This window comes from Triticum urartu, chromosome 1A, assembly GCF_056163025.1.
Source record: "Triticum urartu cultivar PI428250 chromosome 1A, HENAU_Tu73, whole genome shotgun sequence".
In the NCBI taxonomy this organism is placed as follows: domain Eukaryota; kingdom Viridiplantae; phylum Streptophyta; class Magnoliopsida; order Poales; family Poaceae; genus Triticum; species Triticum urartu.
This window is the reverse complement of record NC_141873.1, coordinates 261202406-261274494: the sequence shown is the minus strand read 5'-3', so window position 1 is coordinate 261274494 and position 72089 is coordinate 261202406. Positions and strand designations below refer to the sequence as shown.

At 43.3% G+C, this 72089-nt stretch overlaps 2 protein-coding genes and 2 long non-coding RNA genes across 5 annotated transcripts; 3 read left to right on the top strand and 1 right to left on the bottom strand.

Annotated features, from left to right (window-relative positions):
- Nucleotides 1–5622: 5622 nt before the first annotated feature.
- On the bottom strand, nucleotides 5623–8206 carry LOC125508386 (uncharacterized). Of its 2 annotated transcripts, XR_007283418.2 has the most exons (4): nucleotides 7980–8186; nucleotides 7704–7871; nucleotides 6517–6768; nucleotides 5623–6376 (listed from the first exon to the last, which is right to left on the bottom strand). It is a non-coding gene; the product is annotated as an uncharacterized LOC125508386 (long non-coding RNA). The 2 variants fall into 2 exon arrangements; XR_007283417.2 differs by having other exon boundaries at nucleotides 6517–7871; nucleotides 7980–8206.
- A 36863-nt stretch (nucleotides 8207–45069) lies between these two features.
- On the top strand, nucleotides 45070–46671 carry LOC147990780 (uncharacterized). The gene is made up of 3 exons (XR_015609687.1): nucleotides 45070–45811; nucleotides 46227–46304; nucleotides 46376–46671. It is a non-coding gene; the product is annotated as an uncharacterized LOC147990780 (long non-coding RNA).
- A 3563-nt stretch (nucleotides 46672–50234) lies between these two features.
- LOC147990779 (protein FAR1-RELATED SEQUENCE 5-like) lies at nucleotides 50235–53556 on the top strand. Its single transcript, XM_087538390.1, has 5 exons — nucleotides 50235–50390; nucleotides 51192–51254; nucleotides 52023–52516; nucleotides 52622–53004; nucleotides 53552–53556. The coding sequence occupies exons 1-5, from the start codon at nucleotides 50235–50237 to the stop codon at nucleotides 53554–53556; spliced, it is 1101 nt and encodes a 366-aa protein (XP_087394516.1).
- Nucleotides 53557–53565: 9 nt separating this feature from the next.
- LOC147990778 (protein FAR1-RELATED SEQUENCE 5-like) lies at nucleotides 53566–53874 on the top strand. Its single transcript, XM_087538389.1, has one exon. The coding sequence runs from the start codon at nucleotides 53566–53568 to the stop codon at nucleotides 53872–53874; it is 309 nt and encodes a 102-aa protein (XP_087394515.1).
- Nucleotides 53875–72089: the final 18215 nt, after the last annotated feature.

Here is a 72089-nt window from a genome sequence, read left to right as displayed (position 1 = left end):
TTCTTCACATCTCTGCAAAACTCGATCAAGGTTTCTTAAGCAATCATCAAAAGAGGATCCATAAACGGAGAAATCGTCCATGAAAACCTCACAAATCTTTTCACAAAAGTCAGAGAATATAGCCATCATGCATCTTTGAAAGGTAGCAGGTGCATTACATAAACCAAAAGGCATACGTCTATAAGCAAAAGTACCGAAAGGGCAAGTAAAAGTGGTCTTTGATTGATCACCAGCTGACACAGGTATTTGAGAGAAACCAGAATAACCATCTAGAAAGCAAAAATGCGTATGTTTGGATAATCTTTCTAGCATTTGATCGATGAAAGGTAAGGGGTAATGATCTTTTTTAGTAGCCTTATTTAATTTGCGGAAATCAATTACCATCCTATAACCTGTAATAATTCTTTGGGGAATCAATTCATCTTTATCATTAGGAATGGCAGTAATACCTCCCTTCTTAGGAACACAATGGACATGACTTACCCACTTACTATCACCAACGGGATAAATTATACCTGCCTCAAGGAGCTTTAGTATTTCTTTTCTTACCACTTCTTTCATCTTAGGATTCAGTCGTCATTGGTGATCAATAACTGGTTTGGCATCTTTTCCAAATTTATTTTGTGTTGACATAGAGTGGGACTAATTCCCTTAAGACCATCAAGAGTATATCCAATAGCAGCACGGTGCTTCTTCTGAGTTTTCAATAATTTTTCTTCCTCCTTCTCTGAAAGGTTAGCACTAATAATAACAGGATATATCTTATTTTCATCAAGATAAGCATATTTAAGAGTACCAGGCAATGGTTTAAGCTCAAACACGGGATCACCCTTGGGTGGAGGAGGATCCCCTAAGATTTCAACACATAGGTTGTGTTTCAGAATAGGTCCCTGTTCAAAGAACACCTCATCTATTTCCCTTCTTTCATTCAAAAACATATCATTTTCATGGTCTAGCAAATATTGTTCTAAAGGATCACTAGGAGGTACGACAATAGAAGCAAGACCAATAATTTCATCTTTACTAGGCAATTCCTCTTCACGGTGTTGTCTACAAAATTTCTAAAAGTTGAACTCATGAGACATATCACATAAACCAATAGTAACAACATCCTAGCATTAAGAGTGTTTAAGAAGGGTTTACCAAATATAATGGGACAAAAGCTATCTTGTGGGGAACCAAGAACAAGAACATCAGCAGGATATTTAGTTTTCCCACACAAGACTTCAACATCTCTAACAATCCCAATTGGTGAAATAGTATCTCTATTGGCGAGTTTAATTGTGACATCAATATCTTCTAACTCGGCAGGTGCAATATCATGCATAATTTCTTTGTATAAGTCAATAGGTATTGCAATGGCACTAGCACCCATATCACACAAGCCATGATAAGAATGATCTCCTATTTTAACAGAAATGACAGGCATGCCTACCACAGGTCTATGTTTATCTTTAGCACAAGGTTTAGCAATTCTAGCAGTTTCATCACAGAAATAAATAACATGCCCATCAATATTATCAGCCAAAAGATCCTTAACAATAGCAATATTAGGTTCAACTTTAACTTGCTCAGGAGGTGTATAAGTTCTAATATTGCTTTTACAAACCACAGTTGAAGCTTTAGCATGATCTTTTATCCTAACAGGAAAAGGTGGTTTCTCAACATAAGCAGTAGGAACAATAGGATCATTATAAGTGATAGTCTTTTCTTCAACTTTAATAGGTGCAACTACTTTTACTTCAATGGGAGGATTATATTTAAACCACTTCTCCTTAGGGAGATTAACATGAGTAGCAAAAGATTCACAGAAAGAAGCTACTATCTCAGAGTCAAGTCCATATTTACTGCTAAATTTACGGAAAACATCGATATCCATAAAAGATTTAACACAATCAAACTTAGGTGTCATACCTGACTCCTTACCTTCGTCGAGATCCCAATCTTTAGAGTTGCGTTTAATTCTTTCCAATAAATCCCATTTGAATTCAATAATCTTCATCATAAAAGAGCCAGCACAAGAAGTATCGAGCATGGTGCGGTTGTTATCAGCCGAGCATAATTTTTTTGGATAATAATTTCTCTTGAGATCTCATGATTGGGGCATGAATATAACATTGATTTAAGACTCCCCCAAGCTTGACCGATGCTTTCTCCTTCGCGAGGCCAAAAATTATATATATAATTACGATCACGATGAACAAGATGCATAGGATAAAACTTCTGATGAAATTCCAATTTCAATCGTTTGTAGTTCCATGATCCCATATCATCACATAGCCTATACCATGTCAATGCATATCCTCCAAAGATAAAGGGAAGATCTTCTTCTTGATAACATCATTGGGCATACCTGCAAGCTTAAATAATCCACAAACTTCATCCACATATATTAGGTGCTCATCAGGATGTAATGTTCCATCTCCTGCAAAAGGATTAGCTAGCAGTTTTTCTATCATACCCGAAGGAATTTCAAAGTAGACATATTCATTTTCAGTAGGTTCAGTAGGTTGAGGAGCGACTCTTTGCTCTACTGGTCGAGGTGAAGATACCCCGAACAAGCCCCTCAGAGGATTACTTTCCATAGTAACAAGTGACAGCAAATTTCAGCACACTATATAAATTTTTCCTTACCAAATTCCACCTACCAATGGCGCTTCACTCCCCAGCAACGGCGCCAGAAAAGAGTCTTGATGACCCACAAGTATAGGGGATCTATCGTAGTCCTTTCGATAAGTAAGAGTGTCAAACCCAACGAGGAGCAGAAGGAAATGATAAGCGGTTTTCAGCAAGGTATTCTCTGCAAGCACTGAAATTATAGGTAATAGATAGTTTTGTGATAAGATAGTTTGTAACAAGCAACAAGTAACAAAAGTAAATAAAGTGCAGCAAGGTGTCCCAATCCTTTTTGTAGCAAAGGACAAGCCTGGACAAATTCTTATATAGAGAAAAGCGCTCCCGAGGACACATGGGAATTATCGTCAAGCTAGTTTTCATCACATTCATATGATTCACGTTCGGTACTTCGACAATTTGGTATGTGGGTGGACCGGTGCTTGGGTACTGTCCTTACTTGTACAAGCATCCCACTTATGATTAACCTCTATTGCAAGCATCCGCAACTACAGCAAAAGTATAAAGGTAAACCTAACCATAGCATGAAACATATGGATCCAAATCAGCCCCTTATGAAGCAACGCATAGACTAGGGTTTAAGCTTTTGTCACTCTAGCAACCCATCATCTACTTATTACTTCCCAATGCCTTCCTCTAGGCCCAAATAATGGTGAATTGTCATGTAGTCGCCGTTCACATAACACCACTAGAGGAGAGACAACATACATCTCATCAAAATATCGAACGAATACCAAATTCACATGACTACTAATAGCAAGAATTCTCCCATGTCCTCAGGAACAAACGTAACTACTCACAAAGCATATTCATGTTCATAATCAGAGGGGTATTAATGTGCATATAGGATCTGAACATATGATCTTCCACCAAATAAACCAACTAGCATCAACTACAAGGAGTAATCAACACTACTAGCAACCCACAGGTACCAATCCCACACTTAGAGACAGGAATTGGATACAAGAGATGAACTAGGGTTTGAGAGGAGATGGTGCTGGTGAAGATGTTGATGGAGATTGGCCCCCTCCCGGTGAGAGGAGTGTTGGTGATGACGATGGCGATGATTTCCCCCTCCCGGAGGGAAGTTTCCCCGGCAGAACAGCTCCGCCAGAGCCCTAAATTGGTTCCGCCAAGGTTCCGCCTCGTGGTGGCGGAGTCTCGTCCCGAAAGCTTGCTTATGATTTTTTTCTCAACGAAAGACTCCATATAGCAGAAGATGAGAATCGGAGGGCCACCAGGGGGCCCACGAGGCAGGGGGCGCGCCCAGGGGGGTAGGGCGCGCCCCCCACCCTCGTGGCTGGTGAGAGGCCCCCCTCTGGTACTTCTTGCGCTCAGCATTTTTTATATATTCTGAAAATAACTTCCGTGAAGTTTCAGGACTTTTGGAGCTATGCAGAATAGGTCTATAATATTTGCTCCTTTTCCAGCCCAGAATACCAGCTGCCAGCATTCTCCCTCTTTATGTAAACCTTGTAAAATAAGAGAGAATAGGCATAAGTATTGTGACATAATGTGTAATAACAACCCATAATGCAATAAATATCGATATAAAAGCATGATGCAAAATGGACATATCAATGCACACCCGAAACCCTTATCTTTGGAGGTTGGAAGGCCGAATATAGGGGCCCCCATATACCGGTCAAACCTCGCCAAAGCAAACACACCGCCGCGGAGTTTGCCGGAATCCGTCCTAAACTCACCGGAATTCATCACCGCACATCAGAAAAGGCCGCTAGACGCCGCAATTGATCACCGCCGGTTCGAATTGGATGAGCTCGACATCGTCGTGGCCTCCCATGACCTCAGCCTGGCCGCTGGAATCCTCTCGACACGGCGGGCAAAGGGGCACAGCTCGCCTAGCAATAGAGCAAGGTGCGGACGACGGAGGCGATGAGGCGTGGCCGGCAAGGCTGGGCGCGGATGACGGAGGCGACGGGGCATGGCCGGCGAGGCTGGGCGCGATCGGTAGGGACGGGGCGCGGCCGATGGGTGACGGGGCATGGCCTATGGGCGACGGGGCGCGGCCGGCTGGAGGAAGGGCGGCAACGGCCGGACCGGAGGAAGGAGCTCTTTATTCCAGTTTTACAGTATCTGTTCGGCCCACGCTAGTTTTCGACCCGCAAACGTGATCTTCATGAAACTGCAAACGCATTTTGCGGGTCAAGTTTTTGCGGGGTCTGCTAGAGTTGCTCTAAGCAGTCCCAGTTACATTGATTGTTATCATAATTATCAGGTTTGACCATGGTTTTGACCATTGATTGTTGTAGTAACCCTTTCTTACAGCACATTACCATGATGCAAGTCATGTGATACTTGCGATCTAAAGAAGTTTAACATTTTTGGAACATGTGATTGTATTAAGTCAACCTCAACGATGCGGTAGTGCCATACTATCACGGATGTAACTTGCATTAGCGAGTTCAGGTTTTACATGTGACGGCTACTAATAACCATAGAAATATCATTAGCCAGTTTAGGTTTTAACTTCCTGCAAATAGTCTTCAGTGACCTCTTGGTAAAGGGTACGTTTTCCACTAATCCAAGAAAACTCCCCACAATGCTGAACACTGATCCGACATACAGTATATTTTTAGTGGAATACAAGCTGCAATGGTGATTAATCGCGTAGAAAATAGTGACCAGTCCCCCGGAGATTGGAACAGTGATTAGGATGGTTCAGGTGGTTCCACTGGATTACAAAGAACACCATGTTTTACGTCTAGTCTTTCCTTGCTCAAAATTGGTTAAGTTATAGTAGAGTTCAGTGATTACAAGCGGCAGTTATCTTGGACATTGGATTTGGCGGAATGCTAGAGGGGAAGTGATAGCAGAAGATTTATTGTGGTTATGTACAAAACAGGTTTTCATGCTCGATGGTCTTGAGCTTGTTACACTAAACAAGCCACAAGGAGTAACCCCCGTATAGGGTTGTACAACTATGATTCAATGAAGAAGATGGTTGACAAAATTACAGTGAAAATATCTGCCGAGGAAAGTGCATACCACGGGGCAACGGTAATTCATAAATGCTTAATAAACCCAACTATTTTTCCAACATCTACCTATGCATCACATGTGATATCTGTCACTTAGTAAGTTTTCTACTTGGGTTGAGGTTCGTGCCGAGCTCTCAGTCAGTAATCTCATGACACCACCAAAAATTATACACTGGAAGTGGAAGCGGTTGTTGACGCCAAGCCCAAATGGCATGTCATGCAAGTTGGTCCTGTAAATTGTGTCAAATGTAATTGCATCCCCGAAGTAGCGATACTGATCACAACCCCTGCTTGTAACCCACATCAATGTTTTTATTCGGCTTTCTTCATTTACTTGCACAGTGTAGTTGAAGTCAGGATCATTGGCTTTCATCTTGGACACAACTTCCATTGTCTTCATGGCATCAAAGTATGATTGTTCCTTGTTTAACTTCCTGCACGCTATCTTCAATGAGCGCTTGGTAAATGGCACATTATCAACTGACCCAAAAAAAACTTCCCACAATGCTGAAAACCTTCCCAAGACCAACATTAATGTCCTGGAGTTGTTTCACTAGATCCTTCGCATATCTGTCAATCTGCCTGTGTGACTTTCAATGCATTTTCTATCCACACAACGGGTGGTTATGTCCCACTTTATACTCTGATATGTACCAACCATTTTATTTCGAGCGAAGGAGCCTAATCATTGCTTTGCAGCCACACCTTGATGAGCGACTGTTTTCCCTCATTGGCTTGCCCTGCAAAACATAACAAATGAAAAAATGTCAGGCATCCATGTTCCCAAATGTCTTATCTGTTAGAACAACCAGAAGAAAGGCACAAACAAAGAAAACAAGTTGCCAAAAATTTCATTAAGTATCAGTTCACCAGTACATACCGCACAATATCTCTTGCATGCATCTTTTCTGATGAACATTCGGTCTGTTTTTTGCCAGCCTAACTCTAAATCCACATTCCCACGAGTAGATGTTGTAGAACTCATAAGCGCACGGACAGTTCAAGTGTGGTTTTCCTGTCAGGGTTCATTTCCCTCTCCTCTGGCGCTTTCCCAATCCTTACCCTGAAAAGAGTGTCTCCAGAAAAATGTGGGTTCATTTCCCTCTCCTCTGGCGCTTTCCCAATCCTTACCCTGAAAAGAGTGTCTCCAGAAAAATGTAAGGCAGAAAAAGATCAGCGCCAAATCAATAATATGGAAAAAATCATATGAACGGAGTGGTATCTTATAAAGCTTTTTTAATCAATCAAAAAAGCATTGCTCCCTCACTGACAGCACACACCGGATTTCCCACTAGGAAATCCTCGGAAAACTAACCATCCTATGCAAAAAACAACAACAACAAACATAGTTCTGAACATCTGTTCCCAGGCATCATTAAGATAAGTGTACTCCAACGCAAAACACTGACTAAATCCAAGAGCACACACAAATTCTTCATTAGTAAATAGCTATATAACTAATAATCTGGCAAAACACACAATAATCCATGTCTCATCAAACAAGGCAACCCAACAACAAAATCTGTGCCATTCCTATGGCAGACAACCACAACCAAAAGGTGCTATGAACATATGTCCCCAATAACCATATCCATATTTATACTTCATCTTAGACATTGAACAAAATCCAGCAGAAAACACGCCTGCCTCATTAACCCAGAGCTAGGAATCAATTCTTTTAAACTATAGAAGTATCCCCAGCGCATCAACCAAATCGAGCATAGAATCAGTCCCACGGGTCATGTGCATGATACCCACCCCATTGGCACCTAATAAAACATTAACCAGTAATCCATCCATGCTAGAAATTAGTTAACCAGAGGCACAGGTACAAACTAAATCCTTTGTTGCCAATTCAAAATCCAAAGATCATGGCTCAAACACAAATAAATCTACAACCCCTCAGAGCAGATGTGCCTAGAAAAACTATCTAGTATACACACTTCCTAAAAGAATCCCGTGGTTGCTAAACAACCCTAACTAATATACCATCCATGGTCCAAATTTTGCTAAAACAACTGTCAAATCGACCAACAAATGATATGCATCGATGTTCTTCTCACTAACCTTCGAGTCAAACCACTAGTTGCTTCGGAGCAACGTCTTATCTGGCTTCATCTCCCAACGACTGATACTTGCCGGCGGCGCCCCCATCGACATTCACGACACTCATGGAATCCTGAGACTCCAATGGTAGTACTGAAGCACTCCACTCTGTAGCTCCGTCAACCCCCCCTGAAGAATCAGATCCAGCGGCCATGAGTACAGATCTTCCAATACCAAGACGGTGACTAGAAATCGACGTACCTAGGGGAAAAGAATGGCGGACCAGAATATGCTTACCCGTTGAGCTCGACACCATCGGTAGACATGGCGCCGGAACAGACATCGTCGTCGCCCTGGACGCGTGCGAGGAAGAAGGGAATGAGAGGATGGAGAGGAAACATTGTGGCATGGCTCTGTTCTAACCAGAGGGTTGGCCGTGGGGTCAAAGCGGCATGATCGTTTTCCAGTACCTGTGGTGTTTCGAACGAGCCCATGTGCCATCCCTTCTCGTGCAAGACATTGGCACATTCGCAGCCGCGAGAATAGATCCCGTGATTGGGCTGAACATGATACGCCTACGAGGCAGATAGGCATATGATGGACCGTATTCCAGCCAATAGGCCTGGCACAGCCCTGACCCGCGCTGACAGAATGCAGATCCCCAAGCCCAAAAGGACGCCCAAGATAGCGCCCTGCCTGGTGCTCGGACGCCATAAGCCCGCACTCTTGATTTCTGCACCTATTGTTTAACCACCTGATTGGAACCTACCCTTTGAAATTATGTGTGATGCTAGTGATTATGCTGTTGATGCTATTCTAGGACAAAGAGTTAATAAGAAATTAAATGTTATCCATTATGCTAGTAAAACTCCAGACAATGCTCAAAGAAATTATGCTACTACTGAAAAAGAATTTTTAGCAGTTGTGTTTGCTTGTGATAAATTCAGATCTTATGTTGATTCCAAAGTAACTGTTCACACCGATCATGCTGCTATTAAATACCTTATGGAAAAGAAGGATGCTAAACTAAGACTTATTAGATGGGTTCTTTTGCTGCAAGAATTTTATTTGCATATTATTGATAGAAAGGGAGCTGAGAACCCCGTAGCAGACAACTTGTCTAGGTTAAAAATATTCTTGATGACCCAATACCTATTGATGATATCTTTCCTGATGAACAATTAGCTGTCATAAATGCTTCTCATAATACTCCATGGTATGCTGATTATGCCAATTATATCGTTGCTAAATTTTTACCACCTAGTTTCACATACCAGCAAAATAAAAGTTCTTCTATGATTTAAGACATTACTTCTGGGATGACCCACACCTTTATAAAGAAGGAGTGGATGGTGTTATTAGACGTTGTGTACCTGAGTATGAACAGGAACAAATCCTATGCAAGTGTCACTCCGAGAACTACGGAGGACACCATGCTGGAGATAGAACTGCACACAAGGTATTACAATCTAGTTTTTATTGGCCTACTCTCTTCAAAGATGCTCGTAAGTTTTTCTTGTCTTGTGATGAATGACAAATAATTGGTAATATTAGTAGGTGTCAGGAAATTCCTATGAATTATTCACTTGTTATTGAACTGTTTGATGTTTGGGGATTTGATTATATGGGACCCTTTCCTTCCTCTAATGGGCATACACATATTTAGTTGTTGTTGATTACGTTACTAAGTGGGTAGAAGCTATTCCAACTAGTAGTGTTAATCATAATACTTCTATTAAAAATGCCTAAAGAAGTTATTTTCCCGAGGTTTGGAGTCCCTAGATATTTAATGACGGATGGTGGTTCACACTTTATTCATGGTGCTAAGTATGATGTTAACCATAGAATTGCATCTCCTTTGCACCCTCAGTCTAGTGGTCAAGTAGAATTGACCAATAGAGAAATAAAGTTGATTTTGCAAAAGAATATTAATAGATTCAGAAAGAATTGGTCTAAGAAACTTGATGATGCATTATGGTCTTATAGAACTGCTTATGAAACCCTATGCGTATGTCTCCTTATAAAATGGTTTATGGAAAAGCATGTCATTTACCTCTTGAACTAGAATATAAAGCTTATTGGTCAATTAAAGAGCTCAACTATGATTTCAAACTTGCCGGTCAGAAGAGGTTATTTGACATTAGCTCACTTGATGAATGGAGAACCCAAGCCTATGAGAATGCCAAGTTGTTTAAAGATAAAGTTAAAATATGGCATGATAAAAAGATACAAAAGCGTGAATTTAATGTAGGTGACCTTGTCTTGCTATACAATTCTCGTTTAAGATTTTTTGCAGGAAAGCTTCTCTCTAAATGGGAAGGTCCTTACATTATCGAGGAAGTTTATCGTTCCGGTGCCATCAAAATCAACAACGCCGAAGGCACTAACACGAAGGTGGTAAACGAACAAAGAATCAAACATTATATCTCTTGTACTCCCATAAATGTTGAAACCAATATTATTGATACCATAACACCAGAGGAGCACATAAGGGATACCTACCAGAATGTCTCAGACTCCGGAAAGGAATAGGTATGTGGTACGGTAAGTAAACCGACTCCAAAACTTTTCCAAAAGCAATTTTACTCCGTTCTGGAATATTTAAAAATTTAGGAAAATAAAAAGTAGTCTGAGAAGTGCACGAGGAGGCGACAAGCCCTAGGGGCGCGCCCCCCTAGCTTGTGGCCACCTCGTGTGCCCAGACTCTGTTTTCTTGTAGTACACTCATTTTTGTTGGTAAAAATTCATTATATAATCTCCCAAAGGTTTTGACAACCGTACCATGGCAAAATCCTCTATTCTTGTTTCGAGCTGTTTTTCTGACAGATCTAGATTGCTATGACGTCCCCAAGCACTCTGAAGGACAAGATCTTCCAGAAGGACATCAACCCCTACCTCGCGGAGGTGCTGCAACACTCTCAAACCATTGAGATGTGTGAGGGGGTGTTGCACATCCGCGATGTTCAAGGGCCAAAGAGGACCGGAAGCGTGGCGACAAGGCTTGAGGTAATGGAGCAGCAAGTTTTCAAGTGCCAATGGATGGTGGAACGCGAACTCAACTATAATCACTCCATGATCACGGAATTTACCCGCAACCACAAGCTAGACGCCAAGAACATCGAGGAGGCCATCTTCAAGCTTCATGAGAAAATCGAGCATCTCCAGGCCCAAATTTGTGACCTGCAAAACCACTGTGAGTATGAATATAGATTTAAGAGGATGAGTTTGGCTGCAGATTTAAGGATTCCGGAGACTCGTTCATCTTTTTATGATGGTGAACCTATGCTTTGGAAGACGGAGGATAAGACTCTTTCATCATCAACAACTCCATCATCACCACCTCCGAAGAAATAGATCTAAATACATGGGCATGGGCACTCCCGTTGGCAACTGCCAAGCTTGGGGGAGGTGACCCATTATCTTATCACCATCAAACCTTTACCTTTATCATTTTTCTTAGTTTGATCCTTTTGGTTATATCTTTATTTAGTAGAATAAAGTTTTAGTACGATCTAGCTTTGAGTTTTGCTTTGTGTTCCCTCTATGTATTTGAGTCCGAGGGTTATATAATAAAGATTTGTTTTGATTTGAGGGCTTTGCTTTCTTGCTATGTTCTTGATAAAAAGAAATAAAAAGATTATATAATGATCTTATGGGAAGTGACAACTTCACATATAAGAAGTATGTCACATGAAATTTGTTGGGAGTTGACAAACATAGTTTTGATCATTATTGCAATTAATATGAAGTAATAAAGAAAGAGAGATATCACATATAAATATACTATCTTGGACATCCTTTGTGATTGTGAGCACTCATTAAAATATTATATGCTAAAAGGTTGATGTTGAACAAGGAAGACAACATAATGGTTTATGTTTCTTTATATCCGAATAGAAGTTATATTGTCATGGATCCTCCAACATGTTGAACTTGCTTCTCATCCCATTCTAGCCAAATCTTTTGTACCAAGTAGAGATACTACTTGTGCCTCCAAACTCTCTAAACCCAGTTTTGCCATGAGAGTCCACCATACCTACCTATGTATTGAGTAAGATCCTTTAAGTAAGTTGTCATCGGTGCAAGCAATAAAAATTGCTCTCTAAATATGTATGATCTTTTAGTGTGAGGAAAATATGCTTTATACGAACTTGTGATATGAAAGAAATAAAAGCGACGAACTGCATAATAAAGTTCTCTATCACAAGTGGCAATATAAAGTGACGTTTTTTTGCATTAAGATTTTGTGCATCCAACCATAAAAGCGCATGACAACTTCTGCTTCCCTCTGTGAAGGGTCTATCTTTTATTTACCTTCTACCTTTATGCAAGAGTCATGGTGATCATCACCTATTCCTTTTTACACTTTTTCTTTTTGGCAAGCACTATATGTTGGGGAATATCCATATATACATATATAGTAGCACTATTATGATCCTGGGATCAGAATAGTTATTCGGATCACGCCGCGTCCTATATAGGCAATTTTTGAACCAACCTCCGATTCAAAAAAAGAAAAAGAAAAACCTACCGCCCTCAGATCCCGCCTCCACAAGCCCTCCTCGGAGCCTCGATGGAATCCTCCCATGGACACCCCCGACGGGATCCTCCACCTCTCAGCTTCCACCCAGCCCCCGCATCGCCAGCGTGCTTCTTCCCTCTGCCCCTCGCGCTGCCGCCACCTTTCTTCCCCACGGCCGGCGCTCCTCTCCCTACTACCAGTGTCCCTCCTCCCCACCGCCGGAGCGCCAACTCCCCATCCGCCGGCGCTCCTCCTCCCGCCCACCCCGACCATGCGCCTTCCTCCTCCCACTCCGACGAGCGCGACCCTGCGGGCGCTGCACCTGCATCCCGCCACCCTGCTCCCCGGCCACCAGCGCGCCATCCTCCCCGCTCCACGACTGCCACCCCGTTCCCTGGCCGCAACCCATGATGCCCCGTCTCTCCTCCCATGGACCATCGTCGCGCGCCGCCGATGCAGGACACCTCCCGATGAGCAACCTTATTCCACCTCCCAAGCGCCGCCACTCGGGACCCCCGCACTTAGGCCCGCCCCTGCCACCGCGACCTTCTCCCCCCTGCCGCCTTGACCTTCTTCCACCTTCCTCGCACCACCCTTCAGTCGTGAGGCAGCGCTCCAACCAGCCAAAATGGGTCACCGCCCACCACCCGCGCCCCACCCAACACATGTAGATGCTGGATGGCGTTGAGACCTCCCTCCTCCCAAGGCCTCTCTACCATCCTACTGGTAGTAACCCTCCCTGTCTTCTCTGAACTCTCTCTCTTCAGGAGGATTTGATCTTCTCTAAACATTTGTTTTTGAGTTTGTTCTCTGAAAAACTGCACTTGGATGACCCCTTTTAAATCTGATGGATGAATTGGTTTGAGATTTGAGCATGCTTGAACTGCACTTTGACAAAAAAAATTGTGAAAAAATGTGGGTCTGTAACAAGGCCAGTGAGCTAGTAACATGAATTCTTTAGATTTTGGTCCGATTAGTAAAAAAGTTCAGAAGAATGGATGTTGCAAAAAACAAAAGTACAGAGCACGTGTTATTAGTTAATAACACAGTCGTGTTGTCTCATAAAATTGTTTGCTAGTGAAGTGGATGATATCCTGCTCAAGTACATATCATATGCTGATTCCTGTCTTCATGCCGCTGCCATGGATCGACGACGAGACGAGGTGCTTCTCTTGTTTGCCACGGTCAACCGCTTACTTAGCAAAAATTTATATGCCCAAGCTCTAAAATCTTAAGACTTAAAAGTTGAGGGGAAACTGAACCATGGAAGTTTAGATACAAAATTGCATGACGTTCAAGTATAAAAAAGGGATTTTTTTTCTTCAAAAAAGTTACCTGTCGTGCTTCCGGCCAGATGATTGTGGTGCTCTGTAGAAAACTTGGACAAAAAATGATGAAACATGTTTGCAATTGAGTCCTTATTTGAAAATGCATGCAAGATGTACAATAAGAAACAATCTATGGGCAGACTAATTTTGTTGTCCTTAATTTTAGCTAAAATGAGAAAGAAAGAAAATTCAATCACTCTGTTTCTAAAAGTTCACATGTGAATTCAGGTGAGAAGTTCAAATATAAAATAGGCATACGTTTATGTATAGAAAAAATGGTGCAATTTTTTCCCATATTGAAGCATACATTCTAAATTTTAGGGTGCTCATGAAAATATTCACAACCAACAGTTCAAAAATAAATAAATATGAGTTGTTCCATGTTAAAATAAATAACTCAAAAGGCCCAAGAAGTCCAAATAAAAAAGGAACATCTCGATGTTTATACAAAATTCATATTTTCCTTATTATTAAAAGAATGAATAAGAAGAAGGTCAAAAATAAAAAAAGCTACAAATTCAAATTTTAAAAATAGAGCCGTTCAAAATTCATATAAAAAGGATTTTCACCATTTCTTACAAAAGATATTTTTTGAAGAAGTTCAAATTAAAATAACTCAGATTTTCCCTATGTATACTACCAAGAGTAAATGTTTGATACTTATTTAAAAACCCATATTTTTCTAAGAGAATAAAACTAAGAGGTTCAAATTAAAATAATGTAGGAGTTTACTGTTTATAAAAAACTCATAAATTTTCTCGTTACTAAAGAATAAAATGAAGAAGTTCAACTTAAAAAAAGGAACAACTTTAAAATTTTAACTAGATTTCCCCATTTTTTTTAAAAGCTAGAAGTTCAAACTAAAATAACGAAGTGTTTCGATGTTCATTAAGAAATATAGGATTTTATTGTTATTAAAAAACTCCATCCCTTGTTTTTTAAAGAATCAAAAATGAAAAACAATCATATTCAATATTTTATTGAAAAATGAAATCAATTCTTTAACCAAAAATAAAAATATGAATTTCAAATTAAAATAGCACAGAAGTTCATAGTATATTAAACATTAGGATTTACGAGTTCAAAAAACTGAAAATACGTCATTTCTGGTGTTTTTAGCACTCAATTTTTTATCGTTACTAAAGAATGAAAAAGCAAAGGCTAAAAGTTTTGTTGATAGAAGTTCAAGAGCTCGGCCCGAGAAAGTTCAAAAATTCTTATGAGAGAGGTTGAACAAAAATACGTGACAGAAGTTCAAGGTGAAAAACAACGGGAAGTTCAACTACTATACAGAATGCGTTTCAGATAAGAATATAAGAATAGAAAATAAAAAGCTTAAATGGTTTGTTGCAAGAAGTTCACGTGCTCCTCCGTGCACTGTTCAGAATTTATATTATGGGACATCCGACCTCCAATTACGTGTTTTAAAATGGCAAAAAATGACGTCCGACCTTCAATTGCGTGTAATTCAACGTATACACAAAAATGCGACAGAAGTTCATAGTGAAAACAACGAGAAGTTCAAGTACTACAAGAAATACATTTCAGGTGAAAATAAAAGTATAGAAAAATAAAAAATAAAAAGGTTTGTTGAAAGAAGTTCAAGTCCTCTGTCCGGGGAAGTTCAAACATTCTTGCGAGAGAGGTTCACCTTGTATTTCCATGTTCGATTTTTTCCGTATGATAATCGAATACAATTCTTTACTCAAAATATAAAAAGGTGAAGTTCAAATTGAAATAACAAAGAAGTTCGGAGTTTATTAAAACCTAGGATTTGCCTGTTCAAAAAATTAAAAACACCATGCCATTTTTTGCACTTTTAAAAAGAACTCATAAACGGAAAAAATAGTTGCTAGAAGTTCAAGTGCTCGACGAGGAAAAGTTCAAAAAAATATTGTGAGAAAGGTTCACCGTGTATTTAGATGTCCAAAACACATAAAAATATCTTGTTTTTTGTGTTTTGAAATAATTCTCTCAATCGAGAGAGAAGTTCAAAGTGATAACAACCGGAAGTTCACTTACTACATGGTATGTATTTCATATAAGAAAAATACAATAAAGTGAAACAGAGTGAAGTTCAAACAGACATGCCCCAGAAGTTCAACTAATTCACGCAGTGCAAAAAACAGCACATCAAAAACGGAATGAAGTTCAAACAGACATGCCAGAGAAGTTCAACTACTTCACGCAGTGCATTTCCATTCGCGATGAAGGTAGACATCATGATCTCGTCATTTTCTAATTTACTTCAAAACGGCAGGAATATCATTTGTGTAAGTTTTAAGTCCTCGGTAGGAGAAAGTAATAAAAAATTGTGAGAGAGGTTTGTACAAAAAATATCATTTGTGGAACACCAACGAAATGGATGAGAAAATTACAAACGAAAATATGTCACAGAAGTTTAACGTGAAAATAGCAGGAAGTTCACCAAATACATTGAATGAATTTCAAATTAAAAACTTTTAAAATCGCTGCGAGTATGAAAAAATGATCAACACGGAGAAAGTTGCATGTTTACAGCAGCTTTCCATTGATAAATCACTTGCTCAATTCTGGTGAGTGGATGTTGAGCTACGAGAAAAAAACACATGAAAAACAGAGTGAAGTTCAAGTAGGCATGCGGAGAAGTTCAAGTTCTTCATGCGGTGCATTTTCGAATAATCTGTTTCGCAATAAAGGCAGAATGAATGATCTTGACGGTTTTGAAATTACTTGAAAATGGCTAGGAATCAGAGAAAACCATCAACATGGAAAAGTTTCGCATTTTCCATAGCTTTCAACGGTATATTATTTGCCCCATTCCGGTAAAGTTGTAGAAATTACGACGAAAATACGTTTTTAGCCTTTTTCAAAATTGACTTGAAACAGTAAGGAATTGGGAGAAACAATATATAGCAAAAAGTTTCGCATTTCCGCAAGATTTCCAACGCCATATCATTTGCTGCATTCGGACATGCGGCTAAAAAATTAGCTCGAAAATACGAACTCAATGGAACTTGTACTGTTTTCTAAATTACTTTTAAACCATTTAAAATTAGAAAAAACTTTCAACATGAAAAAGTAGCGCATTTTCATAAGCTTTCCAATGCCATATCATTTGCCTCAATTGGATTAGCCGTTTAGAAATGTCATCGAAAATACGAACTCAGTTGTTCGGTTTGTGAAATTTTACGATTTTCCAAATTACCCTTTAACCATAGGGAATTAGAGAAAACTTTCTACATGTGGAAGGAGCGGTTTTGCAACAGCTTTCCAACGCCACATTATTTTCCTCATTCCGATAAGTGATTTAGACATGCGATCGAAAATACGATTCACTTTTTTGTATGAAGAAAAAACGGTTTTCAAAGCTGCTCTTAAACCGCTTACATTTTGCCAAAAAATTAATTTGGGTCATGATACCGGTGTCCATGCCTTTCCAATGGTATATCGCAAGCCCCATTTGGGCAATGTTGGCCGAAGTTCAACCAAGCACACGGGAAAGTTCAAGTCGAACAACTCAGTAGTAAAATTGCAAAAAACGCAATTTCATCACGACCCGAGAGCAAATTCCACCAAAGAGCGAGATTCCTATTTAAAACTGGCATTTAGTTGCTAAAACCGTTTCTAGGCTACATGTGACGCCCCCGATTCAATCGTACACTAATCATACACGCAAACATGTACGATCAAGATCAGGGACTCAAAGGAAGATATCACAACACAACTCTACAAATAAAATAAGTCATACAAGCATCATATTACAAGCCAGGGGCCTCGAGGGCTCGAATACAAGAGCTCGATCATAGACGAGTCAGCGAAAGGAACAATATCTGAGTACAGACATAAGTTAAACAAGTTTGCCTTAAGAAGGCTAGCACAAACTGGGATACAGATCGAAAGAGGCGCAGGCCTCCTGCCTGGGATCCTCCTAAACTACTCCTGGTCGTCGACAGCGGGCTGCACGTAGTAGTAGGCACCTCCAGTGTAGTAGGAGTCGTCGTCGAGGGTGACGTCTGGCTCCTGGGCTCCATCGTCTGGTCGCAGCAATCGGGTATAGGAAGGGGGAAAAGGGGGAGCAAAGCAACCGTGAGTACTCATCCAAAGTACTCGCAAGCAAGGAGCTACACTACATATGTATGCATTGGTATCAAACGGAATAAGGGTATCATATGTGGACTGAACTGCAGAATGCCGGAATAAGAGGAGGATAGGTAGTCCTGTCGAAGACTACGCTTCTGGCCACCTCCATCTTGCAGCATGTAGAAGAGAGCAAAAGGTAAGTTCACCAAGTAGCATCGCATAGCATAATCCTACCCGCGATCCCCTCCTCGTCGCCCTGTTAGAGAGCGATCACCGGGTCGTATCTGGCACTTGGAAGGGTGTGTTTTATTAAGTATCTGGTTCTAGTTGTCACAAGGTTAAGGTACAACTCCAAGTCGTCCTGTTACCGAAGATCACGGCTATTCGAATAGATTAACTTCCCTGCAGGGGTGCACCACATTTCCCAACACGCTCGATCCCCTTTGTACGGACACACTTTTCTAGGTCATGCCCGGCCTCGAAAGATCAACACGTCATAGCCCTACCTAGGCATAAAAGAGAGGTCAGCACGCCGGTCTAAATCCTATGCGCGCAGGGGTCTGGGCCCATCGCCCATTGCACACCTGCACGTTGCGAGGGCGGCCGGAGAGCAGAACTAGCAACCTCCATTACAAAGGAAGTTGCGTTACGCGGTCCAACCCGGCGCGCGCCACTCAGTCGTTGACGTCACGAAGGCTTCAGCTGATACCATGACGTCGAGTGCCCATAATTGTTCCCGCGTAGTTGGTTAGTGCGTATAGGCCAGTAACCAGACTCAGATCAAATACCAAGATCTCGGTAAGCGTGTTATTTTGAAATAACCACGGACGCCGACCAGGGCCAGGCCCACCTCTCTCCTAGGTGGTCTCAACCTGCCCTGTCGCTTCGCCATAATGATCCACCCAGAGGGCCGTCGGGATAAAGGTCCTATCAGCCCCCAATCCGTGAATCACTCGCGGGTACTCCTCGAGCCGACCCGTCTTTTGTCACAACAAGTATCATATATAATGTATAAGTATATACCCGTGATCACCTCCCGAGTGATCACGGCCCGATAGTATAGCATGGCAGAGTGACAAGAATGTTGGGCCATTGATGATAAACTAGCATCCTATACTAAGCAGTTAGGATTGCAGGTAAGGTATCAACAGCTATAGCAACAATGACAGGCTATGCATCAGAATAAGATTAACAGAAAGCAGTAACATGCTACACTACTCTAATGCAAGCAGTATAGAGAAGAGTATGCGATATCTGGTGATCAGGGGGGGCTTGCATGGTTGCTCTGGCAAGAGAGAGGGGTCGTCAACACCGTAGTCGTACTGGGTAGCAGCGACGTCGGTCTCGATGTCTAGCGAGAGAAGAGGGGGAAGAATCAATAAATATTAAGCAAACAGATGCATGGCGATGCATGACATGACAAGTAGTGGTGCTAGGGGTGCCCTAACGCGGTATGAGGTGGTACCAGTGAAGGGGGAAACATCCGGGGAAATATCCCCGGTGTTTCGCGTTTTCGGACAAATGAATGGAGGGGAAAAGTTGCGTGTTCGCTATGCTAGGGGTGCATGGCGGACGAACGGGCTGCATATCCGGATTCGTCTCGTCATTCTGAGCAACTTTCATGTACAAAATTTTTCCATCCGAGCTATAGTTTATTTTATATTAATTTTAAAAGATTTAAATTAATTTTAGAATTTATTTAATTAATTTAAACCAACATTATCCAGAACAGTGCACGCTGACGTCAGCATGACGTCAGCAGTTGACCTGGTCAACCTAACATGTGGGACCCGTTCGTCATTGACTAGACTAACTAAACATGATTAATTAGTTTAATTAGTAGTTTAGTTTAATTAATCAAAATTAATTAAGTTAATTAATTCTTTAATTAATTAATTAATTATTTTTATTATTATATTTTTAATTCCCTTTTTTTATGAAAACATTCTGGGCGGCCCCACATGTCAAAGGCCTAGAGGGCCACAGCGGTTACGGGCGCGGGCGCCAGCCCATTAGAGCGCTCGCCCGGGCCAGACGCGGGGCGGGACTGGCGAGGCGCGGCTTGGCCGCAGCGATGCGAGGGCGGCCGCCGGAGGCCTATGGCAGGGGCGACGGAGGCGCAGCTGTGGGGGGCGCTGTGGGAATGGCCGTGGTGCGCGATGGAGGGCGCCAGCGAGCGGGGGGCCTAGCGCGCGGACGCGGCCAGTGGAAGCAGCAGAAGGGGGAGTGGGGAGTGCGCGGCCGTTGCGGGCGTCTTGCAGTGAGCACGGTCCGATGGCGCGGGCCGTGGCGGGCGCAGCGGGACGGCGAATGTCGCGGGCACGCACTGGGCGCAGGTGGCGAGCGGGGCGAGGGGAGCATGGCAAGCTAGGCAGGGTAGTGGCGACAGGGGGCTGGGCGCGGTCACAGTTGCGGTGATCGAGTGCGCACGCTGCGCGCGGCCAGAGCGGGAGAGGGGCGGAGCCGCGTGGGCGCCAGGCGGCGGGCAGGAGCGGCGAGCAGTGGCTGCAGTCGGGCGGAGCGCTGGAGGCGGCACCGGCGAGCGCACGAGACGGCAGCGGTGGCGCTGCAGGCGGGCGGGCGCGGGTGAGGCCAAGCACGGGCGGGCAGAGGGGCAAAGGGGAGAGGGGCGAGGCTCACTAGGGCCGTAGGGAAGTGGCAGCTGGGCGCGAGGTGGAGGTTGGAGACGATGCGGCGAAGAGGAGGTAGGCCGGTGAGGAGGAGGAGGCAGTCCGGCTGGAGAGCTCCGGGCGGCGGTGACGGCGGGGTTCGATCCGGGCGGTGGCGTCGGGGACGGGATCGGGCCCTCCCGATCCAGATCCAACGAGAGAGGGGAAGGGGAACGGGAGGGAGACGTGGGGCGAGTGGGGAGTGGGCTAGGGTTCGGGGGAGTGGGTGTGAGGATAAGGGAGTGGGGGTGGGGCGCGGCCGGTTGGGCCGGGTGGGCCGGTCGGGCGGCCTGGAGGCCAGCTGGGCCACGGCCCAGCGGGGAGGAGTTCTCTCTTATTTTATTTTGTTTTCTGTTTTGCATTTTCTTTTATTTATTTCTCTTTCCTGTTTTAATTCACTTTAAAATATTTAGACATCTTCTAAAAAATGTTTTCTCCACAATAATTACCAGTGCAATATTTGGCACCCACCGAACATTTTTGTTTCAAAGTTTGAAGACATTTGTTTGCTTGCCATATTTTGAATTGGTTTTTGAATCGGTTTCAAACTAACGGAAGATTAGCAACAGTAACGCAGGTGACATGGCATCGTTAACGTGGGATTACTGTAGCATGATCCGGGCGTTACAAATCTCCTCCACTACAAGAAATCTTGTCCCGAGATTTAGGAGGTAGAAGGAAATAGCGCAGGGTATTCATCACGCAGACGATCCTCGCGTTCCCAAGTGGCTTCATCTTCAGAATTGTGCGACCACTGGACTTTGAGGAACTTGATCGCCTTCTGACGTGTGCGGCGTTCAGCTTGGTCGAGAATGCAGACCGGATACTCTTTATAGGAGAGGTCCCGTTGCATTTCGAGCACTTCATGATCCACTGCTCGGATTGGGTCCTTGAAGCAACGGCGGACCTGTGACACGTGGAACACATCGTGAACCTGAGAAAGGTTCGACGAGAGCTCCAGTTGATATGCCACTTTTCCAGACCTTTCGAGAATAGTGAAGGGACCGATATAGCGAGGAGCTAGCTTGCCCTTGATCCCGAAGCGGTGAGCACCCTTCATTGGTGTAACTCGAAGATAAGCCTTTTCGCCAGGTTGATAGACCATGTCTTTGTGATGACGGTCATACTGACTCTTCTGACGTGATTGAGCAGTCTTGAGATTCTCGCGAATAATGCGGACTTGTTCTTCGGCCTGTTGGATAATATCCGGACCGAAGAGTGGACGTTCCCCAGTTTCTGACCAGTTCAGAGGGGTCTGACACTTTCGTCCATATAACACTTCGAAGGGGGACATCTTCAGACTAGCTTGATAGCTATTATTATAAGAGAACTCGGCATATGGAAGAGATTCCTCTCATTTCTTGCCGAAGGAAATTACACAAGCTCGAAGCATGTCCTTGAGAACTTGGTTGACACGTTCAACTTGACCTTGCGACTGAGGATGAAACGCAGTATTGAACGACAGATGAGTTCCCATAGCTTCTTGGAAACTTGCCCAAAATCTTGAAGTGAATAAGCTGCCACGGTCCGAACGGATAACCAGTGGTATACCGTGAAGTGAAACAATTTTGGACATGTAGAGGGTTGCAAGCTGACTAGCAGTGATTGTTTCTTTGACCGCCACAAAATGTGCAACTTTAGAAAGCCGGTCAATGATGACAAGAATAGCATCATTACCTTTCTGCGATTTGGGAAAACCAGTGATGAAATCCATTTCAATATGGTCCCATTTCCATTCAGGAATAGAGATAGGTTGCAGAGTTCCAGCAGGCCTTTGGTGTTCAGCTTTGATACGACGGCAAATGACACACTCAGCAACATAACGAGCAATGTCCCGCTTCATATTAGACCACCAGAATCTCTGACGAATATCCTGATACATCTTTGTACTACCGGGATGAATAGACAAAGGCATATCATGAGCTTCTTTCATAACCTTTTTAGGTTGATCTAGGTTTTTCCTCGAACATGGTACCACTAGGCGGCCTTTGAAGTACAAGGCGCCATCATTGGCGATAGTGAAGAATGAGGGCTTTCTTTCTGCGAGATGGCGTTTAATCATCTGGACTTCAGAGTCATAACCTTGAATAGTCTTTATACCATCTACGAGATCTGGTATGACAGCCAGGGTATTTAGAGAACCCTTAGTAACAACACGAAGATTCATCTTTTGGAACTCTGGGGGAGGGGGAGCTAGTGCACCAGGGGGAACAATATGAAGGTTCAGCTTTCTGAATTCTTCAACAAGCGAGGGCTGAACTTTGCGAACCTGGAGGTGGTTACAGTAAGACTTGCGACTCGAGGCATCAGCCATCACATTAGCTTTGCCTGGGGTATAGGATATACCCACATCAAAGTCTGCCACCATCTCCATCCATCTTTGCTGACGGAGGTTCAAGTCTGGCTGAGTAAACAGATACTTCAGACTTTGGTGGTCGGTGAAGATCTCGCAACGATTACCGAGAAGGTAATGTCGCCACTGCTTCAAAGCATGAATGACAGTAGCAAGCTCGAGGTCATGAACTGGGTAGTTTTCTTCATGAGGGCGCAGTTGACGAGAGGCATAAGCAATCACTCCGCGCTCTTGAGGTGGAGCAAGCACTGGGGCAGAATTCAACTTGTCTTTGAGCGCCTGGAAACTTTCCTGACACTTGTCTGTCCATTGGAACTTGACGCCCTTATGCAACAGATTAGTCAGAGGCCTAGCGATCTTGGAGAAGTTCTCGACGAATCAACGGCAATAGTTGGCAAGAAAGAGAAAACTTCGGACTTGCTTAACATTCTTCGGAGGAGTCTAGTCGAGAATAGCCTGAACTCGTTCAGGGTTGACGGCAATACCATCCTTGGAGATGACGTGCCCAAGATAGGTTACTTCAGGGAGCCAAAATTCACACTTGGAATACTTAGCATAGAGTTGATGCTCTCGAAGATTTTCCAACACAAGACAAAGATGTTCAGCATGTTCTTCTTTGTTCTTGGAAAATACAAGGATATCATCCAGATAAACCACGACGAATTTGTTGAGGTAATCCATGAATATATAGCTCATCAGACGAGAGAAGGTGGCGGGAGCATTCGTTAAGCCGAATGACATGACGGTGTACTCGTATGATCCATACCGAGTCACGAAGGCGGTCTTTGGGATATCCTCTTCACGAACACGGATCTGGTGGTAACCCAACCCCAAGTCGAGTTTGGAGAACACTAATGAACCAGCCAGTTGATCATAAAGATCATTGATCCGAGGAAGAGGGTATTTATTCTGAATGGTAGCTTGGTTTATAGGACGGTAGTCTTGGACTAATCGGTTCGTCCCATCCTTCTTCTTAACAAAGAGAGAAGGTGCTCCCCAAGGAGAGCAACTAGGGCGAATGAAACCTTTGATAAGAGATTTGTCGATTTCATCCTTAAGCTCAATGAGTTCATGCGGCGGCATCTTGTAGGGTCGTTTGGCTATAGGAGTGGTGCCTGGTTTCAAGTCGATGATGAATTCGACAGCTCTAGCAGGGGGAATCCCTGGAAGTTCTTCCGGAAAGACGTCTTGGAATTCATGAACGACGGGAATGTTTTCAATGCCCTCAAGTGGTGCAGCGTTCAATGCATTCAAGGCATAAAGCCGTGCCTTGGCGTTCTGAACTAGATGAGCATTGTAGCTTATTATTTCATCGGAAGGGTGTAGCAGATGGACGGTCTTAGTGGCGCAAACTATAGAAGTAGTATGCACTTTCAACCAATCCATTCCCAAAATGAGGTCGATGCTACAAGACTTTAGTATGATGGGAGAGACAAGGAATTCCAGTCCTTCGATTTCAACGGGGACGTCGTTGCAAATCATGGAGGTCCGACATTGGCCCGCGGGAGTGTGTACTAATAGCGAAGTGTTCATGTCCCCACTTTTAACGCCATGCATGAATGCAAAACCATCTAACATGAATGAATGTGATGCACCTGTATCAAATAAAACAGATGCTGGTACTGAATTTACGAGGAGTGTACCCATCACGATAGCAGGCTGGTGTTGAGCTTCATTGAGATCAACGTGGTTGGCATGGACACGACCATAAGACCTGGCATTGTTGTTGCGAGGCTGGTTGTTTCCACGGCCAACTGCGGGAAGGGCCAGTTGATTCTGGTTCGGATTCTGATAGCAGTTCCTGGCAAGGTGACCCGGTTGACCACACTTGTAGCAGAGACCATTATTGGGAGTGGGAACAGGAGCTCGGGGTGGTGGAGCTGGAAGTCTTGGCTGCCTAGTTGGTGGGGGAGGCAGACGCGGTACAGCATAGGACTGCTGATATGTCTCCAACGTATCTATAATTTTTGATTGCTCCATGCTATATTATCTACTGTTTTGGACTATATTGGGCATTATTTTCCACTTTTATATTATTTTTGGGACTAACCTATTAACCGGAGGCCCAGCCCAGAATTGCTGTTTTTTTGCCTATTTCAGTATTTCGGAGAAACAGAATATCAAACGGAGTCCAAACGGAATAAAACCTTCGGGAACGTGATTTTCTCACCGAACGTGATCCAGGAGACTTGGACCCTACTCCAAGGAGTAAAAGAGGCGGTCACGAGGGTGGTGGGCGCGCCCCCTGCCTCGTGGGCCCCTCGGTGCTCCACCGACGTACTCCTTCCTCCTATATATACCTACGTATCCCCAAACGACCAGAACAGGAGCCAAAAACCTAATTCCACCGCCGCAACTTTCTGTATCCACGAGATCCCATCTTGGGGCCTGTTTCGGAGCTCCGCCGAAGAGGGCCGTCATCATGGAGGGCTTCTACATCATCATAGCCTCTCCGATGAAGTGTGAGTAGTTTACCTCAGACCTTCGGGTCCATAGTTAGTAGCTAGATGGCTTCTTCTCTCTTTTTGGATCTCAATACAAAATTCTCCCCCTCTCTTGTGGAGATCTATTCGATGTAATCTTCTTCTTTTTGCGGTGTGTTTGTTGAGACCGATGAATTGTGGGTTTATCAAGTCTATCTATGAATAATATTTGAATCTTCTCTGAATTCTTTTATGTATGATTGGTTATCTTTGCAAGTCTCTTCGAATTATCCGTTTGGTTTGGCCAACTAGATTGATAGTTCTTGCCATGGGAGAAGTGCTTAGCTTTGGGTTCGATCTTGCGGTGTCCTTTCCCAGTGACAGAAGGGGCAGCAAGGCACATATTGTATCATTGCCATCGAGGATAACAAGATGGGGTTTATTTCATATTGCATGAATTTATCTCTATACATCATGTCATCTTGCTTAAAGTGCTACTCTGTTTTTAACTTAATACTCTAGATGCATGCTGGATAGCGGTCGATGAGTGGAGTAATAGTAGTAGACGCAGAATCGTTTTGGTCTACTTGTCACGGACGTGATGCCTATATACATGATCATGCCTAGATATTCTCATAACTATGCTCAATTTTGTCAATTGCTCAACAGTAATTTGTTCACCCACCGTAGAATACTTATGCTCTTGAGAGAAGCCACTAGTGAAACCTATGGCCCCCGGGTCTATTCTCATCATATTAATCTCCATCACTTTAATCTTGCTTTGCTTTTTTACTTTGCCTTTTACTTTTCACTTTGCATCTCTATACCAAAAATACCAAAAATATTATATCTATCAGATCTCACTCTTGTAAGTGAACGTAAAGGGATTGAAAACCCCTAATCGTGTTGGTTGCGAGTAGCTATTGTTTTGTGCAGGTACGAGGGACTTGAGTGTGGCCTCCTACTGGATTGATACCTTGGTTCTCAAAAACTGAGGGAAATACTTACGCTACTCTGCTGCATCATCCCTTCCTCTTCAGGGAAATCCAACGCAAGCTCAAGAGGTAGCAAGAAGAATTTCTGGCGCCGTTGCTGGGGAGTCTACGCAAAAGTCAACATACCAAGTACCCATCACAATACCTATCTCTCGCATTACATTATTTGCCATTTGCCTCTCGTTTTCCTCTCCCCCACTTCACCCTTGCCGTTTTATTCGCTCTCTCTCTCTCTCTATCCTCCTTTTCCTTCCCTCTCTTTTCCGCTTGCCTTTTTGTTTGCTCGTGTGTTGGATTGCTTGTTTGTCACGATGGCTCAAGATACTACCAAATTGTGTGACTTCACCAATACCAATAATAATGATTTCCTTAGCACTCCGATTGCTCCTCTTGCCAATACTGAATCTTGTGAAATTAATACTGCTTTGTTGAATCTTGTTATGAAAGATCAATTCGCCGACCTTCCTAGTGAAGATGCCGCTACTCATCTGAATAGCTTCGTTGATTTATGTGATATGCAAAAGAAAAAAGATGTCGATAATGATGTCTTTAAATTGAAGCTATTTCCTTTTTCACTTAGAGATCGTGCTAAAGCTTGGTTTTCGTCTTTGCCTAAAAATAGTATTGATTCTTGGAACAAGTGCAAAGATGCTTTTATCTCTAAGTATTTCCCTCCCGCTAAGATCATCTCTCTTAGAAACGATATTATGAACTTTAAGCAACTTGATCATGAACATGTTGCACAAGCTTGGGAGAGAATGAAATTAATGATACGCAATTGCCCTACTCATGGTTTGAATTTGTGGATGATTATACAAAATTTTTATGCCGGATTGAATTTTGCTTCTAGAAATCTTTTAGATTCGGCCGCAGGAGGCACTTTTATGGAAATCACTTTAGGAGATGCTACTAAACTCCTAGATAATATTATGGTTAATTATTCTCAATGGCATACTGAAAGATCTTCTAATAAAAAAGTGCATGCGATAGAAGAAATCAATGTTTTGAGTGGAAAGATGGATGAACTTATGAAATTATTTGCTACTAAGAGTGTTTCTTCTGATCCTAATGATATGCCTTTGTCTACTTTGATTGAGAATAACAATGAATCTATGGATGTGAATTTTGTTGGTAGGAATAATTTTGGTAACAACGCTTATAGAGGGAATTTTAATCCTAGGCCATATCCTAGTAATCCTTCTAATAATTATGGGAATTCCTACAACAACTCTTATGGAAATTATAATAAGATGCCCTCTGAATTTGAGAATAGTGTTAAAGAGTTTATGAATTCACAAAAGAATTTTAATGCTTTGCTTGAAGAGAAATTGCTTAAAGTTGATGATTTGGCTAGGAACGTTGATATAATTTCTCTTGAGGTTGATTCTTTAAAGCTTAGATCTATTCCTCCTAAGCATGATATCAACGAGTCTCTCAAAGCCATGAGAATTTCCATTGATGAGTGCAAGGAAAGAACCGCCAGGATGCGTGCTTCCAAAGATGCCTTTATTAAAGCGTGTTCTTCCAATTCCTATGAAAATCAAGATGAAGATCTGAAAGTTATTGATGTGTCTCCTATTAAATCTTTGTGTTGCAATATGAATCTTGATTAAACTGAATATGATCTTCCTTTACCTAGAAGGCGTTCTAAAAATTCGGAGTATTTAGATCTTTATGATGAAATTGATGAAAGTGGGATTGAAAGAAATAAGAATCTAGATGTTGCTAAACCCACTATATTGGATTTCAAGGAATTTAATTTTGAAAGTTGCTCTTTAAGTGATTTTATTTCCTTGTTGCAATCTGTGCTAAATTCTCCACATGCTTATGGTCAAAAGAAAGCCTTCACCGAACATATTGTTGATGCCTTGATGCAATCTTATGAAGAAAAACTTCAGTTGAAAGTTTCTATCCCTAGAAAACTCTATGATGAGTGGGAACCAACTATTAAAATTAAAATTAAAGATCATGAGTTTTATGCTTTGTGTGATTTGGGTGCTAGTGTCTCTACTATTCCCAACACTTTGTGTGATTTGCTAGATTTCCGTAATTTTGATGATTGCTCTCTAAACTTGCATCTTGCAGATTCTACTATTAAGAAACCTATGGGAAGGATTAATGATGTTCTTATTGTTGCAAATAGGAATTATGTTCCCGTAGATTTCATTGTTCTTGATATATATTGCAATCCTTCTTGCCCTATTATTCTTGGTAGACCTTTCCTTAGAACCGTTTGGTGTGATTATTGATATGAAGGAAGGGAATATTAGATTTCAATTTCCATTAAAAAGGGCATGGAACACTTTCCTAGAAAGAAAATAAAATTGCCATATGAAACTATCATGAGAGCCACTTATGGATTGCCTACCAAAGATGGCAATACCTAGATCTATCCTCGTTTTTATGCCTAGCTAGGGGCGTTAAACGATAGCGCTTGCTGGGAGGCAACCCAATTTTACTTTTATTTCTTGCTTTTTTCTCCTGTTTAGTAATAAATAATTTATTTAGCCTCTGTTTTGGTTGTGTTTTTTTGTTTAATTAGTGTTTGTGCCAAGTAGAACCGTTGGGAAGACTTGGGGAAAGTCTTGTTGAACTTGTTGTAAAAAACAGAAACTTTAGCACTCATGAGAACGGCTGTCATTTTTATTTGAAGAGTGCTATTTAGTTAATTATTTTTGCAGATGATTAATAGATAAATTCCTCACATCAAGCAATTTATTTTAGAATTTTTGGAGTTCCAGATCTTGCACTAGCTACAGATTACTACAGACTGTTCTGTTTTTGACAGATTCTGTTTTTCGTGTGTTGTTTGCTTATTTTGATGAATCTATGGCTAGTAAAATAGTTTATAATCCATAGAGAAGTTAGAATACAGTAGGTTTAACACCGATATAAATAAATAGTGAGTTCATTACAGTACCTTGAAGTGGTTTTTTTTTGTTTTCTTTCGCTAACGGAGCTCACGAGTTTTCTACTTTAAGTTTTGTGTTGTGAAGTTTTCAAGTTTTGGGTGAATTCTTTTGATGGATTATGGAACAAGGAGTGGCAAGAGCCTAAGCTTGGGGATGCCCATGGCACCCCCAAGATAATCCAAGGACACCAAAAAGTCAAAGCTTGGGGATGCCCCGGAAGGCATCCCCTCTTTCGTCCACTTCCATCGGTAATTTACTTGGAGCTATATTTTTATTCACCAACATGATATGTGTTTTGCTTGGAGCGTCTTGTATTATTTGTGTCTTTGTGTTTTAGTATGCCACAATCATCCTTGCTGTACACACCTTTTGAGAGAGCCATACATGAATTAAAATTTGATAGAATACTCTATGTGCTTCACTTATATCTTTTGAGCGTTATAATTTTGCTCTATGTGATTCACTTAGATCTTTTAGAGCACGGTGGTGGATTCGTTTTAAAAGAAACTATCGATCTCTCATGCTTCACTTAAATTATTTTGAGAGTCTGTTAATAGCATGGTAATTTGCTTAATAATAATATGCTTGGTATTCAAGATTTGTGAAACTTTCTTTTGAGTGTGTTGAATACTAAGAAAAGATTGAAGCATGATAATTGTTTTGAGATATGGAGGTGATAATATTAGAGTCATGCTAGTTGAGTAGTTGTGAATTTAAAGAATACTTGTGTTAAAGTTTGTGATTCCCGTAGCATGCACGTATGGTGAACCGTTATGTGATGAAGTCGGAGCATGATTTATTTATTGATTGTCTTCCTTATGAGTGGCGGTCGGGGACGAGCGATGGTCTTTTCCTACCAATCTATCCTCCTAGGAGCATGCGCATAATACTTTGCTTTGATAACTTCTAGATTTTTGCAATAAGTATATGGGTTCTTTATGACTAATGTTGAGTACATGGATTATGCGCACTCTCACCCTTCCACCTTTGCTAGCCTCTCTAATACCGCGCACCTTTCGCCGGTATCATACACCCACCATATACCTTCCTCAAAACAGCCACCATACCTACCTATTATGGCATTTCCATAGCCATTCCGAGATATATTGCCATGCAACTTTCCACCGTTCCGTTTATCATGACACATTCATCATTGTCATATTGCATATCCCGGTACACCGCCGGAGGCATTCATATAGAGTCATATTTTGTTCTAAGTATTGAGTTGTAATTGTTAAGTTGTAAGAAAAATAAAAGTGTGATGATCATCATTTTTAGAGCATTGTCCCAAGTGAGGAAAGAATGATGGAGACTATGATTCCCCCATAAGTCGGGATGAGACTCCGGACGAAAAATAAATAAAAGAGGCCAAAGAAGCCCAAATAAAAAGAGAAAGAAAAGAGGCCATAAAAAAGAGAAAAGGCCCAAATAAAAAAATGAGAGAAAAAGAGAGAAGGGACAATGTTACTATCCTTTTACCACACTTGTGCTTCAAAGTAGCACCATGATCTTCATAGTAGAGAGTCTCTCATGTTATCATTTTCATATACTAGTGGGAATCTTTCATTATAGAACTTCGCTTGTATATTCCAATGATGGGCTTCCTCAAATTGCCCTAGGTCTTCATGAGCAAGCAAGTTGGATGCACACCCACTTAGTTTCTTTTTGAGCTTTCATATACTTATAGCTCTAGTGCATCCGTTGCATGGCAATCCCTACTCACTCAAATTGATATCTATTGATGGGCATCTCCCTAGCCCGTTGATACGCCTAGTTGATGTGAGACTATATTCTCCTTTTTGTCTTCTCCAAAACCACCATTCTGTTCCACCTATAGTGATATATCCATGGCTCACGCTCATGTATTGCGTGAAGATTGAAAAAGTTTTGAAAAAGTTAGAGTATGAAACAATTGCTTGGCTTATCATCGGGGTTGTGCATGATTTAAATACTTTGTGTGGTGAAGATAGAGCATAGCCAGACTATATGATTTTGTAGGGATAACTTTCTTTGGCCATGATATTTTGAGAAGACATAATTGCTTTGTTAGTATGCTTGAAGTATTATTATTTTTATGTCAATATAAACTTTTGTCTTGAATCTTTCGAATCTGAATATTCATATCACAATTAAGAAGATTTGCATTGAAATTATGCCAAGTAGCACTCCGCATCAAAAATTCTCTTTTTATCATTTACCTACTCGAGGACGAGCAGGAATTAAGCTTGGGGATGCCTGATACGTCTCCAACGTATCTATAATTTTTAATTGCTCCATGCTATATTATCTACTGTTTTGGACTATATTGGGCTTTATTTTCCACTTTTATATTATTTTTGGGACTAACCTATTAACCGGAGCCCAGCCCAGAATTGTTGTTTTTTTGCCTATTTTAGTATTTCGGAGAAACAGAATATCAAACGGAGTCCAAACGGAATAAAACCTTCGTGAACGTGATTTTGTCACCGAACGTGATCCAGGAGACTTGGACCACTACTAGGAAAAGGGCTATAGATGGAATTGACACTAATGGTGCACCAGACATGTGGTGCGCCATTACTATATACTAATGGCGCACCATGTGTTGGTGCGCCATTAGTGTCCAAATACTAATGGCGCACCACATCCACGGTGTGCCATTAGTAAAAAAAAACTTTTTTTAATTTTTTAACTAGTAATGGCGCACCACTCCCACGGTGCGCCATTAGTAACTTGGCCACCACTTCCACCGAATGCACCCCCCCTTGGACCGCCTTTTCAGTTTAAAAAAATAAACAAAAATGATGGAAATGTCAAAAAATAAAAGAAAATAAGTTTCCCATGTGATATGTGGTCTAGTTGTTGTGAAAATTTACAAATATGAATTTCGACTTTATTTGCGAAATCTCTCGAGAATTTGTAAAATGGGCATAACTTTTGCGTACGAACTCGGATGAAAAAGTTTTTTATATGAAAAATCATCTACCCGAAAAGTTACATCCGCACCCCCCGCACGCTCCCTCGCTCCCCGGTGAGCTCCGCCTCCTCTCCCCTCTTCATTTTTTAAAAAATAATAATAAAAAAGTGTAGACTACAATTGTTGTTAAACAACAATTATTACTGTTTTTATAAAAAATATTACTGTTTCATATTCATATTCATTTTCTAAAAAATTATTACATGCAACAAAAAAAATTACTTATGCGCACCTCTGGCTGGTGCGCCATTGCTATATATAAAAAAAGATTACTAATGACGCACCTCTGCCTGGTGCGCCATTGCTAAAAGATTACTAATGGCGCACCTTTGCCTGGTGCGCCATTGCTATGTAAAAAAAGATTACTAATGGCGCACCGACCGCGGGTGCGCCATTAGTAAGATTCCCCCCTAGCTAATTCCCTCCCTCTCGCTAGATCCCCTTCCTCCCTCTCCCTCGCCCCCTAGCTAATTCCCCCCGCTGCCCCGACCCACGCCGCCGCCGCCCCCGCGCCTCCGTCTCCGTCGCCGCCCCCACGCCGCCGCCGCCCCCGCGCCTTCGTCTCCGTCGCCGCCCCCACGCCGCCGCTGCCCCCGCGCCTCCGTCTCCGTCGCCGCCCCCACGCCGCCGCCGCTCCCGCGCCTCCGTCTCCGTCACCGCCCCCACGCCGCCGCCGCCCCCGCGCCTCCATCTCCGTCGCCGCCCCCACGCCGCCGCCGCCCCGCGCCTCCTCGGACGCCCGCCGATTTCCTCTGCCTCGGCCACCATCGCCACCGCTCGACGCCGAATTCGCGCCGCCTCGACTAGCTCCGGGTACCCCGAGTCGCCCTCGACCTCCCCAGTGAGCACCCGAGCCGCTTCCCCCTCTTCCCCCTCTTGATTTCCTTCTGATGTGTTCTAGGGTTAGGGGTTGGAGAATTTTGGACAAGAAAAGGGGTTGGAGAATTAAGTAGCTAGGGTTGGGGAATTAAGTAGCTAAGGAGATTATGTTTAGAGCATCAATGATGGGTGTTGATAAACCTCTGGATAATTTTGATTTTATTCATGTTCTCAAGGAATTGGAATTATCCAGGGAACAAATTAGTAAGAAAACTGAACACTATTTAGATATTCATGACTCGAATGGAAATGTCGCCTCCCCGTGTCTAAGTTGGCATGATACTGTAGTGGAAGAGGAGGAGAAATTTACTATTGTTTCTAGAAGAGAGAAAAAGTCTCCTGCTAAGAGAAATTTCACTATTTCTTCTCTTACCTCCTCTTCTATACCTTGTACTAGAGGTCAGCAAAAGAATATCAGTTCTACTTTGCCCCCTAGTAGATCTAGATACTATTTCTGTTAGGAGATGGTGTTATATTAAGATGCATATATTGTTATGTTATGCAAATTGTATCATCTTGCCACTTAAGTCAGCCTTCCCTTAAGCAGAAAATTCAGTTAGGAGCTATAGTTAGGAGCTACTGTCAAAAACTTGAGCTACTGTCAAAAACTTGAGCTACTGTCAAAAAATTCAGTTAGGTATAGTTAGGAGCTATTGTCAAAAACTTGAGCTACTGTCAAAAAATCAGTTAGGTACACTTAGCATCATGTAAGAAAATGGCCATAATGTTCCCTGATAATGATGTATTTTGTCATAAAAATATATAGTGGACCGCCATGATAATGACATGCTGCTAGTAGTTACTTCCACCATGAGTTTCATTAATAGCAAGTCAGTTTTGTTTATAGTTGAAAGTAAGTGTGTGGTTTGAAAATCAAACAGAAATGTGTCGTGATGAATTTGCAGGTACCCCGAGAGGCCCTTGAGTCTGCCAGAATGTCGATTAACTTCCGTTCCGGCAAATTCGAGTACTCCATATGTCCTATTTTCAGCAAAGGTCATGCTGAAATTTTCCATGAATTTTAGCATGACTTTGCTAAAAAAAAGGACATATGGGGTACTTGCGACTAATGCATGGGCCGGGGTATCGTAGTACTTAGTTAAGTAGGATCAACTGCCCCGCCATTCTTGCTGCATTAAACCATAGGTGGCAATAGAGCCAAGTGATTAGGACCAACTTAGAATTCTCCTTAGCATCGATAAACCCTAGATGATAAACCCAACATAGGTGGCAATAGAGCCAAGTGATTAGTGCCAAGTGATTAGGCCCAACCTAGGGTGCCTCGGCATCGATAAACCCTAAATGATGAAAACTTAACTTCGCTTCTATAGGGTGCCTCAGTGTCGATGAGAACCTAAATGATGTACGCTTAGGCTTTTAGGGTGCCTCGGCGTCGACAAAACCTAAATGATGAAAGCTTAGGCTTTTAGGGTGCCTCGACGTCGACAAACCCTAAATGATAAAACCTTGGCTTTTAGGGTGCCTCGGTGTCGATAAGAACCTAAATGATGAAAGCTTAGGCTTTTAGGGTGCCTCAGCGTCGACAAACCCTAAATGATAAAAGCTTAGCTTTTAGGATTCCTTGGTGTCGACAAACCCTAAATGATGTAGTTTTGAATTATGAACGTAGGATATGTCGTCATCATCATCGGACGACGAAAGTCTCCCGGCGGAGTGCGACTGGTGCCACGATGATCGAGGTCTGTGCGACATGCCTCACCTGGACGATGATCGGCGCTTCAGCATTAAGCTCGAGGAGACCTTCGAAGTTGAAACGGTACACAATGACGACAAGTGTTATGTTCATAATTAAGCATGACTTCAACTATTTCAACATGTAATTTTCATCTTTTACAATTCGAGTATAGCTTATCCCATGCCATGCAGTACGCTATGTCTTGGAGAGGATGGATTTTGAAGCCCATGAAATTTCTGAAACAAAGAAAATTCACCTAAGGACTCATCACGATGTGGACTTTGAAGTAAATCTGTATAATTCTGAGAGTGTAACCCATTTTGGTTGCAAAAATTGGGAAGCATTTTGCAAGATGTATGGTTTTGATGAGGGTATGCTTATCACCATGGATCTTGGTAATCCTGACATCAACCAAGACAATATGGACATTTGGGTCCTTGTTGAAACGCCTCCAGTTCTACCGCTATGTGAGTTTCTCAAACATAGTTATTAGCTAATTTATATTGTTTATTTCAAAATAGTTGACAGCTTATTTCCATTGACAGCTTATTTTTATTGTTCAAAGAATGTGCGAGAGATGGTAGACAAAACCCACTACACCGATGGCTCCGAATTAACAACTTGCAAGGAGAAAAATCATCTGGTCGGATTTTGTACTGACATTGAGAATTACATTATCCACAAACAAACTCCTCAACATTATGGTAAATACGTGCCACTAGTGCATGTGTTCAACTACGGTAACTACCATGGAGATACCCTGGTAAGATTTTTACTATTACGACATCCGTGCATCTTTTGCATACTTCTAAAACTAGTACATCATTGCTAACTATGAAGTTATTACTATGTTTTTCAACAGATAATCCCAGAGAATTGTGTGCCTCATATGATGTATCAGAAAGGTAGTGTTAATGTTTTGAACATACAGCCAGGTCGTCCTACGAATCTCAACTGTCCATACGAGATTTCTAAAAGAAGTGGAGACATGAAAATCAAAGGATGGAAAAAATGTATGGACGGTCGTAAGGAGCTTCTTGGAAGCAAAAGGAAGCGAAGCGCAAGAATTGGAGACAGGATGTTCTCCATTCTCCATAATGGAGAGTCAGGGTCTATATTGTTTTATGCTATTTTAGCTTAAATAGGGTATTTAGGTCCTGCCTAATACTGATGATCATGTGCTAAGAACAATTAAGTAGGGTTGGTTCGATGACTATCAAGATGATGATCGTATGAATTGTTATGAATAACGAGTAGAAGTTGTATGATGATGATTAGTAGGACTTGTTAGGATCAGTATTACTTCCGACAAACTCGATACTCGCGGTCTCGAGACTTGTAACGTTTTATCTTTGTTCAGTCTTTTGAATTCGGAGACTAATATGATGAATTGTATTCGGAGACTAATCTTCTATTGTATTCGATGAATCTGCTATTGCTGTGTGCTACTGTCTATATTCTGTCAAATAATATATTTTGTAACTTGTGCAAAAATTAGAAAAGAAAAAAAACCTAATATTCATACTAATGGCGCATCACTACAGAGTGCGCCATTAGTATGCCAAGTATACTAATGGCGCATCCATCCGCAGTGCGCCATTAGTGTGCCAAAGCACATGGTTAAATATGGCCCTGGGAGGCATACTAATGGCGCATGGTGTTATATACTAATGGCGCACTGGGTGGTGCGCCATTAGTAATAAATACTAGTGGCGTGATACTAATGGCGCACCAGTGATGCGCCATTAGTAGGAAAAACTGATGCGCCATTAGTAGGCCTTTCCTAGTAGTGGACCCTACTCCAAGGAGTAAAAGAGGCGGTCACGAGGGTGGTGGGCGCCCCCCTAGGGCGCGCCCCCTGCCTCGTGGGCCCCTCGGTGCTCCACCGACATACTCCTTCCTCCTATATATACCTACATATCCCCAAACGATCAGAACGGGAGCCAAAAACCTAATTCCACCGCCGCAACTTTCTGTATCCATGAGATCCCATCTTGGGGCCTGTTCCGGAGCTCCGCCGGAGAGGGCCGTCATCACGGAGGGCTTCTACATCATCATAGCCTCTCCGATGAAGTGTGAGTAGTTTACCTAAGACCTTTGGGTCCATAGTTAGTAGCTAGATGGCTTCTTCTCTCTTTTTGGATCTCAATACAAAGTTCTCCCCCTCTCTTGTGGAGATCTATTCGATGTAATCTTCTTCTTTTTGCGATGTGTTTGTTGAGACCGATGAATTGTGGGTTTATCAAGTCTATCTATGAATAATATTTGAATCTTCTCTGAATTCTTTATGTATGATTGGTTATCTTTGCAAGTCTCTTCGAATTATCCGTTTGGTTTGGCCAACTAGATTGGTAGTTCTTGCCATGGGAGAAGTGCTTAGCTTTGGGTTCGATCTTGCGGTGTCCTTTCCCAGTGACAGAAGGGGCAGCAAGGCACGTATTGTATCGTTGCCATCGAGGATAACAAGATGGGGTTTATTTCATATTGCATGAATTTATCTCTCTACATCATGTCATCTTGCTTAAAGCATTACTCTGTTTTTAACTTAATACTCTAGATGCATGCTGGATAGCGGTCGATGAGTGGAGTAATAGTAGTAGATGCAGAATCGTTTCGGTCTACTTGTCACGTATGTGATGCCTATATACATGATCATGCCTAGATATTCTCATAACTGTGCTCAATTCTGTCAATTGCTCAACAATAGTTTGTTCACCCACCGTAGAATACTTATGCTCGTGAGAGAAGCCACTAGTGAAACCTATGGCCCCCGGGTCTATTCTCATCATATTAATCTCCATCACTTTAATCTTGCTTTGCTTTTTTACTTTGCCTTTTACTTTTCACTTTGCATCTCTATACCAAAAATACCAAAAATATTATATCTATCATATCTCACTCTCGTAAGTGACCGTGAAGGGATTGACAACCCCTAATCGCGTTGGTTGCGAGTAGCTATCGTTTTGTGCAGGTACGAGGGACTTGAGCGTGGCCTCCTACTGGATTGATACCTTGGTTCTCAAAAACTGAGGGAAATACTTACGCTACTCTGCTGCATCATCCCTTCCTCTTCAGGGAAATCCAACGCAAGATCAAGAGGTAGCAACTGCCTTGGAGCAGGTGCAATTGGCTGGTACATGCTGTTGGGTATCCATATCCTATGCTTCTGCGAGGACGGGCCCAAAGATGAGCCTGTGTCACGGTTGCGCCTATGAGAGCTCTGGTGTTCCTGCAGGCCAGTTTCGACATTGATGGCCTTGTTCACCAAGGTGGCAAAATCAGCAAAGTCATGCGCTAGAAGTGCGAGCTTGATGTCAGCTTGAAGGCCATCACGGAACTTCTCCTGTCTGCGTGCATCAGTTGCAATGTCTTCTTCAGCATAGCGGGACAAGTCCAGAAACTCCCACTGATAAGCTTCAACAGTTTTGTTGCCTTGGGTTAGGTTGCGGAATTCACGCTTCTTACGGTCCATGACTTCCCGAGGAATGAAGCGAGCACGGAAAGCAGCTTGGAAGTCTGGCCAGGTGATGATTGTTCCAACTAGCAGAGTACGCCTATGACTGTCCCACCATTGAGCAGCGGGTCCCTTCAAGAAGAAGGAAGCAAAGGTGACATAGCTGGCAGGGGCTACATCAGCAGACTCCATCTCATAGGTGATGTCACGGAGCCAGTCATCAGCATCCAGAGGCTGAGTTGAGCTGCGGTACACAGTTGGGTTGAGACGCATGAAATCCTGCAGAGTCACTTGGGCTGGCTGCTGGTTCATATTGGGGCGAGGAAACTGAGCCATCATATTTTCCATGAATTGGCGGTTCAGCTCGAACTGCTAGATCATACCAGCCATGTACTCAGGCGGTGGTGGGGCATGGCCACCACGACCACGACCACCTGGCCTAACCATCCTGCTAATATATAACAGGGGTAGTTCAGCATTGAGAATTTGCAAGGACAAAAATCATTCATGATGAAACATGCATAACGAAAGGAACATGATAGATACTACATAGTAGTTGGCATATCTTACAAAAGGGATCATGCATAGAGTTCGGTACACAGAGTTCAGTACATAGGCTAAGAACATCATAGGCGTCACACAGGCTCGCGATGAATGCATCTAACACTAACAAGCAAGCCTACATCAGTCCCAGGAGGAACTGTGGAGGTAGGTGTAGCTTGACAGCTGGTCGTGACGCGAAGGGAAGTCCTCCATGTGAGTAGCTTGGGGTCCGCGGATACACTGGTGCGGAACCCGACGCGCAGGTGGCAGAAGAGGACCAAGTGTGGGAGAGTAGCCTCCCACATCTGGCCATCCGACGCCCTGGGGCATCACGGTCCTGGCAGGGTAGATCACAGAACGCGACAGATCACCAGATCAGACAGAGGGGTGCAACAGCGTCAGAGCACAGTACAAGTGCTGACGGGTGGTGTACAACTCGTGGCGAAGAGCGATTAGCTCTATCTAGCCCATCAGCATGCAGAACCAGGTTCCGATGGTAGAAGGGCTCTCGGGTGACAGTGGAGTAGGCAGCAGTGTAGTATCCCTCCGCACCAACATCGGATGCGATATCAATGTGCCTGAAAGGGGAGGTGTCCAACTCCCGATACTCTCCACGAAGACGTGTCAGAGCAGCATAAGCAGCATCGTCAACCGCCATGTCGATAGTCACTCCAACACCATGAGCAGTGTGCAGCACGGTAGTGGAGTCATACTCCCGAGAGTAGAGGTGGACGATGGCACGGTACTACTCCTAATTGAAGTCCTGGTACTCCTTGTAGATGGTGTACTTAGGGTGCCAGCGATAACCGAGATAGGTCATCATCTCAGCTAGCGCAACAGGTGATCCCGAGGCACCAATGGCCGTCGTGTGGCGCATGACCTGCCTCGTGGGTTCCATCTGAAAACAAAGATGTTTTCAAAGGAGTCAAATGACAATGTGGATAATGTTCAAATACTAATCTAAAGAATAACTAGGGCTTATCCAACTTTGGGGTGAATGTGGTCACGGGATCTTAATGTTAGAGTTAGTAAGGTTGTTTAACCCGAGTAGAAGAGAGTTCAGAGTCCCAGAGTAAGGATCGAGGAGTAAAAGATCCTAATACCACCCAAATGGCGACGTGGGCCCGTAAGGCACACAACCAGGTTAGTAAAAAGTTTTGTAATGTCTAGACTTGAATTCGGCCAGGGAGTGTGGAAGGGGGATTCCTATAGGCAGTCGGCTCTGATACCAACTTGTGACGCCCCCGATTCAATCGTACACTAATCATACACGCAAACGTGTATGATCAAGATCAGGGACTCACGGGAAGATATCACAACACAACTCTACAAATAAAATAAGTCATACAAGCATCATATTACAAGCCAGGGGCCTCGAGGGCTCGAATACAAGAGCTCGATCATAGACGAGTCAGCGAAAGCAACAATATCTGAGTACAAACATAAGTTAAACAAGTTTGCCTTAAGAAGGCTAGCACAAACTGGGATACAGATCAAAAGAGGCGCAGGCCTCCTGCCTGGGATCCTCCTAAACTACTCCTGGTCGTCGACAGCGGGGTGCACGTAGTAGTAGGCACCTCCAGTGTAGTAGGAGTCGTCGTCGAGGGTGACGTCTGGCTCCTGGGCTCCATCGTCTGGTCGCAGCAATCGGGTATAGGAAGGGAGAAAAGGGGGAGCAAAGCAACCGTGGGTACTCATCCAAAGTACTCGCAAGCAAGGAGCTACACTACATATGTATGCATTGGTATCAAACGGAATAAGGGTATCATATGTGGACTGAATTGCAGAATGCAGGAATAAGAGGGCGATAGCTAGTCCTGTTGAAGACTACGCTTCTGGCCACCTCCATCTTGCAACATGTAGAAGAGAGCAGAAGGTAAGTTCACCAAGTAGCATCACATAGCATAATCCTACCCGGCGATCCCCTCCTCGTCGCCCTGTTAGAGAGCAATCACCGGGTTGTATCTGGCACTTGGAAGGGTGTGTTTTATTAAGTATCTGGTTCTAGTTGTCATAAGGTCAAGGTACAACTCCAAGTCATCCTGTTACCGAAGATCACGGCTATTTGAACAGATTAACTTCCCTTCAGGGGTGCACCACATTTCCCAAACGCTCTATCCCCTTTGTCCGGACACACTTTTCTGGGTCATGCCCGGCCTCGGAAGATCAACACGTCGCAGCCCTACCTAGGCACAACAGAGAGGTCCGCATGCCGGTCTAAATCCTATGCGCGCAGGGGTCTGGGCCCATCGCCCATTGCACACCTGCATGTTGCGAGGGCAGTCGGAGAGCAGACCTAGCAACCTCCATTACAAAGGAAGTTGCGTTACGCGGTACAACCCGGCGCGCGCCGCTCAGTCGCTGATGTCACGAAGGCTTCAGCTGATACCATGACGTCGAGTGCCCATAACTATTCCCGCATAGTTGGTTAGTGCGTATAGGCCAGTAGCCAGACTCAGATCAAATACCAAGATCTCGTTAAGCGTGCTATTTTGAAATAACCACGGACGCCGACCAGGGCCAGGCCCACCTCTCCCCTGGGTGGTCTCAACCTGCCCTGTCGCTCCGCCACAATGATCCACCCAGAGGGCCGTCGGGACAAAGGTCCTTTCAGCCCCCAATCCGTGAATCACTCGTGGGTACTCCTCGAGCCGACCCGTCTTTTGGCACCACAAGTATCATATATAATGTATAAGTATATACCCGTGATCACCTCCCGAGTGATCACGGCTCGATAGTATAGCATGGCAGAGTGACAAGAATGCAGGGCCACTGATGATAAATTAGCATCCTATACTAAGCAGTTAGGATTGCAGCTAAGGTATCAACAGCTATAGCAACAATGACAGGCTATGCATCAGAATAAGATTAACGGAAAGCAGTAACATGCTACACTACTCTAATGCAAGAAGTATAGAGACGAGTGGGCGATACTTGGTGATCAGGGGGGGCTTGCCTGGTTGCTCTGGCAAGAGAGAGGGGTCATCAACACCATAGTCGTACTGGGTAGCAGCGGCGTCGGTCTCGGTGTCTAGCGAGAGAACAGGGGGAAGAAACAATAAATATTAAGCAAATAGATGCATAGCGATGCATGTCATGACAAGTAGTGGTACTAGGGGTGCCCTAATGTGGTATGAGGTGGTACCGGTGAAGGGGGAAACATCCGGGAAAATATCTCCGGTGTTTCGCGTTTTCGGATAGATGAATCGGAGGGGAAAAGTTGCATGTTCGCTATGCTAGGGGTGCATGGCGGACGAACGGGCTGCGTATTCGGATTCGTCTCGTCATTCTGAGCAACTTTCATGTACAAAGTTTTTCCATCCGAGCTACGGTTTATTTTATATTAATTTTAAAAGATTTAAATTAATTTTAGAATTTATTTAATTAATTTAAACCAACATTATCCAGAACAGTGCATGCTGATGTCAGCATGACATCAGCAGTTGACCTGGTCAACCTGACATGTGGGACCCGTTCGTCATTGACTAGACTAACTAAACATGATTAATTAGTTTAATTAGTAGTTTAGTTTAATTAATCAAAATTAATTAAGTTGATTAATTCTTTAATTATTTATTTATTTTTATTATTATATTTTTTAATTCCCTTTTTTTATAAAAATGTTCTGGCGGCCCCACATGTCAAAGGCCCAGAGGGCCACAACGGTTACGGGAGCGGGCGCCAGCCCGTTAAAGCGCTCGCCCGGGCCAGACGCGGGATTGGCGAGGCGCGGCTTGGCCGCGGCGATGCGAGGGCGGCCGCCGGAGGCCTGTGGCAGGGGCGTCGACGGTGCAGCTGTGGGGGCGCTGCGGGAATGGCCGTGGTGCGCGATGGAGGGCGCCGGCGAGCGGGGGGCCTAGCGCGCGGACGCGGCCGGTGGAAGCAGCAGATGGGGGAGTGGGGAGCGTGTGGCTATTGCGGGCGTCTTGCAGCGAGCGCGGTCCGGTGGCGCGGGGCGTGGCGGGCGCAGCGGGACAACGAACGGTGCGGGCATGCACTGGGCGCAGGCGGCGAGCGGGACGAGGGGAGCATGGCGAGCTAGGCAGGGTAGCGGCGACAGGGGCTAGGCGCGGTCACGGTCGCGGTGACCGAGCGCGCACGCTGCGCGCGGCCAGAGCAGGAGAGGGGCGGAGCCGCGTGGGCGCCAGGCGGCGGGCAGGAGCGGCAAGCAGTGGCTGCAGTCAGGCGGAGCGCCGGAGGCGGCGCCTGCGAGCGCACGAGACGGCAACGGTGGCGCTGCAGGCGGGCAGGCGGGGGTGAGGCCAAGCACGGGCGGGCAGAGATGCAAAGGGGGGAGGGGCGAGGCTCACTAGGGCCGTAGGGAAGTGGCAGCGGGGTGCGAGGTGGAGGTCGGAGACGATGCGGCGAAGAGGAGGCAGGCCGGTGAGGAGGAGGCAGTCCGGCAGGGGAGCTCCGGGCGGCGGCGACGACGGGGTTCGATCCGGGCGGTGGCGTCGGGGACAGGATCGGGCCCTCCCGATCCAGATCCAACGAGAGAGGGGAGAGGGGAACGAAAGGGAGACGTGAGGCGAGTGGGGAGTGGGCTAGGGTTCGGGGGAGTGGGTGTGAGGATAAGGGAGTGGGGGTGGGGCGCGGCCGGTTGGGCCAAGTGGGCCGGTCGGGCGGCCTGGAGGCCAGCTGGGCCACGGCCCAGCGGGGAGGGGGGTTCTCTCTCTTATTTTATTTTGTTTTCTGTTTTGCATTTTCTTTTATTTCTTTCTCTTTCCTGTTTTAATTCACTTTAAAATATTTAGACATCTTCTATAAAATGTTTTCTCCACAATAATTACCAGTGCAATATTTGGCATCCACCGAACATTTTTGTTTCAAAGTTTAAAGACATTTGTTTGCTTGCCATATTTTGAATTGATTTTTGAATCGGTTTCGAACTAACGAAAGATTAGCAACAGTAACATAGGTGACATGGCCTCGTTAACGTGGGATTATTGTAGCATGATTATCCGGGCGTTACACTACACTTACATCATATAGAACACGACTAAACAGAATAATTCACGCGGGAAGACACATTGCGAAGATAGCCCGAAGGTCGGGTTCCTACATAGGGAAGTTCAGGTGTGTAACTCAGGATGTTCATGTTGTGATCATTCTGATCCTGTGATGAGAATTTGGGACACCTAGGTGCCTGGGCACCTTGCCTACAAACCGTCAAATTACGCTGAGATATGTGCACTTGTACTAGTACTAGAGCGTTTCATTAAGAAATATTTATTGCTAATTATTGATTGATATGGATACTTAAATGCCCACATTATAATGGAAAACGAGAATGAACAATTAATGGTCACATGCATGGTACGTGCACTATTCTACAAAGAACAAGAATTCATATTTTATTGATGTTGTATACCTTTTTGAAGGAACGTATGTCACATGGCACCATATTCATATTATACTTTTGAAGAAAATAGTTTGTGCGTATAATATCTTAGGTACATATACATACCAAAAAAAGAGTATATCATTATTATGTATGTCCCCATTAAAACTATATTATTTTTGGATATATGTCTTCAAGGCATATACATGTACTAAAAAAGGAGTTTGTGTGTACAATATCTTAGGTATATGTACATACCCTATATATTAGGTATATGTAAATTATACAAATTTTGGGTGTATCTCCAGTATCAGTTACAGGCATGTCTCAACAGACCATACGTGATAAAAAATAGTGTTCGGGTATGTACCGTCCAAAGTATATCAATTTTGTTTATATCCACAAAGCATGCGTATAATGAAAAAGGGTACGCGGGTATAATATCCTAGGTCCACATACACATGAGAAAGATTATGTGTGGGTATTGGCACGCAATGTGCATTCCTAAAACTAAAAAGAATCGTGTATGGATATTTGTACGCATGAAAAAAATCATATGTGCATATCAGCATGCATCATATTTTCCTAAAAGTAAAATAATAATTTGGGTCACATTTTATATTATATGGTCATCTTAATTTGTATAGAAACATTAGGCGTTAAAAAGTGTGACCCGACCTTATATTATTTGGTTGTATCTGATACCTTAAAAATAAAAGCGTACATACATACCATCTTTGTTTGGAAAGAAATCATTGCTAGGAAACAATAGTATATTTGTTTCTTGGAAAGCAATCAATGACCGCTGATGGTTGTAGTGCATGCAAACAAATTTAGAAAGTCATTTTGACGTGCATTCTACATCATGCACTACAAATGTGAGTTGTCATATAATGGGTCTAGGTGCTCAGGCACCTAGGTGCCCCAAACTATATATATAGGGTGGCACTATTCTAATCCCGGGATTAGAATAACTATTTGGATCATAGCCAGCCCTATAAGGGCCCGACCGGATGTTACTAAGATCGCACGAGCGAAAGAAAAAACCCGATCGGCCCATTCCCATCCCCCACCCCACACCTCCCGCATCACCTCTATCGGATCCCCCAACCACCTTCCGCCGCCGCCCCTGGCTCCGGTGCGGCTCCGGCCGCCGCCCCCCCCGACCCCGACACACCTCCTGTCGTCGGCCATCCTACCCTAATGCCCACCCACTACCGGACAACGGAGCTGCCGCCCCCACCGTTGCCGCCTCCTTCCAGCACAGGGCCTCCTCCTCCCGGCTAGCCGCCGCCCCCGCATCGTCCCGGCTCGCCTCCGCCGCCGCCGAGGTTCCCAGTCCCCTCCACCTGCCGCCGCTGCTTTCGACGACACCCATGCCGTCATCCTCCGCCACTACGATCTGCCGCGACCACATCCGCCGCCGCCATCGTCCCCCCAGTCATTTCTGCCGCCGCCGTCTTCCCCCGACCACCTCCACCACCACCCTCCGCCCTGACCACCTCGCCTGCCCTCTGCCCGGAGTACCTCCCTTCCACCCGCCCCAAACTTCCCCTCCGGCCTGACTTTCCATGCACTCCATCGCGACCTTCCCTCCCCTCCGACGCGGCCTTCCCTCTGCCCCTGTTTCTTCCACCGCGCCGCCCTGGTCAGCCTGATCTTCTTCCTGGCCAAATCAAACCAACCACTGCCTGACTGTCTCGGCCCCGAGCGAACTCCGTCGGACTCTTCCCGAGCTCCACCGCCCTTCTCCCCATAATCCGCCGCCCACTGCACCAGCACCCCTGCTCCCCGAAGCCATCGCCTAGGGGCATTGCGCCATCGGCAGGGCCTGTAGCACAGCACACCATGCTCCTCAACTCTGGCATCTTCACCTCCTGCGTTGGCATCCCTCGTGCGTGACCTTCTTCAGGGCTTCTGATCGACCTTCCCATCGTCTCTTGCTTGAACCTGTGAATCACTGTTTCCGGATCAACTCTACTCCTTCAAGCGACAGGTAACTCTCATGTCTGTTTCTACAATATTGTTTGCAATTCAATATTGTTGGTATGGATGCTTCTCTGCTATTTAACTTAGTGTCTTAAAGAAAAGCATGAACATTTGGGTCTGTACCTGCATCAAGAGAATCCCATTCTGAGCTTTGATTCGATAATTCAGTCAATATATTGTTAGAAAGAATTAACTGTGTGATGAACTGAGATGTACGTGCTAATAAGTGTGTTCATGCACTGGTGTGTGTGCGTCCGTCTAGGGATTTTTATGAACTTCCTTTGGTCTACAAATAGAGGAGCATTCAGAATCCTAATGTGCAGTTATTCTCATGTGTTTGTTTTGTCCTTCAGAGCAGTTTTCTTTTGATGTTCATGAAACCTATCCCCATCTTCATCTAACTAGTGAAGTTGTTTGATTAGATTGATGAATAACTATGTTGACGAATCAACCAACTATTCTTGAGCTACAAAGGGCCAATAGTCACGTCCATTAATCAGGTAAGTTGATGCTTCATGTATACAATGGGCTTGTTAACTGAACTTCACTGTGTTGACTGATTGAGTTGCAGGGGCTGTGGAGCAAGCACTATGGCAGCACACAAATATGGAAATAATGCGGGCATGTGTGTCTGCGGATTCAGAAAATTTGATGGAAAAGATAAATTTTGTGAAGTTTAGAGGACGACATGATGCTCTCCAGCTGCGGGCACATCGCCAAGTGGAAGCCATCGATGTCTAGAGGGAGGGACAACGCCGGGGAGAGAAGCACGATGACGATGACGAAGGCTAGAACGTACAGGCGGCGCTCCGGCAAGAGGCCACGCTCGCCACCGGCCTCCTCCGCATCTTCTTCCACGAGTGTTTCCAGTAGGGCTCAATGTTTATTAAAAAAAGAGTAAGACATTTACACTTTTCTTCGGGAAGACAATTGTAATTCTGAACATGGTGTTCCTTTTAACGACATTTGATTTTAAAAGAACTATATCTCATCAGTCCACTTGTATTCTTCTTCAGTAAAAAAAGATGAAGTGCACCAACATCTGTAGGCCCGGGATGCATCCATGTGTAATTGTATGAAAAAAGGAAGGAACAGTATGGGTGGATGAGAAGTTCAAGTTTAACTCTCCTCTACACACACTTTGATTTTTATTTCCAAGTATTCACTTTTTTGACGTTCAATAGTCTTTGAACAAAATCTGATCTTGTTTCATCCAGTGATCTTGTTTACGGTCCTTGATCAGCAATCACAATTTAATTTTACTATTACTGCATTACAAAAAAATAGAGCATAGATGTTCAAAATTAACAGCAAAAAACAAGCAAGCATTTCTTGAAGACAAAAAAAAGGTTGATGTGAAGTTCATATTCTCTGCCGATATGTTGGCTTACGGCAAAAACACACACATTGGGTATCCAAAAATAAAGAGGCGAACATACAAAAAATCCATGAAGTTCAAATTTTAAAAATAGAGAAGTATGAAGTTTATTAAAAAATAAAAAAGTATTTGTTTCTAAAAAATAAAATAAAACGTTCAAGTTCAAATACCACAACAGTTGGATGTTTATTAAAAAAACTCCTAGCAAAAATAAAAACTAGGAAGTTCAATTTTAAATAATAGAATGGTTTGATGTATATTAAAACCTCAGATTTTTCTCATTATTAAAAGAATAAAACCAAGAAGTTCAAACTAAATTAACGGAGTAGTTCAATGTATATTAAAAAAACTGAGGTTTGTTGCAAGAAGTTCACGTGCATCTCCGTGCACTGTTCAGAATTTATATTGCGGGACGTCCGACCTCCAATTACATGTTTTAAAATGGCAAAAAATGGCGTTCGACATTTAATTGCGTGTAATTGCACATATACACAAAAATGTGATAGAAGTTCATAGTGAAAACAACGAGAAGTTCAAGCACTGCAAGAAATGCATTTCAGGTGAGAATAAAAGTATAGAAAAAATAAAAGCTTAAAAGGTTTGTTGAAAGAAGTTCAAATGCTCTGTCCGGTGAAGTTCAAAAATTCTTAAGAGAGAGGTTCACAGCGTATTTCCATGTTCGATTTTTGCCGTATAAAAATCGAATACAATTCTTTACTCAAAATATAAAAGGTGAAGTTCAAATTGAAATAACAGAGAAGTTTGGAGTTTATTGAAACCTAGGATTTACCGGTTCAAAAAATAAAAAAACACAACGCCATTTTTTCCATTTTTAAAAACAACTCATAACCCAAAAAAATGGTTGCTAGAAGTTCAAGTGCTCGGCGAGGGAAAGTTCAAAAAATTCTTGTGAGAGAGGTTCACCGTGTATTTAGATGTCCAAAAATACAAAAAATGTTGTTTTTTGTGTTTTAAAATAATTATCTCAAACTAGAGAGAAGTTCAAAGTGATAATAACCAGAAGTTCACGTAGTACATGGTGTGTATTTCATATAAGAATAAAAAAATTAAAGTGAAACAGAGTGAAGTTCAAACAAACATGCCTCAGAAGTTCAACTACTTCACGTAGTGCAAAAATCAGCACGTCAAAAACAGAGTGAGGTTCAAACAAACATGTCCGAGAAGTTCAACTACTTCACGCAGTGCGTTTCCATTCGCAATGAAGTCAGAAATCATGATCTCGTCATTTCTCTAATTTACTTCAAAACGACAGGAATATCATTTGTGTAAGTTCAAGGCCTCCCTCAGAGAAAATATAAAAAATTATTGTGAGAGAGGTTTGTACAAAAGAAATATCATTTGTGTAACACTGATGAAAATGGATGAGAAAATTACAAACGAAAATACATCATAGAAGTTCAACGTGAAAACAGTAGGAAGTTCAACTACTATAGTGAATGAATTGGAGATGAAAAACTTTTAAAATCGTCGCAAGTATGAAAAAACGATTAACACGGGAAAGTTGCGTGTTTACGGCAGCTTTCCACCGGTATATCACTTGCTCAAGTCTGGTGAGTGGATGGAGAGCTACGAGCAGTGGATGGAGAGCTACGAGCAAAAAAAATCACGTGAAAAACAGAGTGAAGTTCAGGTACACGCGCCGAGAAGTTCAGGTTCTTCACGCGGTGCATTTTCGAAGAATCTGTTTCGCGATAAAGGCAGAACGAATGATCTCGCCATTTTCGTAATTACTTGAAAACGGCTAGGAATCAGAGAAAACCATCAACATGAAAAAGTTTCAAATTTTCCGTAGCTTTTCAGCGGTATATATTATTTGCCCCATTCCGATAAAGTTTGTATAAATTACGGCAAAAATACGTTTTTAGCCATTTTCAAAACTGACATAAAACCGTAATGAATTAGGAGAAACAATATATACAAAAAAGTTTTGCATTTCTTCAAGATTTCCAACGCCATATCATTTGCTGCATTTGGACGTACGGTTAAAAAATTAGCTCAAAAATACGAACTCGGTGGAAGTTGTACCGTTTTCTAAATTACTTTTAAACTGTTCAAAGTTAGAAAAAACTTTTAACATGAAAAAGTAGCGCATTTTCATAAGCTTTCCAACGCCATATTATTTGCCTCAATTGGATTAGCCGTTTAGAAATGGCATCGAAAAAATGAACTCGGCTGTTTGGTTTGCGAAATTCTATGATTTTCTGAATTACTCTTTAACCGTAGGGAATTAGAGAAAACTTTCAACATATGGAAGGAGCGGTTTTGCAGCAGCTTTCCAACGCCATATTATTTGCCTCATTCTGATAAACGGTTTAAAAATGTGATCGAAAATACGATTCACATTTTTTGTATGAAAGAAAAAACGGTTTTCAAAACTGCTCTTAAACCGCTTACATTTTGCCAAAAATTTAACTTGGGTCATGATACTGATGTCCATAGCTTTCCAGCGGTATATCGCAAGCCCCATTTGGACACCTTTTAGCTGAAGTTCAACCTAGTATTCGGGGAAGGTCAGGCGCGTTACTCAGGAAGTTCATGTTGTGATCAGAATATTATTCTGATCCCGTGATCAGAATAGTGTTTATGTGTGTGTGTGTCTATATATATATATGTCTATAGAATAGTTATTTGTTTGGATCACAGCAGCCCTATATAGGGCCCGAAGACAGGTTCCCGAACTTCCCTGGACTGCCAGCCTAGCCTGACAGAATCCCACCTGGACCTCGATCCCGACAGAATCCCACATGGACCCCGATCCCGATCGAGCCGCCCCTCCCCAACCCCCCTCCTCGCCGCTCCTCCCCTCGATCTCCGTCGTGATTCGCCGCCAAAAATCCGCCGGATCCAGCGCCTCCCTTCCTTCTCCAGATCCTGGCCGACCGGATCGAGTTCCGCCCCCTCCGACTCCACCTCCTGCCCGACCGTCGACGCGGGCGAGCGAGCGACGGCGGATGCCGGCGCGAGGGAGACTGCGTCGCTTGGAGCCGGCGAAGCCGGTGAAGCCGCCGGATTTTTGTGGCGAACGGCCGCCATGGACTTTCGGAAGCCTCATCCTCGGTCCATCGTCACCGGCAGATGTCTTGGCAGTGCTCGTGACGGCCAAGGCGCAACCTACGGCGAACAGCGCACCCAAGGAAGCATCTCGGCGGCGGAGGCTGCATCGGCGGCACCTTCAAATCTAAGAACAGTATATGAATTTCCTCCCTGATCTTGCCTTCTTCTTCAATCTTGCCTTCTCTGACCTTCTTGCTTCGTGCAGATGAACTTCGCGCCCCCTGCAAGACATGGATTGCCATGCGGTTCCTCTCCTACCTCCACGATGAATTTTTCTCAAGGTGGCCTATCAACTGCTGGAAAAAGGTTGGCCGAACTTCTAGCCAGGGTATGGTTGAACTTCTTCCTTCCTTTGGTTTGTTATTTGCTTACAGCCATGTGAAGTTCTGGTAGTGTGTGAGCCTCAGTCCAGGCTACAAACACTATAAAATCTGCCTGCATTCACATTCACATGTGGAAAAGCCATGTGAAGTTCAACTAGTAAGTGTGCTAGAGTTCAGATTGGTATGTATCTGGTTCTGTGCAAAAAAAATAAAAGGAAAATAGAACATGCATGTGATATGACATGAAGGTCAGGTTGGTATGCACTAGCAGTCCAACCATTCAAAACTCATGAAGGTTCAGGTTTTTTAACTGTAGACAGTATTTCCCCTTTGCAAAACGAGAAGTTCAGGTTGTGGACAGTGCTCAGTTCAAGTACATATAAGTAATCAAATATTGTTGAATTAAAAAACAGGATGTGTGAAGTTCATTTTGTGAAGGGTGCTCAGTTCAGGTACAAAGGTATTGGCAGATGCTCAGCTCAGTGCATAGTGTGATGGCTCTCACCACTTTTATATGAGAAGTTCAGGCTGTGAATAATGCTAAGTTCAGTTACAAAGGTATAGGCATATATAACTTGTGTGCTAATAGACATTTTTTTCTTTTATGTCAGCAAGACGAGAGACGCATGAAGAAGCTTAGAAGTTCCCAGCAACAAGTACACAATCCAAAGCCTGTACGCGTTGCACCACCCCCTCAATGGGTCATACCTCAAACGCACCAACAGCATTACCAACCTGCTCCAGACCAAAAATTGATGACACCCGAAACACACGGATACTTACAAGATGCTGGGTCACAACCCTATCCGCACAAGTTTGCGCCTCCACCTAATTGGGTGACGCCGAAAATCCCCCGCGGATTCTTTGTATCCACCAGCAGACTCCCAAGCACGCCGATGGAGGGGGGGTTAGCTCAAGTCCTGCGTGTAACTCTGGAGGTTATCCTGGTGTGCCTCATCAATGCCAAAGCGAAGCAACTAAACCGGATCCCAGGACAAATTCAACAGCAACACACACAGAGAGGAGAGTGCTCTGCACACTACCACCGTTGGATCCTGCTACTGCTACAAGTCAGAATTGTACGGGGCATAAGGTAGATGGATCACTTCACAAAACAAAAGAGCAAACCAAGACCAGGATCGCAATACCTCCAGAACCACCTCAAGCAAAAAGGACGCAAACAAGAGAGAGGCCATCTTCAGCCCTCCTTCCTCCTCGTGATCCACTGCTGCATCCTGCTATGATTACTCTGCCATGCCCCATCCCAGAGGGACAGCAGCCGACACGGGCGGAGTTGCGATCATACATGCACGTAAGTGAAACAAAAAATATTTATATACGCATCTTGATTTATCTGCAAAATTTCTGCTCCCTCCAGGATAACAAGTTCATAAAATGCATTTTAACGTGTTGTTTGGATTATTATTTTTCTTTTTCTGCAGACGCCAGATCTACCCAATTATCTAATACCAAGACTAAAGATGCGATTCAAAGATGTAGAGAAAGCAAGGGAATTTTATAATAGATACGCCAGACACGCTGGTTTTGGAATCAAGAAGACGGGAGGAAATGACAACCACAAGTATTTTGTTTGTGCCATCCAAGGGATACATACATCTTCTGTTTCAGAGGCCAACAGGAAGCGAAACAAAACATCCCATAGGACGGGCTGCGATGCAAGAATGAGGGTGAAGGTGCAGGAGGATGACACATGCGTGGCAGTGGACATTGAGTACAATCATAATCATGAACTCATGCAAACTGATGACATGTTGGTATTCTTGCACTCACACAAGAATTATGACCCCACTATTTTGGAGTACGTAAAGCTCCTGCAGTACCATGATGTCAAGCACACAACAATCATGTCCATGCTATCTAAAAATGAAGATGGAAGCTACTTCCTAAGCATGACCAGACGAGACCTGCTAAACCAGTAAGTATTCAAACACCCACATACTGCAATGTAAAATAGCATCCTAGCTCACAACCCTTTGCTAGCAAAAAATAAACAAAATGCATGTTTGCATGTGATTTGCAGGAAAGCCATGAATGCAAGGAAAGATGATTTGGATGATGTATTGAAACTTGTTTCATTCTTCAAAGACATGAAGGCAATAGATGATGAGTTTTTCTATGACATCCAAGTGGACAAGGACAAGTCAATTAAAAACATTTTCTGGTCCAATGCAAGCTGCCGAGGAGCCTATCAAGACTTTGGTGATTGCATAACATTTGACACAACTTACAAGACCAACAAATTTCATATGCCCCTGGGAGTGTTTGTTGGAACAAACCATCACTTGCAGTCAACGATATTTGTTGTTGCCCTGATAAGAGACGAAGATGCAAAGTCATTCAAGTGGTTGTTCGATACATTTCTACGGTGCATGAACAACAAGCACCCAACTTGCATTCTAACAGGTGAGTTAAAAAAACTCTTCAAGTTTCATCATCTTTTCAGTCTATGGGTCTGTGTTGGGTACATTGGTTTTGTCTGAAAATAATGTAAAGAATGTAGTTCAACCACTGTTAGCACAGAAGTCCAACTAGCAGTACAAAGAAAGCAAAATTATCTGTCGCATGCTTAGAAAAAAATTAGTTATGAATGTGAAGTTCAAATACATGAATCATAGAAGTTCAAGGACAAAGCTGTAAGATAAATATATGTAGCATGTTCAAAAAAATATAGTTATTTACGTGAAGTTCAAGCACTGCTACCACAGAAGTTCAACAACAATGCTTTAAGAAAAATTTTGATTGTGACACTACTAGCTTGTCCTACTACTAACTGTGAAGTTCAAGCACTGGTACCACAGAAGTTCAGCAACACTGCTGTAAAGAAAAAATACATGTGACATTCTTAGATACCATACTACCAAGATGTGTAGTTCAAGTACTTGTACAACATAAGTTCACCATGTACTTGTACAAAAAAAGAATCAAGTTTCATTTTTTTTAATTCATGCAGACTAATGCCCATCGATGGCGAAAGCTATACCACAATCATTTCCAAACACCGTCCACAAGATATGTTGTTGGCACATCATGAAGAAGTACAGGGAATACCTCGCGTTGCTGTATAAAAAGTATAAAACATTCAAAGAGGAGTTCACAGCTATTTTAAACTGGCCGCTGATGCCAACGGAGTTTGAAGATGCCTGGGCTAAACTCGTGCACAAATACAACCTGGAGAACGACCAGATGATGATGCAGCTCTGGAGTGATAGGAAGATGTGGATTTCAGCATATTACAAGAACATTTTCTGTGCTAGAATGACTTCCACACAATGAAGCGAGAGCATGAACCACGTGCTAAAGAAACGTTTTGTCAAGGGGACCCATAACCTACACAAGTTTGCTAGGCGGGTCAATGCTTGCATACAAACTCGGATGCAGAAGGAGAATGAGCAAATAATGACCAGCATGGTATGATGACAAGTACAAAACACCCCCATCATGTTCTGTTTTACCTTCAACATGTGCACTTTGAATTTAAAAGAATGAAACCCATGACTCTGCTTCGACTAATATCTCACTTTTTGACATGTGCAGACCAATCCTGTGACAAAAACAACTTACGGCTACGAGGAAGACATGTCTATCAAGTACACGAGAGCCGTGTACACCAAGATGAGGAATAGGATGAGAAAGGCCACGCTATTTCGCGCAAAGCGTACAGCAGAGCCCACTAAGTACCTTGTGTACTACCACAACAAGCCTGGCCATGATGATGAAGAAATATTTTCCTGGTCAAAGCATGAATTCCATGTTGTAGCTGACCCAGAGAATGAAATATACGAGTGTGAATGCAAGCTCTGGACACACACATGTGAGCAAAAAAACAAACTCATTAAATAGCTAGACTAGTAGTATCATATCAAAAATTATGAAACTCATTGCTGGCTCACAAACTATTTATTCTACATTCATCACAAAATGCAGGCTTGTTCTTCCTTCACACCATGAACATACTGGACTACCTCAAGCCTGAAATTTTTTCAAACAAGTATATCCTCAAACGGTACACAAAGACTGCAAGATCACAACCAACCTTTGATACAAGGGACTACAACACAACCGAATCGGATGGCAGCTCAAGGCTATCGAAGCAAGACATCTTGCTGCAGCTGAATTTGATGGTTAACAAGAAAGCGATGAGATGTGACCAGCAATATGACAGAGCCTACTATGTTCTCAAGAGGCTTGTGGAAGAGCTTGATGCAATACATTCAGCAAATCAAGCGGATGCTGACGAAAGGATGGCTGAAGAGGACACTGAAATTGAACATGACCTTCATTATTATGCAGCTGAAATGCTCAACGCCGCCGCTGAAGCCAACCAATGCAAGCAGGGTGATGGCCAATCAATGGAGCAGCGATAGTAAGAGACGATGAAATTGCCGCTGTATTCTCAAACAAAGGGTAGGAAGAAAATTACTGCAGCAAAGAAAAGTGACAAGAGAGCTCAAATAAAGGCACCACCTGCATGAAGAGTCGTCGTGCTCGATGAGAACGGAGTGCCACTTGGACACAGGAAATGCAGTGTGTGCAACCAGGTTGCGGAACACAACAAGCTGACATGTCCAACACTCTTGGAAAGAAACAATGTTGAGGAGGTCGAGCAACCCAAATCTCAAAAACAGCAGCCCAGAGTTAGGGAACAAAAGAAGGGACCACACCCAAAGAAAGCAAGCAGCTGACTTTGTAGCATATGCAAGGAGTATGAACCACATAATGCAAGAACATGCCCGAAGCGCGCAGATGCTGAAAAGACGAGCAAAATGCCAGGGAAGAAACAGAAAGCAAGACCTAGAGCCAACAACAAGAAAGTGGTGGAATATGAAGAGGAAGACGAAGATGAAGACACCGTCAAAGAAGAGGAAGAAGAAGAGGAAGTGGAATGCGACGATGAAGAGGAAGACGACGATGAAGAGGAAGAGGACGATGAAGAGAAAGAGGTACATGTCAAGCAAAAACCTCTACCACCAAAGCCTAGGAGGAGCGCAAGGCTCATGAACAGTTAGAATAGGTCAATTAACACAATGCAAACTTATGTCATGTCAATGTACAGAACATTATGTCATCCCCTGGTAATATACACTGTGAAGTTCAAGTAATATTACTGCAGAAGTCCTGGTATGTTATGAGAGGAAGTGATGTGCTGGTGTTATATTGCATGAAAGTGCAAGAAGTAATAAATTGAAAAAACATACACTGTGAAGTTCAAGTAATATTACTGCAGAAGTTCTGGTATGTTATGGCAGGAAGTGATGTGCTGGTGATGTATTGCATGAAACTGCAAGCAAGAACAAACATGAAAAACATACATTGTGAAGTTCAAGTTATATTACTGCAGAAGTCCTGGTATGTTATGGCAGGAGGTGCTCGTGTTGTATTCCATAAAAGAGCAACCAACAAATAGTCATACAGTTTTGAAGTTCAGGTCAGCTTACAGAAGAAGTTCTGGTATGTAAAATCGATGTAGGAAAAAATATGCTTAAAAAATAAAGTTTCGCCGCATAAATTAAGGTTAGCAAGCCTAAGACAACACGTTCAAATGTGAAGTTCTGCTTGGATAAGTGTAGAAGTTCATGTACAATGCCGACAAAAGATAAAGAAACGTCAACAATATTTCTGCACAAAGTTACATATGAAATACATTCGCACTTGAAAAAACACAAAAAAAACAAATATAGATTCTACGCAAAAGCATACATATTGGTTGGGTTGAAAATTACCAATACATTACACAACACAGAATATCCTCTCCATCTGAAACCAACAGCATAGCCACATCTCAAAGCAGAAGTTCAAGTCTACGATCATATGTTGGGGGGGCCAAAAATAAACAACACAAAAAATCAAGCAGTTCAACCAAAACCGAGGCAAAAGTTCAGGTACATCTGTTGGGGCAAAAAACATTCAACACATGGATACTGAAAAAATGACGCAGTACATTGAAATTTACAAAAACCAAATCATTCTTCACACCAAATACATTTGTCCACAATATCATAAGTAAATAGTGCTGCTGCACCTATAGATACACAAATCACTAAAACATTCTTACAACCAAATCTTTACAGAATTGTTCCAATCATTATCAAACCTAAAAATTTGTGTGAAATCAAATCTACAATGAAACTAATGCTTCGAATTCACGGGCCAAAGGACTGGATCTCTTTAGGGAGCTCTGAACGCATGACTTCATTCTTCTCGCTAAAAATCAGAGTGTGCATGAACTCAGCCTTCCAGTCATCTGCAGCAGCCTGCAAACAAAAGAAAGGTGAAACGATGGTTCAGTAGCGGATATCTGAAGACACAGCAGGATCGTCTCAGCAAAAACACACAAGAAAAATCAAAGGATGATGAGACAAGAACAAAAGACAGAACATACTTCCACATCACCAAAATCTTCAACGATCTCATCGCCATCATACGAAGAGCTGAACTTCACAGCAAAGAAACCACAATCATTACTCTTCTGCTTCGAAACATCAATGAAAGTCGGCCTCTTTGCAATAGTCACCTAGTTAGGCTGCTTGCTCGCCTTGTACGCAGCCTTGCCGTACACCTCCTTGAGCAACCCAACAAATCTCTTGATCTGTCAGAAATAACAAAATTAGATGAAGTCAAAAACATGTTAACCAAAATAGTTAAGTTCAGGTACATAAAAAAGCGACACTTGCATAAGATCCACCTAAACAAAATAGCAGAAGTTCAACTTCTAAATGATAGTTAGTTCAACCAGTATTACCAAAACAGAGACAGCAACATATTTTGTCAACACAAGGCATAATAAACTTCGTGTCAAACAAGAGAATGTGAAAGGAGGTTCAGGCTAAGAAACACTCACGATATTTTGGCAGTCCTCGTGGAAACTCGTTCGCGACGTTTTCATATTATCGTAAGGAAGTGAATCAAGGATGTCAATGCTCCCACGATATCTATTCACCACGTACACACTGTAGTGCGCCATTGTGCCAATTGGCTTGAATAGAATCAAGAAAACCTACCAAGAATGAAAGGACCAGTGAACACAAACTATAAAAGCATATGTACTGAAGAACCGGCATGAACAAAAACTTCCTGACAAACTCAGCAAAAGGATGCACATGGAATTAAAAAAAGCAAGAGTTATGAAAAACTAACCAGCTTTGCGTTAAGAAGGTCTTCTTCCTTGCGAACAAACATTGGGAGGAGACCAGCAGATTTTTTTGCATCAAACTTTGGAACTGTTGCACCGAAGAAATCATACTCCATGCAGTACTGTGCATTCACAAAAACATAATTAAAACACCTCCCAAATGCCACTACAACAAAACTAAGGCAAAAAGAAGGATATAAGGGTGCAAAGAACTAAAACCTGTATGAAGTAGGGACTAAGTACAACCCTATCAACACTAGTGAATATCTCAGAGGTCTTCGGCTTATCCTTCCACAAATTTATGAGATAATCCATTATGTCTCCTTCCATCTGCTGCCCTTCACTGAAAAGCGTATAAAGGACACGTCCTGTGAGGTCAATCACATTCGCAGGGATGGTAAACATGCAGTAGCTTGTCCTGCAGAATACAAAAGGATGGTAAAAATATATTAGAAGTTCAGATACAACAACAAACAGAAGTTCAGACACTATAACTCAAAAGGCAAAGAGGAGACATAAAACAGAAGTTCAGATACTACAACAACGGCAGTTCAGACAATACAACAACAGAAGTTCAGACACTATAACTCCAAGGCAAGGGAGAAATGAAGAGAAGCCCACAAACTATACAACAACAGAAGTTTCAGACACAAAGTAGCATCTCTGGCAGCAACAAAGTTAAAGAAGAAGAAAACTCACTCAGAATACTTCTCCAGACCGTCTTTACTCAGCACATATGGTTTCAACTTCCGGGCCTCGGATAGATGAGGGTAACTGTATTTTTTCAGGGGAGCGACAGGAGAACGCCACTTCAAGGGCAATCTTGATGCTCTCTTGGAGGAAGTTATGTTCCCAGACTCAACTGCCGGTTTCCTCCTGGTGATGACGACATTCTTCCCACCTCTACCAGCAACAGCACCAGCAGCAGATTTACCATTCTTCGGGTAAGAAATCTTCTCAAAATCATCATCGGACGAAATCACTTCTGCTTCGGCTGCTTCGACTACATCAGCCTTCCTGTAGCAAGGGGTTTTTGGAGTACCACGAATACCACCAGCCTGCTTCCCCAACTTGGAAGGAATAAGGGTCCGAGGTCTATCATCTTCTACCGGAGCTATACTCATTGGTTCCTCCCTAGGCTGGTATTCCTGTGACCCGAGGAATGAGTAGTGGTAATCGGTCAACTCCAACGGTTCCACTGTCAAAGAAAAAAGGAAGAGAAAACATCACCATTAAAAACAACTGAAGTTCAGGAACATCACAATGTGCAGTCCAACTAATAAAGATGACATGGTTACTACTCAAGCTGACCTAAAAAATTAGTTGCAGTAAAAAAACTAAATGAAGTTCAGGCACAACCAGAGGCACAGTTCAAGATAAACCGATGAACTGGAAATCATTCAACTACAGCTAACAAAAACCATAGAAAGGCATCATCTCTGAAGTTCAATTAGAAAAGAAAATGCTCATGTCCATTTAAGCAATGGAAAAGGACAGAAATTACTGAAACAAAACACACAAGCAAAATTAAAAAAAAGATAGAAATGAATTTCATGTACAAATAAAATGCTCCTCTCCTTCCGAAACCAGCAGCCTAGCCAGATCTCAAGCAGAAGTCCAAGTTCAGAGAAAAAATTGAAGTTCACGTAGAATAAATGATGCAGTGCAGGTAAGCAGTCCAAGTTCCAAATACTTACATGTGTAGTGGCCAAACAGAGCTTGGAAGTTTGTCTCAAACAGGTTAGAAGAAGTGATTGAGTACAGCCACGTCTTCCTGATATCCCTGATATTCTCATGGGAATAATTTGCAATAACCCCGTCATGATACGAATTAACATTCGTAAGCATGAAGAATCCGCAGTCGATACTGCCATCAAATGAAGTAAAAGAATAGTGTTAGAACAGAAAAAAGCCAACGAATTAAACACGTCGCAGCTTAAGTACAACTACAGTGAAACAGATGTGATAAGGAGAAAAAGTGGAACTCATACTTGTTTTGCTGCTGGGGGACATCAAACCAATCCAGAGGGAAATGGTCGATGGTAAGAGGACTGAAGGGTGTCTCCCTGTCGTTGCTGGCATCCTTCCAAAGCTTCTTGATGTTGTCGGTCATCCGCCGAAACAGGTGTACCGCACATTCATCTCCTGGTCCATAATAGGAGTTGAGAAGCTGAACCTTGAATTCTTCAGGTCAAGAAATATTGAAACCCAATGACCAACACCACCCATGGAAGCAGGAATTTCAGGCGGGTCAAAAGTGGGGAAAACAACCTGAAGCATCATAAACACATGAATCATTAAAAACTGATAATTAATATCAGAACGGTAAAAAGAAAAATAAAACAAATATTAACACAGTGGATCACACTGCAAAACTAATACAGAGGCAAAGAACAAGATATTGCATACCGAATCATGTGCATCCATGCTATCTGGACCACTCGCCATGAAGTACTTCCTCACACAGGAATCAAATTGACCTCTGAAAATCTTGTCCTAAAATAATGCAGACAACACCAACATATGAAATAAATACAAAAATGAGACAAACAAGTTTTACCTAAAATGGTAACGAACAAAACAGAACAAAAATCACTGTATGGTTGACTTACACAAACCCAATACGGCACGATGAGTTTATCCGATCCCTGGTACTTCGCACGTAGACAGTAGAGGGCACACTCAGCCACATTAGATCAAAGCATTCCACAAGGACCAAAAGATATTGCAACATCTTCAACAGAAGTTTCACACTCCTTGTTTTGGAGCATAATCATTGATCTAAAACAAGCAAATAGAAAGTAAAACAAGTTCAGCAGCAGGAACTCAGGAAGTTCATAACACATGTTAGCACAAAAGTTCAACTATATCACAAACAGACAGTACGGTATAAAAAGAGGCCAGAAGTTCAGCACCAGAGAAGTGAAAAATAAGAAGTTCAGGTACATATAGTTGAGAAGTTCAGGTATGAAAACACAAGCAATTCACAGGGGGGGCCTGAATGATGTAAATATTGAACAGCTGCACTCACCTCTTGGAATGATCATTCCTAAGCCTAGTTACACTATAATAAAAGTCATCAACCTTCTTTCGGACGACAGCAAGGTCGCTATCTACTCACCAAAAAGAAAATAGCAATTAACAGCAACACTCAAAGCACATAGATTCACGACAGTTTCAATTAAGACCAACATTCAAGCACAAACATTCAAAACATAAGCACATCTCAGCTGCTACATCAGAAAAGATAAAACCACAGTATCATACACATCACAACCCATTCATTACAAACATTCACCCACATAGAAAACAGGTTCACTTAACATTCTTTACAACTCACACGACAAACAACAAAACCAGAAGTTCAACTTAGACCACACAGGCAGTTCACAGGGGATATCATATACTAAACCAAACAACAAAGAGGGGGGGATGGGGAAAGAAGAGAAAAACATCCTCCTCTCTTCATGGATCCTTGCCTAGACCAGTGGCAGCACTGGAATGATCAACCTCCTCTCCATAGCTACTGCTTTCAGTATCTTCATCGTCGTCTCCAGTAGACATTGCAGCGTCGTCGGGAAGGACACCAGCAGCAGCTGGAGCAACTAGAGAATCTGAAACAAGAAAAACTTTTGGTTGTGCCTGTACAGCATCAACATCAACTGATGGCTCTATTGCACGAGACTTCTCCGGGCTTGCAGCAGCACTACCACCAGTTTCAACAGCAGACTCAACATGATCTTTCTCCAAAATGATGTATCCAGCTGTCTTGCCCTGCTCAGCATCAGAAACCTCAGCGCCAATGGACGACTGAGGTTCAGTCAGGACCACCCCGTCGGAGCAGCTGGTGCCTGAGACGGACATGTCTGCAAACTTCTCTGGAGGAACACTAACATCATCATTCTCCTGCTGCAAAAAGAAACAGGAAGTCATTACAAAGGGCTAACTGAACCTCATGCACAGGGGTAGCAAGTCCGTCTCAGGGGCAACAAGACAAATGGACAAGAAAAATGGTACCTTATTTTCACTTCCATGAACCTCATCAACTATTACGCCACTAGCGGGAGCTGGTTCATGCACAGGGGCAGCCTCATGCACAGGAGCAGCTTCATGCACAGGTAAAACATCCTCCTCAACCCTAGCATCATCATCAACAGCCTACAAAAAAATCATGTAGAAAACAAATACCTAGTCAAAAGAAGTTCAGATTACATAATCAGAGAAGGTCAGCTATCACAATTGACATATAATGGAAGTCCAAATACAGTAAAAATAGCAGGTCAGATATCAAACTACTCTATGATACAGAAGGGAACAAAAAAGGGCCAGTCATGGAAGTTCAGGTGTTGTAGCAGTTGAAGTTTCAGGTTATATAAACAGAGAAGGTCACATAGGAACACTAGTGCTAAAAAGAAACGGTTTACGACACATGAAATCAATAACGGTCACCTATGACTACAAACAGTAATAACTGAAAGCTAACATTAAACATTACTGCAAAGAAATATCAAAAGCCAACCTAAACAAACCTCTTTGGTACGCTCCACGTGGCCTCCTTCATGACCCGAACGAACAGAATCCTACCTCTGGATCTATCTCACAACAACACTTGCCTCATCTTCAAAAGGCTTGCAATGAGCATCATGCATTTCCTTGAACAGCCCAACGCTAGTCCGGAGGTGGGAAGTGCTCTGATGAAGCTCTTCAAGAAATTTAGCTTCAATAGATAAGACCCCCTTCGAAGACTCAACATCAAATCCGTGTCCGGGAGGAAGAATCCCATCAATGCGACTAAGACGCTCAGCAGTTGAAGGAACACGAGTCAACTCCCCACAAACAGTTTCAAGAAGACTGTCAATCCTAACCAGAGAAACATTGGCAGCTTCAAACAAATTCTCGGAAGAAACGCCACCTGCAACACTCACACGGGCAGAAGAACCTCCTGGATCTACAGGGGGGGCACCGGTATTAACATCCCGGCAGAATTCAAATCTTGGGGAAGTTCCACTCCCTAGGCCGGCAGAACGAGGCATAGTTAGAACAGGATGTTCAATAACCCTAAAGAACACAACCTCAGCCTGTGTCTTCCACTGCATACAAAAACAGAAGTCAACGCGTCAGAAAACAAATGAAGGAACATGGGAACAAAAAATATACATGACAATACCAGAAGTTCAAGTTAAACTACACAGGAAAGAATAATGCATAGAAACACTCACAGGCAATCTCCCAAACACCCAGTTGGCTGGGTCATCATCACCCTTCATGACCAAGTCAGAAGCAGCAAGCTCAAGAAGCTTGGCCTGATCCATGAAATTGATGCGAGGGGTCCTCAAGTCAATATTAGGCGTCTTGCCAATGATAAGGCAGTCCAGGTACATAAGAAGCGGCAAGATGGCACAGCCTGTGACAGCTTTTCCTCTGCTAGTACCTTGCTGATACCTAACAACAGCACTTCGAATATCGTCAACAACCAACTGGCAGTAGTCCATGTCTGCCATGTCCTCAAACACAAGGTTCTCGGCCATTGCTGCCTCCCTGGACACTCGTGTAGACGTTCCAGGGATAACCACCTTCATAAAAACAATAAGGTAAAACACCTGCAGAGCAAGATCATCCTTCGTCTCATCCTTCACAAGTTCAGCGAGGATATTCCGCAAATCCTTTGTCTTGATGTCATCACTCCTAGCATACCCAAGATTTCCCTTCAACCTCATAAGAGCATCATCGAAACCATCATTCGAGGGCCTAGGGGGGTACGATTACCTTGAGGGAACCCAAAGAGATGGTGAATAGCATCACTTGTAATACGTATAACCTTGTTCACCTCACCCATGTCCAAAATCATGGTTGAAGGGTCAATCCTCGTGTAGATGTTGCCCATTAAAGGACGAGAAATGTTGGAATCAACCTTCAAGTCAAACACACAACTAAAACCAGCATTGATAACCCTCATCTTGTGCCTAAGTTGTAGCATTTCTGCACACGTCTTGACCTCTTTCAGTGAGCAGCGAACCGTCTTGTTAAAATGTTTCGCCTCAACTCCTCCTTGGCCAACTTCTTCATGCGCTTTGCCTCCTCTCTTCCTCCTCTCAGGCCGCTGCACAAGCTGATACTGAAAAAAACATACATTGACAAGGAAAAAAGGAAGAACAATGAGACACACAACCTTCACCAAAATTCCACTAATGACTACATATGCACTACATCTGAGAAGTCCAACTATCTATACATAGGCAGTACAACCATGTATGACCAGAAGTTAAGATGCTTTCAAAATGTTGGAAATTTACAAAGCAGAAGTTCAACCATCTATACCAAGGCAGTAATCAAACATGTATACCAACAAGTTAAGCTAATTTCTTCATGTATATACCCAGAAGTCCAACTATGTACACAAAGGCATAAATACCATAAACGCAAAGCACGTCGGCTAATTTATTCGTCTATATGGAGCAGAAGGCCAGCTATGTATGCCAAGGCAGTGCTAAAAACAATAAAACTACAGCAATAGCAACAAATGCTCTAAAAAAGAGTAAACATGAGACATTCATACCTGATTAGCGGCAGCATCATCATTGTCGTCGTCCTCATCATCAGCATTGAAATCAGCATCATCCTTGTCATCTGGATTAACACGAGAAAGCTTCTTCACACCCTTGTTGACCTTTGCAAGTGGAACCTTGCGCTTCACGCCGCATTTCTTCCCCTACCAGATGCACCAGCACCAAGCGGAGAAGGTGTAGGCGCGGTAGTGGCAAGCACATGAGGACTACGGCGTGGCGTACCACCAAGGCCTAACAATTCATCTTCAACAACTTCTGCAGGCCTTGAAACACGTGGGCTCCTCCGAGGAGTAACGTCACCAACTACTAGCTTCCTCGCAGCAATCTTCTTGATTTTCTTCTTAACAGGGACAAATGTGCCATCACTGCCACACGACACGTCTTCCTCAATAGTGAGCTCAGCCGCATGAACAAATCCAGGAACATCAGAACCTTTCTCAAGGCGGTCCGCCCTCTTCTTGTCAAAATCTTCTTGCTTCTTCCTCTTACGTTGGTCCTCTAGGAGAAGCTGAAGAGGCACATCCTCGGGTTGCGTGACAGGTTCAGTGCCATCAATAGACTGCGACTGCGTCTCTGACATCTGAAGAGAGCACAAAGGATACGGAACGGAATCACAACTTTTGACTGACGGAGCCCCCTCCTCAGTAGCAGCAGGGGTTTCTGATAAACCCAACTCAGATAAAACATCGTTGATGGTGTTCACAGCTTCCTCCTCTGTGGACACATCTGTAAAGAACACAAAAAATCAAAGCAAAAAATAAAAAAAGTCAGGAACAAAAACAAAAACAAACGACATGAACAAGCTAAAAAAACATGGCTCAAAACTTTAAAATGAAAATAAAAGGGGTTTCACCTACTAGGTGAAGCAAGAGTTGCAGAAGCAAGATCCTCGAGGCTTGAAAAATTCTCAAGGCTCGAAGCAACCTCGGCAATCACAGTCAAAGGGATAATAGGTGATTTAGCCGCATCAGATATTGGAGCATCAGTATTAACCTCTGAAGCTCCATCTTGATCGCAGGCATTTTTTTAGAACTATTCAACTCATCACCAACTACTAAAAATGCAAGTAAAAAGGCAGCTGAGTTCTAATCCGCAATCCTACACCAAAGGAACTTCTACTTTTACAACAATGTCCAATACCCAGAAGTTCAGCAATACCTAACAAAGTAGTAAACACAAGAAACAAACTAAAAATCTACAAACTAAATATAAAAACAATCTACACCAGAGGGGCTACTACATATATCATGAATGTCCAGAAGTTCAACGATACATAACAAAGCAGTAAAACAAAATGTGCATAACAGAAGTTCAACCAAATTTCATTACAATCAAACAATAATTAAAACCAGAAGTTCAACTATGTGACCCAAGCAAGTAGCACATAAAAAAGATGTAGCATGACCACAAACAGTATTTCACAGGCAAACTAAATATCAATACCATCAACATGATAACAAAAAAAGATATACACTACAAAAATGAAACATCTGGGAAGTCCAACAACACTTGGTGAAAAAGTTTCACCTGCAAAATCCTCAACTACAAAGTAAGCAAACACTCTACTAACTCAAACTAATGGTAAAAAGCATACACATAACCATTCCTAGAAGTTCACACTATTAAGAATGGCAGTCCAACATGAATACAAAGTGAAGATATGGGCAGACATATATGAGAATAATGCTATTTAAAATACAAGATACAACTACATTAAGATACCTGGAGAAGGTTTTGAAGCCATGACAACACAACCGCCTTGACGAATGCAACTCCAAACACTAGAACAACCTGCTAAAAACAGGGGATTGATTGCATATAGTTAGCAGGTAGAAAATAATACAACAAATACAAAAAACAACTAAATGAAACCCTAGGATGAAACAACTAGAACATATCAACAAGTATGAAAACATGAACAGTAGCACATATATGCAAGCACAAACAAAAAAAGAATCCATAAACTAAATAGCATGTGACAGACACAATCTAGACTTCGAAATCAACAATACTAAGACAATTATATACATCAGATTTGCCATCAACCATCACACCACACCCTCTCTTACATGCATCTGAATGCTGAAATCACCAAAGGGGAAATGAAATCCACTCATCTCTGAACGGATAGAATAGCACACACAAGCATCTCATAGACAAATCTGACCACGGGGGAATGGAATCCAACCACCACACGCACAAGAACCCTACCTAATCTCCCACCAAACCATCAGAAGAAGGGGGTAGGACGTGGACGTGAGAGCACACAGGAGGCGGACTCGATATATCTGGCGAAACTAGAAGCAAGCATTAGGAGGGGGGCATCACTTGTACCTCTCCAGACGACCCCCGCATGCACGAATCCGCGCCGGTTTCTTCCACTCCCCATGACGCCACACGCACCTTGCAACCGCGCAGGCAGTTGCCGCCCTCGCTTCAGAGTATAAGTGAGCGGGCTGGGCGAGAGAGAGTGGGGCGTGGGGGAGAAATAGGAGCGGGGGCATGCGCCGGTTACTCCAGCATGAGGGCAGGGGACAGAGGCGGAGAAATCGGGGGGAGTTGGAGGCGAGGAAGACAGCGGAGCGACGGAGAGGGGAGAGAGTGCGAGCGACACGGGGAGGGGCAGAGGGGTTTTCTGACAGATGGTGGCGATGGGAGATACTCACTTAATGCATCTCTCTCGTGGGAATTGCAGCGCCACTGAATTTACAATTTTACCCCCCCCCCAACAGCTAAAATAGTAAATACATGTGTAGATAAATAAATGCACCATTTGAATGCATCTATTATAACGAGATAAGATCACAAAACAACACAACTGATATCCTCAAAACCAAAAATAGATGGCAAATACACTACTAAAGGAAGAAACATACATACATAAATATGCCCCTAAAAAAACAAGAGAAAAAGAAGTTCAAAAAATAAAGAACAGAAGTTCAAGTACTCTAATAAAAGAAGTAAAGGAATTAGAATAAATAAACCCTAAAGAAACAAAAAAGAAGAAGTTCAAGTACAAAAACAGATGAAGTTCATATCTAACCCTAAAAATCCTAAGATAGATAGTGGGGTCACGGAAGTGATGGACTCGCCTCCGCATGCGACGACGCGGCACGCCGCGTCGTCGCCTGCTCCAGCTCGTTCCTGTCTCGGCCTCACAGGGGGAGGGGAGGGGGGTCCCGACCCCCCTACCCCCCTGCTCGGCCTCGCGCTACCGCATTGCTGCGTGCTAGGATTTGATAGGACGCAATGCAGTTATTCTGTTTCCACCCCCACCGCACGCACCCTAAACCCTAAAAACCCTAAGATAGATAGTGGGGTCACGGATGTGATGGACTCGCCTCTGCATGCGACGACGCGGCACACCGCATCGTCGCCTGCTCCGGCTCATTCCTGACTCGGCCTCGTAGGGGGAGGGGAGGGGGGGTCCTTCCCCCCTGCTCGGCCTCGCGCTACCGCATTGCTGCGCGCTAGGATTTGACAGGACGCAATGCGGTTATTCTGTTTCCACCCCCACTGCACGCACCCTAAACCCTGAAAACCCTAAGATAGATAGTGGGGTCACCTCCGCGTTCAACACACGTACGGTTGGGAAGACGTCTCCTCCTTCTTGATCCAACAAGGGGAAGGAGAGGTTGATGGAGATCCAGCAGCACGACGGCGTGATGGTGGAAGCAACGGTGATCTCGGCAGGGCTTCGCCAAGCTCCAACGAGAGAGAGAGAGAGAGGTGTTACGTAGGGAGAGGGAGGCGCCAGAGACTTGGTGCGGCTGCCCTCCCTCCCCCCCACTATATATAGGGCCCCTAGGGGCGCCGGCCCTAGGAGATGGGATCTCCAAGGGGGGCGGCGGGCAAGGGGGGGACTTGCCCCCCAAGCCAAGTGGGGCGCCCCCACTCCTAGGGTTTCCAACCCTAGGCGCGGGTGGAGGCCCATGGGGGGCGCACCAGCCCACCAGGGGCTGGTTCCCCTCCCACTTCAGCCCATGGGGGCCTCCGGGATAGGTCGCCCCACCCGGTGGACCCCCGGGACCCTTCCGGTGGTCCCTGTACAATACCGATTACCCCTGAAACTTTCCCGATGGTCGAAACTGGACTTCCTATATACATAAATCTTCACCTCCGGACCATTCCGGAACTCCTCGTGATGTCCGGGATCTCATCCGGGACTCCAAACAACTTTCGGGTTACCGCATACTAATATCTCTACAACCCTAGTGTCACTGAACCTTAAGTGTGTAGACCCTACGGGTTCGGGAGACACGTAGACATGACCGAGATGACTCTCCGGTCAATAACCAACAGCGGGATCTGGATACCCATGTTGGCTCCCACATGTTCCACGATGATCTCATCGGATGAACCACGATGTCGAGGATTCAATCAATCCCGTATACAATTCCCTTTGTCAATCGGTACGTTACTTGCCCGAGATTCGATCGTCGGTATCCCAATACCTCGTTCAATCTCTTTACCGGCAAGTCACTTTACTCATACCGTAATGCATGATCCCATGACCAAACACTTGGTCACATTGAGCTCATTATGATGATGCATTACCGAGTGGGCCCAAAGATACCTCTCCGTCATACGGAGTGACAAATTCCAATCTCGATATGTGTCAACCCAACAGATACTTTCGGGGATACCTGTAGTATACCTTTATAGTCACGCAGTTACGTTGTGACATTTGGTACACCCAAAGCACTCCTACGGCATCCGGGAGTTACACGATCTCATGGTCTAAGGAAATGATACTTGACATTGGAAAAGCTCTAGCAAACGAACTACACGATCTTGTGCTGTGCTTAGGATTGGGTCTTGTCCATCACATCATTCTCCTAATGGTGTGATCCCGTTATCAATGACATCCAATGTCCATAGTCAGGAAACCGTGACTATCTATTGATCAACGAGCTAGTTAACTAGAGGCTTACTAGGGACATGTTATGATCTATGTATTCACACATGCATTATGATTTCCGGATAACACAATTATAGCATGAACAATAGACAATTATCATGAACAAGGAAATATAATAATAATCATTTTATTATTGCCTCTAGGGCATATTTCCAACAGTCTCCCACTTGCACTAGAGTCAATAATCTAGTTACATTGTGATGAATCAAACACCCATAGAGTTCTGGTGTTGATCATGTTTTGCTTGAGGAAGAGGTTTAGTCAACGGATCTGCGACATTCAGGTCCGTATGCACTTTGCAAATATCTATGTCTCCATTTTGAACATTTTCACGAATGGAGTTGAAGCGACGTTTGATATGCCTGGTCTTCCTATGAAACCTGGGCTCCTTGGCAAGGGCAATAGCTCCAGTGTTGTCACAGAAGAGAGTCATCGGGCCCGACGCATTGGGAATAACTCCTAGGTCGGTAATGGACTCCTTCACCCAGATTGCTTCTTGTGCTGCCTCCGAGGCTGCCATGTACTCCGCTTCACATGTAGATCCCGCCACAACGCTTTGCTTGCAACTGCACCAGCTGATTGCCCCACCATTCAAAATATACACGTATCCGTTTTGTGACTTAGAGTCATCTAGATCTGTGTCGAAGCTAGCATCAACATAACCCTTTACGACGAGCTCTTCATCACCTCCATACACGAGAAACATATCCTTAGTCCTTTTCAAGTACTTCAGGATATTCTTGACCGATGTCCAGTGTTCCATGCCGGGATTACTTTGGTACCTTCCTACCAAACTTACGGCAAGGTTTACATCAGGTCTGGTACACAGCATGGCATACATGATAGACCCTATGGCCGAGGCATAGGAGACGACACTCATCTTTTCTCTATATTCTGCCGTGGTCGGGCATTGAGCTGTGCTCAATCTCATACCTTGCAATGCAGGCAAGAAACCCTTCTTGGACTGATCCATATTGAACTTCTTCAATATCTTGTCAAGGTTTGTACTTCGTGAAAGACCAATGAGGCGTCTCGATCTATCTCTATAGATCTTGATGCCTAATATATAAGCAGCTTCTCCAAGGTCCTTCATTGAAAAACACTTGTTCAAGTAGGCCTTTATGCTTTCCAAGAATTCTATATCATTTCCCATCAATAGTATGTCATCCACATACAATATGAGAAATGCTACGGAGCTCCCACTCACTTTCTTGTAAACGCAGGCTTCTCCATAAGTCTGCGTAAACCCAAACGCTTTGATCATCTCATCAAAACGAATGTTCCAACTCCGAGATGCTTGCACCAGCCCATAGATTGAGCGTTGGAGCTTGCACACCTTGTCAGCATTCTTAGGATCGACAAAACCTTCTGGCTACATCATATACAATTCTTCCTTAAGATAACCATTAAGGAATGCTGTTTTGACGTCCATTTGCCATATCTCATAATCATAGAATGCGGCAATTGCTAACATGATTCGGACGGACTTCAGCTTTGCTACGGGTGAGAAAGTCTCATCGTAGTCAACCCCTTGAACTTGTCGATAACCCTTAGCGACAAGCCGAGCTTTATAGATGGTCACATTACCATCTGCGTCTGTCTTCTTGTTAAAGATCCATTTATTTTCTATGGCTCGCCGATCAACGGGCAAGTCAGTCAAAGTCCATACTTCATTTTCATACATGGATCCTATCTCGGATTCCATGGCTTCCAGCCATTTGTCGGAATCTGGGCCCGCCATCGCTTCTTCATAGTTCGAAGGTTCACCATTGTCCAACAACATGATTTCCAGGACAGGGTTGTCGTACCACTCTGGTGCGGAACGCATCCTTGTGGACCTCCGAAGTTCAGTAGCAACTTGATCTGAAGTTTCATGATCATCATCATTAACTTCCTCCCTAGTCGGTGCAGACACCTCGGGAACAATTTCTTGAGCTGCGCCACTCTCCAGTTCAAGAGGCAATACTTCATCAAGTTCTACTTTCCTCCCACTTACTTCTTTCGAGAGAAACTCTTTCTCTAGAAAGGATCCATTCTTGGCAACAAATGTCTTGCCTTCGGATCTAAGATAGAAGGTATACCCAATAGTTTCTTTAGGGTATCCTATGAAGACGCATTTTTCCGATTTGGGTTCGAGCTTTTCAGGTTGAAGTTTCTTGACATAAGCATCGCATCCCCAAACTTTCAGAAACGATAGCTTAGGTTTCTTGCCAAACCACAATTTATACGGTGTCGCCTCAACGGATTTTGACGGAGCCCTATTTAAAGTGAATGCGGCAATCTCTATAGCATAACCCCAAAATGATATCGCTAGATCGGTAAGAGACATCATAGATCGTACCATATCCAATAGGGTGTGATTACGACGTTTGGACACACCATTACGCTGTGGTGTTCTAGGCGGCGTGAGTTGTGAAACTATTCCACATTTCCTTAAGTGCGTGCCAAATTCGTGACTCAAATATTCTGCCCCACGATCTGATCGTAAGAACTTGATTTTCCTGTCACGTTGATTCTCAACCTCACTCTGAAATTCCTTGAACTTTTCAAAGGTCTCAGACTTGTGTTTCATTAAGTAGACATACCCATATCTACTTAAGTCATCAGTGAGGGTGAGGACATAATGATAGCCACCGCGAGCCTCAACGCTCATTGAACCGCACACATCAGTATGTATGATTTCCAATAAGTTGGTTGCTCGCTCCATTGTTCCAGAGAACGGAGTCTTGGTCATTTTACCCATGAGGCATGGTTCGCACGTGTCAAATGATTCATAATCAAGAGACTCCAAAAGTCCATATGCATGGAGTTTCTTCATGCGTTTGAGATCAATGTGACCAAGGCGGCAGTGCCACAAGTATGTGGGACTATG

Bases quoted from the DNA above. Each gene is read 5' to 3' on its own strand.
- LOC147990779 (XM_087538390.1), top strand. From the start codon at position 50,235: ATGGACTTTCGGAAGCCTCATCCTCGGTCCATCGTCACCGGCAGATGT. The intron at 50,391-51,191 runs GTATATGAATTT...CTTTTATGTCAG, and splicing joins CACCTTCAAATCTAAGAACA to CAAGACGAGAGACGCATGAA. The intron at 52,517-52,621 runs GTAAGTATTCAA...TGTGATTTGCAG, and splicing joins AGACGAGACCTGCTAAACCA to GAAAGCCATGAATGCAAGGA.
- LOC147990778 (XM_087538389.1), top strand. From the start codon at position 53,566: ATGGCGAAAGCTATACCACAATCATTTCCAAACACCGTCCACAAGATA.